Source organism: Mya arenaria, chromosome 17 (assembly GCF_026914265.1).
Source record: "Mya arenaria isolate MELC-2E11 chromosome 17, ASM2691426v1".
Taxonomy (NCBI): domain Eukaryota; kingdom Metazoa; phylum Mollusca; class Bivalvia; order Myida; family Myidae; genus Mya; species Mya arenaria.
In genome coordinates, this window is record NC_069138.1 from 33620439 (window position 1) to 33692527 (window position 72089).

The following is a 72089-nucleotide window of genomic DNA, read 5'->3' on the forward strand; positions in this document are numbered from 1 at the left end:
GTCAACGATGAACACGTGCATATGTTAAGGTAAACGAATAAAGGGAAAATAAATCGTTGACCATATCACACATGATATATCCGAATTACCACCAGAATAGTCTTCGGTGCGGTACGCTTTTGTTGCTTGTGCAACAAAGGGGTCGTACATTGACGTAGCTATTTCAATTTTAGAGCCGTTAGATAACGCTACTTTATATTCGAGGCCGTCGAATGACGTCGCTCGTGTATCGTCGGGATCGTCAGGTTAACTCGCTGGTTTATCTTCGGGTCCTTTGGTGGACGTCGTTGGTTTATCTTAGATGCGTTCATATGACGACGCTAGTCTATCCTCATGGGTGTCATCATTACGCGACATTGTCGTCATGTTATCTACATATGTATTACCGTGTATAAAACTGTTCGTTACTCCAAAGATAATCAACAGCTTACATTCGAAACGGTCATTTCTATCGAAAACAACCTCGGATGAAAGCCGGTACATCAGCAGAAGTAGTTCTTAAAACTTTGAACTATATCATTAGTAGTATAATAATTGGTATTTCGCGGCCATTTTGTTTGGTGGTTTGGTGGTTTTGTCGGTGGTTTCATTGTTTGCGCATGCGCAAGTTTGAAATTGACTTTCGCGGCCATTTTGTTTGGTGGTGCGGTGGTTCTGTCGGTGGTTCCATTGTTTACGCATGCGCAAGTTTGAAATTGACTTTCGCGGCCATATTTAGCGATTTCGCGCGTTAGCGGTCATATTTGGCGATTTCCCGCTTTTAGCGGTTATGTTTAACCATTGTTTAAAATCCAAGACAAAGGGTCATTGTTAACAGTGAAAGACATTCAAATTTAATGAACGGTGATATGAACTTTTCACCTTGCAAAACCATACTCATTTTTCCGTTAACATAACATTAGCCAAGATGAGTTCCGTTATCACCATCAATACAATATTTTTATATATCAATTCAACTCCCAAAAGGAGCGATAGGGAGAACAATCTTAACATGTTAACAATAACATTTATCATAGAAATGGTCACGATTGTTATAATGATTGTACTTGATACCTTTTAAAAGGGGCTCATGATCATTTTACATAAAATATTGATAAAGGTTATATTGAGCTGACCTAACAGTTGAGAGGTTATGATAACAACTATTGTTTTCTACAATCATCAAATTTTTCAAAAGTTTTTTTTCAATCCCTTTTACAAGTAATAAACAAAATTTGATCTCACTAGTTAGGAAAATTACAACGTTTTTTTCCCTTTAATGATTTTATATGATTTCTTTGTTTCAAAGAATAACGATTCATACACGAATGTTTTGGAAGAAAGTTTAAGACAAAGGTTTCAAAATGTTCATTTTAAAACTTTGAAAAGACGTTTGTTGTCCTTGTTCATCAGCAGATACAGTTTTTTCATTACCACAAAGATTTATAATGTCTCTGTTCAAAAAAATAATAATGTTTTCCATTTTTACAAAGGAAAAAACCCATAGTTATCACTAGGTTATAGGGTAAAAGAAGGTAACTCGCGGTCATCTTTGACGAATCTGGCGGGTCCCATCACAGGCAGGTCCGCGGAATGTTGACGGGTGCATTGTTTGATTGAGAGTATTCATTTCAATGTAGTTTATGGTACGACACGAAGATAGCACTATCGTCTTTATCAGATCAGGGTTATGTATGCCAAAGGACAACGCTCCAAAGTTTCTAACAATGATTAACGCATCATTTGTTTAATAGTATTGCCTTTAATTGTTATCCCCTTATCACACGATGTACTAATTATAACCCTCTCTATCTTTTTAAGTGATCAAACTTCTGATTATTTAAGGTGAAAAAGCACATGTCATTGACGCATTGTAATACCATTAAAGTGAAAAGTCGGTTAAATGATGTGTTGAAAGTCCAAAAGACGGGACTGTCACTATTATCGTTATCATACATTTAGTTTATCATCCAGGCTAACTAAATCTAGTACAATGAGGTGATCTATCACAGAAGGTCACTAATTAAACCGTTGTCCAACGCTCGATTTATTACACACTCCTTTGTGTGAGAAGATAATGATAATTTTCCTCTTTAAAAATCTCTTTTTGAGATCAATATTAGTCATTACTGTGTTGTTTTAATCTTTGGTTAGAATCAGAAAGCCCCATGCGATATTTTGTTTTGTATGTTATTAAACTAGTTTGTAATTAATCATTGTTATTGTATATAGTTTAATTAACTGTCACCAAGCAATCCTGTACATATTGATATTAAACAGATTTATAACATCATCTTTTTCACAGGTTTGATTTCATGAAACTTTTGCAGTATTATATACTTTATATTAAATGTTTACTTGTAATCATGATTGGTTGATCCAATAATTTACAAAGAGGTACCTTAATAACCTTCGTATTACTAGTACTTGATTTTGTACCCTGGTTTTGACAGATTTATGACGAATGATATATTGGCTAAAGAGGAGAAAGGGGGAAATGACTTTCCTTCAGCAGGTGTTCAAATTGTTCCATGTAATATTTGCTTCTTGAGAAAAACATTTAACAACTATGTTATTGTAATGTGAGTACCTATAGTCTTGTGCATTCAACGAACATTGAAAATTGTACTTATGCCCGTTCTAGAAAAAAAAGCAATTATTCACTTGCAAATGATTTTATCCGCGATGGCATTAATGACAAATTCTAGTCCCTGAAATAGGTATAGCAAGACATACTCTAATTTAAAACATACAGCAGATATTTGATATGAAAGCTATACTTTCAGCAATTACAAGTCAAACTCATCTAATTTAACAACATTGTTATACATTTTAGCAAGTGTGGTGATAAAATTCAGTATTGCTACTGTACATTAGGTGGATAGGACAATTGGATCCTGTCAGATGTACGCTCCAGACAGACAAGGAGGTGGAGGACGAACTGATCACACATTAATATACATCATTAAACTTATAAATTTAGCATGTGTCTTTTAATTGGATGTGCGTTTGAAATTGACTCTCGCGGCCATCTTTGGCGGTTTCCCGCGTTAGCGGCCATATTTAACCATTGTTTGAAATCCAAGACAAAGGGTCATTGTTTAACTGGGTCTCCATTGATTAACAGTATTCATTTCAATAGAAGGGATATAAACAATAGCATTGTCACACTAACCACATCAGTGTATTGTATGTCAAAGGACAACTCATCCAACGTTTCTAACATAGGGTCATCGACCTAGGATCTATTTAATGGTATTGTTTTCCCTCATCAGACGATGGACTTATCATAACCTCCACCATCTTTATATGTGATCACACGGATTCTTTTATATGTAAGATCACAGGTCATTGACAAACAAAAGTTCATCAGAACCCAGCCATCGCGTGATCGAAAGTGATTGCAAGAAATTGAATGACTAAAACCTGACCGTTTAGTGTCAATTCGTACAACAACACCATATCTAATAGCCACTCAATTACTCTCCGACGTACCCATTGTAATAACTTAAAAGTGAAGACAGTTAAATGAGCTGCTGATGGCTCAAAAGACGAGATTGTCGTTATCATATATCTAGTTTATCATTCAGGGTGACTAAAGCTCTTCCACTGTGGTGAGCTATCACAATAAATCACTTATTAAACCATTGTCAAATGCCAGCGCTCGATTCACTGGACTCTGTTTATCATTATGAACACCTCCGTTGAACCTTACAATGACATGAAAGTTTTTCAAACAACTTACTAAATAATCTTTTATTTTGACCACCAAAAGTAGGTTTTGAAGATATAACAGTTTTGTCCTCTCTTAGCTTCTTTTGAGTTTCACTATTTTTATTAAATCGGTAAAGGATTCACACAATTTCTTTATCAAATAACCTCATACCTTAAAGGTATGATGTATCGTTTACATTTCATTAAATCAACCCTACAGAAATGTTAAAATGTGTTCGATCTTATTGTAATGAAAACGTGAATGTTTTTTATTATTTATTTTTGTGTATAACTATTTCATTCCATTAATACAATATTTTAAAATTTAACAAGACCAAATTGAGATTTATAAGTTGAGGACATGTCTGACAAGCTATTTTATACCATTCCGGTATGTTGTATCAATAAATAAAATATCAGACAAGATTTTAATATTTATTTTCTTATAAATACAATACAATGCAAATACAAATAAAGTTGATTATAATTGAATTCAAACAATTTGTTTAACAAAGATCATACATTTTTATTTATTTTTTTTTTATTTATTTTAGGTTACATTTCAACAGTAGAGCAGTAGATAACATCACATGAAATTACATGAAATTAGATGTAATTTGGTATAAAACATAGAAATTATATCTCTTGTATCTTATAATGTCCATAAGCATATGATTTAATTCCATCTTCTAATAAAAATCTTTTGTCATCAAAACTAGATAATCCTACTTTGCTGATTGTTTCCAGATAAATTTTATGGTTATGACTTAATGAATGCATTGTTGAGTGCATTTGAGAATTATTAAATAATACATGTTTATAATCATTAAGAGTCAATGATTTTTTAACAACCGCTTTTGATATCCCTTTTGCTCTTTTCTCGTCTATATCATCACACTTAAATGCATACATTTTCGATCGCAAACCGCAATATTCACTAATACATTTCTCATTTGTTTCACTTTTCATTTTTCCCATTACTTTTTTGTTGAAGTCACTATATAAAAAATGATCTTTAGGGAAATCTGAAGTGTCAAACAAATGTGAATAGGCCAACATATCTTGGAAAATGTCCGGTGTTGTACATGATACTAAAAATGAATCTGTGTCCGTTAATTCTAGCTCAACGTTGCTACCATACACATTTTTCAAATGATTATAATAAAAATCGTACATGGTATATTTTGACAAATCAAGGATACTCATTCCAACAAAAATTGGTTTATTTAATTTAATTTTTTTGCGACTTAATTCAACACCAACATGGTCTTCAGAAAAAATCCGGTGCATCTTATAAGTGGGTTTGGATGACACCTTCTGTAGTCGTTTTTCTGTATGAACAAGTTCTACGGACCGATGCTTCCGAAGATTTTCCATGGTTTTTCCTGAAAGTAAACAAAATTTTTGGTAAGTAACTTTTCATCATGTTAATCTTTACTCTGAACTGCTCAATATATGTTTTTATGATGGTATCCGTCGTTATCTTAGATACCTGTGTTTTGGATGAGGGATATGAAAATGGGACCGAAAAATACACTTTTTACTTGCCGGTAGTTAGTTTTGGTCAGTTTTACTTTAGGTTCCTAATTGTACATGAGCACTTGTAAGCGTCTGATTGAAGATGAATGAAATACCAAAAAGTGAAACTACGCCTGACAATTATTGAACAGTTGTTTTTGTAGATAAGTATTAGTGGTATGGAAGTGACAATAAATAAATTGTATAAATTACATACGGGCAGATCATACAAAAATGATAACAATGTTATAAATTAACACGAACCCCCAAAAAAAACAACAACAACAACCTTACCGAAGACCGAGTTGTTCATGAGTTTGAAGAAGTTCTTCTCGTAAGCAGTCTTGGCTTGTTGTCGCATTTTGGTGTTGAACTCAACGTAGGGTTTCATGAAAGCCTCTTGTTGGAACTCTAATACTTTATGTATTTTTTCAATTTTAGACCGAGTTGGAGATACAGTTGCAGGTTGCGATAGTGAAGTACATAATTCTGTTTGTTTTCTAAAGTGGTGAGTAATTTTTCCACCTTTGCTCTGGGTTGAAGTTCCTCACTGTTGTGTAAATGTTTCAACACATGTTGAGCATAAGGAGATAATTTTTCATTGGGTGTGAATTTACGTTCCGGAGCTAATGGGTAGTCGTTATGACTGTCATGTAAATGTTTTGGATATTCTAGATCTACTTCTAGAATATACCCCTTAGATCCATCCTCTGGTATTTTTTCAGGTTCAAAAGTATCAATTTCTTCCTTCTGTAAAAACTTAAAGAATGTTACTAACTCGGAAACTCAATAGTAAATGAACTAGTTTGTCAAATGTTTTGGTGGGAAAATATTCCACCAAAATGTGAATTTGGCGGTAAAAAAGTTCGCCAAACATTTGAATTTTAAACATTTGAATTTCAAATACTATAGGGAATCCATTTCAATTTGTTAATTATCTTTGTTTTTCCCCTTTTGTTTTGTTTTGACTTTATTTCTTTGAGATTCTCATTTTTTTTCTTATTTTTTTTAGGTTTTTCAAAAAACTTGTTTAAACGTTTCACGACTAGTCTTTTCTGTAAATTTCCGTCATTTTGAATTGATTTTTTCTGTATCTTCCCGCCATTTTGAGTCAACCTTTTCTGTGAATTCTTACCATTTTGTTGTAATACCATGTTATTGTTTTTAGAAGGTTGACTGTTTTGTAAACTTCCATCACATTTAGAGAGTAAGTATTCACACTTTGATTTAGGAATTAACACTAATTCTTGAGCCATGATTCACTGGGTTTAATTAACGCTAAAAACTGTTTGAAATATTTTAACAGAATGGCTTTCCTCCTTTTTTGAGAGAGTCTTTTGGATATTACTTTACGTATGACATGTCTATATCGTTTCAAGTTCTTTTTATCCTTTTCTGGAATGACAAGATTTCCCCTGATAGCATTGTAAATCACCTCTATAAGTGCAGCCAATTGAGATTTTGTTAAGTTTTTTATCAACATTTTTTGTTGTTTTTCATTGGTGTTGATCATAAATTTTAAAAAATGTCTCTCCTTCTGTAGTTTATCTTCCATTTTTCTCCTTTTCAGGTAGAAATACAATGGGGGTTTGATGTGGAAAGATGTCTGTACGAAGTTTATATAACGGGTTAGAATGTGGACTTACATCCACCAGAAGGTAACTATATTTCTTGTTTGTGGCTTTTCTATAGGCATCCATAAAATAATGCGTTTCACCGGGAAACATTTGTTTGGCTAATGCTTGAATTTGTAATTTATCTCTCTGATTGTTAAACAACACAAAATAATGACTGTTTAGACTAATAGTTCGAAAATATTTTCCTCCTGTAAATAAATTTTGCACTACGAAAAAGACTGAAAAATTATGGTGATGACTATAAATGGTGAATAAGTTGACAATATCTACACTTTGTGAAGCTTTTTGTGCTAAATCATCAATCACTAATATTTTGAAGTCAGTTTCCATAGTCCACATGTCCATATCGTCTTTAGTTGGTAAACCTTCAAAAAATTCAATATTTTCCACATGTTCTTTCATATCATCAAATAAGGATTGATAGGTAGAATAACAATATATAATCTTTTTCGGAATCATGGTAAACATAGAGTTTGCATTTTTAAACAACTCAAATAGAAAGGTTGACTTTCCACTTCCACTTGTTCCTGCCACAATACAAGTGGCAGGGCATTCAAATTTAATTAATGCATCCAACATGATCTACACTTGTTGATAACAGAGAACACAATAAATAGAATACAAACAAAAACCATTTAAATACACTACTTTATTAGTGATCTACATGTTTGGTTTTTGAAACAACCATTTTGCGAACAATATGGAAACATATTTCTAACGAAGTTATATACAAGTAAATCATTACAGTCATAATCATTGAAAAAACTATGTACAATGTCATAAAAAGATACACCATTTGTTCGTTGTAGTAAGAAAAACAAACAATACATCCCACAAACATCACTGTAATTACTTTGTAGCTGTCTCGAATTTGTGATAACAGTTGAAAAATAAGAAGCATATTTCAGAAAATAAGTGTTAAAATAGTCAATTGGTTTCCCATAACTGTCAAAATATTCGATAGTGGTTGAATTTGGGAAGTAAAATGTACACCAATGTCTTCCTTCCATGAAATGATTGTCTGTATTGGCAATAAAACCACATGGAAATACCAAGTCGTTTGGTAGTTGATCAGCCGCAAACACCCCCAAAATTGTTTTTTGCAACATTGGATCACAGTCTATACAACACTGAAGCTGTGATGTATTCATTCTGTTATTATGTCTCTCTGAGCGTTAATTTGAAAAAATCCAGGAGAACTATTATACACAATACAGCTTGTTGCGGTAGATAAAGCCGTTCCAAATTGAACCTCTAATCGCACATTTCCTGTTTTTATTAGAGATAGAAATGCTTCATCAGAAAACTTTGGCTCTAATTGAAATGTAAAAATACAGGATGTGCGTGCAAAGTCTTCTCTGTTTATATCAAGTCCAGCATCTTTATTCCACATTCCATTTGTTAGAAACATATTTGCGTATACTCTCATAAAACTTTCTCCATTTAAATTATTAAAATTTGTTTTTAGTGGATTACCCCACACTGGAACCCCATCAGCATAAAGGCAAATACTCCTAATGTCACAGTTTAGGAAATGAAATGGATTTGATTTATAATCTCCCGAAATTGCTGCTGATCTGACAAAGGCTACGACAATTGTATTTGGTTTTTGTCCTTGAAATAAGTTATCCCACGTAAACACCGTACTACCTGCAGCAATGGTTTGTAACCGACATTCAAGTCTATCAAATGGATACTTTGCTGTGTTGATCTTTAACATCTCAGAGTGAGCAACAATGAGAGCTGGATTGACTCTAACTTTTTTTACTAAAAGATAACTATCTGTAATGTTTACTTTATAGCTTGGGGATGTCTCGCCAGAACTTAGACAGAATGCTGGAGAACTACGATACAACTTCACATTAACATCCACTTGGTTTAACAGGTACCGTTTAATAGTAAATAAACTGTGATATATAGGCCCTTGCAACTCTAAAGTTTTTGATTTTGTTATATATTTTGCCCGTAAAAACAATCCATTGTTTGCTCCACTAGGATCACAGTCTTCTGGGTGATCATTGTCATCTTTTATGAATAGTTGAGAAGACAATTGAGAAAATGAAGCATCTTTTCCATTACATAGTAAAGTATTAAACATGGCTATATATGGATTGTAATTAGATGATATAACCGCCTTGTTTTGTAGAGTCACTTCTATAATTGAAAATAATGCCTGCAAGAACAAATTCACAGGTCCCACCTTCTCACCCGATTTTAAGTTAGATCCATCTGGATTAGTTACTTTTAGTTTCACACATAACTGTGTATCTTTCAGATCGAGATAGTCCATCGAATTCTGACCACTGATTTGAAACTCAATGGGAGTATCATCCGACACTTGGGATATTGGACGAATCTCTTGATAATGGACATCATTCACCGCAACTTGTGTAGGAGGTAAGTCAAATAGTAGTAATTCATTCGGAACACCTTCAGAAAATCCGTCTTTTGTGAAATAAGACATTTTATGAACCAAATATATCCCACGTTGTTATAGATTTCTTCGAATTATTTCTCGCTTTCTTATCAATTTTCCATTTATTGTCCACTTTTTTGCTTGCTTTTACACCTTTTCTTGATTTTTGATTGTTTTTTTACAGGTTTATTTTCAGTTTGTTTATTTTTTCTTGTAGACTTCTGTCCTTTTTTCGGTTTAGTTTGTTTACTCCTGTTTCTGAACTGTTTTTTTCTCGCGCTGTTTACACGATGTGTTACTTCTGAAGGTTTGGATAATTTATGAACAAGGGTTGACATTTCTGAAGTATTTAAACCATCTCGTTTCAGCTCACTTTTCGCCTGGTTTACTGTCTGTTCCGATGGGGAAACTGTGCTGATTGTCATACCATTACTTCCCATCTTCGACTTGTGTGGAATGGCAAATCCCCTCCCAACTTGAGGTTTGTTATTTTTGAAATAGTCTATCCACATTTGTGGGTTCGGTACATACAACTTAGATTGATTCATATTTGGGGTAAAATGGATATCGCTTAAAATGAAGTGTGAGATGCACTGGTGAACTTACGAATGAAGCATACTCGTTTTCCACAGTTTTTATACTGAAATCAATCTCTTGGAATTCTGATCGGTTTAAGGGTAAATAAAAAGGAGATTCTAACACATAATTCCAACCATTTTCTTCGTTTTTCTCTATTCTTCTCAATAAGGGACGTTCACCTCCGTCAACAACGCTTTCTTTGCAAACGTTTGAGTAAATAAATAAGGTATTATCTACAGTTTTTCTTCTTGCTTTAGGATCAGTTTTTATACTTATTTCACACAAAGCAACCTTCCAGTAACCATTAAAAGATAGAGGTAATTTTAACTGCACTTTGAAGTTATAGGGTTTGTTCTCGGTGAAGATGTGATTACTTTCACTGTCTCTCACAAACACATATCGTTCCATTATTATTGTTCTTGAACTTGATCTGCATCAATCCAGCTATCAAATGATTTTGGAAATCCTTCCCATCGAACAAAATACTCTAATTTCCCTTTGACTTTTCTCTTTTTTGAAACTTTATCAACATACCAAAGACTGTCTGCATCTTTATCAGCAGGAATTATTTCATTTTGATTCACATAACCTGATATTGGTTCTTTATTCAAGTCTATGATCTTATATAATGGAAAACCTTGTTTGAAAATCTTGCTCTTTATTTTAAAAACTTCTGTAGTATATTGTTGTTGATAAGCTCTTCTAAAGGGATGTTTCGTGTAACTTAATCTAACCAAATCACCAATTTTATATTTAAAGCGAGGAGGCGTTTTGGGGAATTTTTTAGGTTTTAGATACATTTTACTCCAAAGTTGTGTCTCGTTTTTCTTTGTAACATCACTTGGTGCTAATCCATCCAAACTCCGATGAGGGGAATTATTGTAACTATTTACAATATCTTGAAGGTGATCTATATATCTATAATTTCGCTGATATCTTAACATTCTAAATATCATACCACGAAGGGTACGAATGACTCGCTCTGCATAGTTTGCTTTAGCGGTGCTTTGTGTATTAAACAAGTAAACTCTCTTCTTTTGCATAAACGCTTTTAATTCACGATTGATAAATTCAGAACCTCGGTCCGTTCTTAACTTTTTAAAGTTATGAACACTAAGAATATCCTTGATTGCTAACAATACCGTGTTAGATTTTTTATTAACTAAGGGTCGAACGGATAGAAAACGTGAAAATATATCTATAACAATGAGTAGGTATTTAACTCCATCATTGTATTTAGCAATGTTATCAACTGCCATTAAATCCATATCACCCTGATCGTTCATACCCGCCACTTCAACACGTGGTCTTTTATATGTATGTCTCGCCTGACGTTGAATGGCATACGAATCTTGATTGTTGAGCCATTTCTGTATGAAATAAGTAGTAAATACTCTTGGATAGTTTTGGTTTAATATCCTGTGTAACTTTTTTGCACCCAAAAAGCTGCCTGCGTTTTTAGAATCGAAATAATATTGTGATAGGATATGTTCCTTCTGCGTTTTATCCATGATTAAACATGATCATCGTTGTTAGTAGTTTATATTATGGGACACATGGGTTGTTAATTAAACTAAAGCAAGGAAATGAAAACATGTATAGATATAAATACATTTATTTGAAACTAAACATGTATAAAATAAGTCAGCATATGATCATACAAGCATATACATACAATGACATACATGTACATAAAGTGAATTAAATATTTATTTGAAACATGCAAAAAAGGAAATTCCTGAAGTAATAAATATAACAAATCATTTTACGCCACACAATGCCAGAGTTCTTAATTTCTCATGAATTCTTTTTTTGAAGAAAAATGCAGTAAAACACATACAACATTGCATAATATGTCCATTTTGTTGTGTTGTAAATATTCTTTTGCTCAACGTGATGGACGAAACAGTCGATCTTCAATGCGATTGATTGTCAACACCATTCTTTTCATTTTTTCACACCACCGCTCGGTTTTCATTATCTGCAGATAGTCATTGCTCTCTAGCAAATGTTTGTGTAAATCAATCATTTCAGAGGAAATGTTTGAAATGCGCACAATTTCTTCCCAACTTTGTAGTATATTTTTTTCATTAACTGCGTTTAGCATGTCACTAAAGTAACGTTCTATTTTATACTCATCATCATCAGGGTCTGTATCCATGATACAATCGTGATCTTTTTGAGATGGGAGATCCATCTGGCAACCATAGCAAAGTTGTTTAGTCACCATACCCATAACCTCACACAGTGCCTTCGCATATACAAAGTCAAAGTATGAATTCATTAGCGCGACACTTGTAGAAACTGGAGTATAAATCTCTGTAGTGTCCATAACATTCGTTTTGGAGTCACAATGTTCATTTTCATAAATATCTTGAGATAGTTCACTGCAATCCATGTTAAGTTTTTCTGCTGCGATATGATCACACCAAATGTCGATGAAACACTGAATGTTTGTGCTGTGTTGTATGTCTTTTATAGTTACATATGGTAACGGAAAAATTCAAATTTGAATTTTCAGATCATCCGGGGATATCGCCATATTGAAAACCCGCCAGAGGTTCGGTCCACGTCCATGGTGCTCGGGATGAGTCATTGGAGGACGAAGATCGGGTGTCCTTATGCTGCCATGAAATGTCGTTTTTATGATGTCCAATTATGTTCAAAAATAAACAACTTGGAGAATGTGTTTTATGTTCTAACAACGACTCGTCTCCTTTCTGCCACTGATGTAATCGCAAACCGCAAGAAAAACACTCTACTGTGTCATTTCTGCCAGTATAATAAAATCCTGCTGAAGATAATTGGAACTTGTTTGGTTCTATTTGAGGTGGCCACATGTCGAACGTTTTAAGTCTGTCTTGAAAGAATAGCATGCTTGGAGAACTATATTCAAACTCTAATAGTTTTGAAGTTGTCATTTCGACTGTCCGTGTAAGAATGAAGCCAATAACTGAACACTTTCCTTCATATCACAGAGAGTTTCAAAAATATCAAATGGTAATTGAAAACTTTGGTGACCCTTTTTAAATATTATTTTAATGCGTCGCTGTCTCTCTTTTACAACTATGACAAATTTGTCACCAAGTGTGCATGTAATTTCCCTTCTTATTGGTGACCAAGAGACATTTTCAAAACCAAAACCTCTCAAATATGTCTGCAACTCGTTAGAAAAACGTATCTGAGCTTGAGCCATTTTTTGTTTTTTTTAAACACTTTAGACAACTGTTAAAGCACAGACTTACAATATCCAATTTGTTCGGTTTGTTATATACCACTATTGACAATCAAAAAAAAAAAAAATGTCTTGGACGTTGATTATTCTCGTACTATGGACTCGTCTTTAAGTCCTGTATATGCGGTTAAAAAGGGAATGAATTTACATCTATCCGGATATTCTTCAATCTCTTGATGGCTATTGTACTGATCAACTATGGTTTGAAAATTGTTAGTTTGTCTTAAAAGAAATACCATTTTCTGATGACTCTCCTTAACCCACAAATATATACAACGAGCTTCACTATCGTTCCAGGGTAACATATTACCATTCTCATCCCAAAAGGAATCAAACATTCTCCTGTTTGAGTCATATGGTGTCAAATTATAACTCATATTAGCCGGTAAAACAATGGCTGCCAACTTCAATCGCAAAAAGATTAATACTGATAATCAATGGAGACCCAGTTAAACAATGACCCTTTGTCTTGGATTTTAAACAATGGTTAAACATAACCGCTAAAAGCGGAAAATCGCCAAATATGACCGCTAACGCGCGAAATCGATACCATTGTCTTCCCGCTCAATGTTGGTTGAGTTAAACTAACTTTGAAAATTGTCCGCCAAAACATATACGTACGCATGCGTAGACAATGGAACCACCGACAGAACCACCGCACCACCAAACAAAATGGCCGCGAAAGTCAATTTCAAACTTGCGCATGCGCAAACAATGAAACCACCGACAAAACCACCAAACCACCAAACAAAATGGCCGCGAAATACCAATTATTATACTACTATCATTATTTAAATGCCGTGTTTTAGCTTGTATTTGTTGATCTAAGTTTAAATTGATTGCCAGTAAAGTGTATTATTGCAAACATAATTAAGATTCAAAAGAGTTTAGTCATTAAGTTTAACTGCTAAATTATTACGCGATCTACTTGCAGCGGACTTAAAAGAACCGATAGCTAACATTGTAAACCATCAATATACATCCGATGTTGTCTTATATCAAAATGGCCGAGGAGCTCCGAATGGCTTATTGTTACGACATATAAACCACTATCTTGTCAATAATACCACAAGTACTTAAACTTTGCCCATCCTGTTTATTTCAAGCGGTCGCCATCGATATAATATAAGTCCGGAAGCAAAACTTCTCAAAATTGTCCGTGTAAAGGACTGTTGCATTTGAATAGGAACATAGCTTATTTTAGAAAATAAATATGCCTCTTGTTGGTAATTATAACTGAATATATGCACTACATTAAACGTAGAATAATTGTACTTTAAAGTAACTCACTCATGGTTTATTAAATGCATTTTTCAAATTACGAAATAAAGTGTGGCAAATCATAAGGAGTGATAAAACAAAAATACCATAACAATAGTAACGCGATTAAAAATTAACAAGAGATGTTTGTCAAACATTATGACCCCCTGAGCGCCATGTTGTCAGGATTATTTGGGCAATTGAATGAAATATGCATGGACCTCCAAGTTTTAAGGCAATGGGTTCAGGCAGTGTCAAGTTATCACACAGACAAGCTTTTTTCGTTCACTGTGACCTTTGATCTGAATGACTCCTAAAATCAATAGGGGTCATCTACTGGTCAGGCCCAGCCTCCATGTCGAGTTTGATGATAATAGGTCCAGGCATTGTTGAGATATCACTAGGAGAAGCTTTGCTAACTTTTTCGCATTAAAGATCACCGTGACCTTGAACTCTGGATCTATGACCCCCAAAATGAAAAGGGGGCCATCTACTAGTCAGGGCCAACCTTCCTGTCAAGTTTAATGATCATAGGTCAATGAATTGTTAAGTTTGCCTTAATGGTCACTGATGTTGACCTTTGATCCAATGACCCCTAAAATCAATAGAGGTCATCTACTGGTCAGACATAACCTCAAAGTCAAGTTTGAGGGCCATGAGTGCAGGCATTGTCAAGTTATCACTCGGACAACCTTTTAGTATTCAAGGTCACTGTGACCTTGACTTTTTGCCAGATTACCCCCTAAATCAATAGGGGTCATCTACTGGTCAGGCCCAACCTCCAAGTCAGGTATGAGGGCCATGGTTGCAAGCATTGTAGTTATCACTCGGACAACCTTTTATCATTAAAGGTCACTGTGACCTTGACCTTTGACCCGATGAGTCCTAAAATCACTGGGGGTCATCTACTGGTCAGGCCCAACCTCCAAGTCATGTTTGAGGGCCATAGGTGCAGGCATTGTCGAGTTATCATTCAGACACCCTTTAACTAATCAAGGTCACTGTGACTTTGACCTTTGGCCCGATGACCCCCAAAAACAATAGGGGTCATCTACTGGCCAGGCCCAACTTCCACATTAAGTTTAATGACCATAGGTCTAGGCATTGTTAAGTTATCACTCGGACAAGCTATTAAATTATTTTATAATTAAAGGTCACTATGACCTTGACCTTTGACCCGATGAGCCCTAAAATCAATAGGGGTCATCTACTGGCTGGCCCAACCTTCATGTCAAGTTTGATGACCATACCTCAAGGAATTGTTGAGTTATAACTCGGACAAGCTTTGGTCTACCGACGGACCGACCGACCTACCGACCGACATGTGCAAAGCAATATACCCCTCTTCTTCGAAGGAGGCATAATTACGGCTGTGGTGTTGCGTGATTGGTTGATTGACATTATCACGTGATGTTATCAATGTATCATTTATAGGTCAACATATCCCACAAAGTGTTTAAGTCCCGTCGGACATGAGGACTAGTCGGCCGATTTTTACTTTTTTCTTGATTTTTCCGCCGCAGGTTCGAACCCCACAAAAAAACGAAATGCTTATTATGCTATAACTGTATTGTTTCTGCAATTTCGGTATCATCGAGTGAAATAATGATAAAATAAATGTTTTCAGATGCATTACCGGGAAAACTTAATTTTTAGTACAAAGCCATGAGCGAGTCACTTTAAAGTAAAGTCATCATTTTGACTGTTTTGACTTTGTTTAGCAGAATATGCAGTCATGCACCTGTTATATTGTATGTGGCTGCACCAAGTAATTGCCCTTGACTTCGTAAATAATAACTTATTTATTATTCCTGTTCTTATTATTATTATCATAATTTTATGATAAGCACTCACTCAGAATGACATCCAATACTACTAAAAAGTCGCGCCAAAAATATCGTCAATGTCATTGCATTTCATTTAGTTTTGCATTTTATTTAGTTTAAAAAAAATGGGATATCAATTTCACTGATGAATTTCGTTAAAACCTCGGAAAGCATATAGAGAATATTTATTTGTTTCAGTGAAAGATCGTAATATATTTCACCGAGTTGGACCCGAAAGCTTTTTTTCACGAGTCTTGAAGACACGAGTGAAATATTACTTTTTGTGTTCGCGAGGTGAAGCAAATTGCGATCTTAAACTGGAATAAACATGTTTCTGTTTATAATGTGACAACGCGGCGTTGAAATTGTGTCCCAGCACAGTGCGCGCTTAAGTTTGATTTGGAAGCGGACTGAAATTCCAAATCAGTAAAGAATATATAATTGTTCTTTCACCGTTTGAAACAGTGATATATCATTTTTATTTCACTGATAAAATAATATTCACCGGAATGAACAATATTATAATTAAACATGTTATTCATTACTTTATTCATGAAATATGGCAAGGGGCGGGAATGTCACATATGTTTACACAAGTCTGTCATCTGATATGTAGAGTACGTAAGCATGTGCCGCAAGCCTATTTTATACAGTGGCACAGAGGTCACATCCGCAGCTTGCATCCGTTTCTAAGTTGTGGCCTCAAGCTACTGAGTTGTGGCCTCAAGCTACTAACTTGTGGCCTCAATATACTAAGTTGTGGTCATAAATGAATAAGTTGTTGCCACAATATAAAATAAGTGTTGCGGATGTCACCTCTGTGCCACCTTAATTTTATTATTACTGTCTACGTATATTTTTAACAAATAAATTAATACGTGTAGCTTAAAGCTGCACTCTCACAGATATACCGTTTTGACAACTTTTTTATGTTTTGTCTTAGAATGTGCCGATTTTTGCGTAAATATCTGCAAACCAGTGATATAAGACTTCTGACAAAAGATCAGATCAAATAACAGATTTTCATAATTATTTCTGTTCGAAAATTAATGTTATATGGCTAAAAGCGTTGCCAACGGTTTAAGACAAATGCATAAATAATTATTTTTTGAACTTCAATATGAAAACCTGCTATCTATTTTTTTGTCAGCAGTTGTATATAACGGGTTTCCATGCATTTCGCATAAATTGGCTTGTTCTAAAGCAAAAAAAAGAAGAAAAGTTGTTTAAACGGCAATACTGCAAAACTCATTTGCATGCAACAAACCTTATTTCGACATACACTAGATTTAAATAACAAAAGACTCATTGTTTCTTTATCTTCAGTGATGATTTTCTGTTATGAATGGCGATCAACAATGATTTGTTTTTACTCTTTTCAATGTGAACGTATACAATAATGAGCCTCGATTTAATTCAATATAATATTTGAAACGGTTGAATACAAGTGCATGAGTCATGTTTTCCCATGAAAGACTTCCAGCCACGGAAGACCGTTCACAGAATAGCCCATCTGTTTCGCGAGTTTCGCAAGTCCTTCCGTTTCTATATGGCGTTGAAACAGTTCTTCAGGAAACACAAGTCCCTTCCGATGACACTCAGCCCGCACCATAAGGACGCAACCACCGACCCCGTCCAGGGGAACAACCCGCCCCTCCGCTTTGAGATCAGCGAGGTATATTCTATCTGAATTTGAGTAGCCCTCCACAACAAGGGATTCTTCCGGTAACTTAGATTGAGATTCAACAGACGCAGGTGTTTCTCGCCAACAGTTCCGGTCGTACATTTTCTTAACGCCACCGTAGACACCAAGACATGGCGGTGCTGTAACGTCAGAACGAGCGAACAATAGTTGCTCAATAAGGTCAGAAGGAAAACATTCCAAGTCGGCGTCTATCCAAATTACGTAGTCAGGATTTGAAATATTCAGAACCATGTTCACAAGTAGGTTACGCGACTTAGCCATTTTGGATCGGCGTTCGAGCTGTTTCCGAAGCACGTGTCTGCTTAACAGTTGTGTTTCCTGCACAGACACATTGTGTGAAATATTAAAATGGAACACACTTGCTGCGCGAAATTCATAAATATCGGTGAGTTCTTTTGACAGTTTAGCTGCTGTGGTAAAAGTATTGTCCGATGAACCATCTTCGCCAAAATATACGGAGATCAAACTGTGCGGATAATCCAAATTAATTAGATTGTCTAAGTAATTTCTGAGCACACGATCAGCATTTCGAATCGGTGTCAGAATCGCGATTCTGTCCTCGTAGGTTTTGTTGGGCAGTAAAAGGTAATGGTCCAATATTTCTGGCCGGAAGTAGGGGACGACATCCGTCCGAGTTTTTTCCGGTACTGGAGGCACGAAGTCAAGAGGGTTTTTTCGACTTTCGAGTGCAAGCTTGTTTCTTTTAATGACAGAAAAAAACGAAGTGTTATTCACTACAGAATTCTGAATTAAGGGTGTTTGTTGATGGAATTTTCCTCGTGCAGTACAATAGTCCTTGAATGTTTTTCGGACACCTTGCTTGTCAACAACCTTAAACATGCGATCTTGTGTTGGAATTATAGTTGGTCGGGACAACGCCGTGTTTGGCACTTCAGTTTGTTTCAGATTATCTTGGAAAAAATAAAAATAAAAGCAAACAAATCCAGCACAAAGAAGCACATACAGTTTTTTCCCTTTAGACCGCATATCCCAACGGTAGATTTATCAACTATATAAGACCAAGTCACTGGGTGTGCATTAAAGAACGTGTATTAGAACACCATCGATAATTTTGAAGCTTTATGTTGTAATTTAGAAGACGTTTGGATTTTGACAGCTGTGTTCACAATGGGCTGCTCACATTCCATGTTGTCTCAGAGATGTTGTTGGAATCTGTATTGTTCTGGAAAAAGAAAATCCATTGTAAGATATCATGTCCAAGTTATAGAATAAAACAGTTAAAGGAGAAGAAAAAAAGAAGAAGGAAATGAAACAAGAGCTGTCACAGAGACAGCGCGCTCGACTATTCCGCCGCTTTTCGGTGTATAGATTGAAAAGTTTTGGCGAAACATGCATGGATCACTGTTAGATTAGATTTCAATGCAATACATGATGTGCTGAGATATTTAGATAAATTGAATGGAAATATTTGAGGTGGTACGCAAACTTTAACGTAAATTCTAAGTCGAAAAAGGGGCATAATTTTGTCAAAATGCTTGATAGAGTTACCTCCTCCTGTGTACAGGTTGGGGGTATGATGGTGAACAAGCGTGCAACGTTTCAAAGCCAGATGTCAATGAACTTTGAAAATATTTGAGACGGTACGCAAACTTTAACGTAAATTCTAAGTAGAAAAAGGGGTATAATTTTGTCAAAATGCTTGATATAGTTACCTCCTCCTGTGTACAGGTTGGGGGCACGATGGTGAACAAATGTGCAAAGTTTCAAAGCCATATGTCAATGGACTTTGAAAATATTTGAGGTGGTACAAAAACTCTTAGAAAAACTTGAACATAAGTGTTTACGCCGACGCTCGGGATGACTAGGATAGCTCTCCTTATTCTTCGAATAGTCGAGCTAAAAATGAAGAAGTAAACAAAATAAGAAGTAAATGAAAAAGAATAAGAAAATGAAGAAGTAAACGAAAGAAAACGAAGAAGAAAATGAAGAAGAAAAGGAAGAAAAAAGGAGAAGAATCACTTACACAACCATGAATTTCTGACACATGCACCTTATCAAAGATATTTCTTCTAAGGCCAAAAAAAATTTGTTTAGAGTAACCTTCCCTAAATTTCTAGGTAGGGATTTTTTTTTCAAAATCTGTCTAAGTTCAGAGTGTTTTCTTGCACAGTCTTTCCTACATTACTGTCATTGCCTGACTGTTTTATCATATAAACAATAATTCTGATTAAAATCTGCATTTATCCGCCCTTCGTAACTCTCTATGCTCTAACGAATATTTTTTATTGCTCAGAAACGGAACAAAATAGTTAGGGTCGGCGCATTTCTATAGGTAGGGTCGGGTTACTCGAAACAAACATATGTTTTAGGCCTAACTGATATTTACGTATAGTCTTAAATATTTCATTAAATAACACAACCATATAAAAAATAAACCGAAACTTACTATTACTGTTGATTCTTTTCTTTTATATTTAGATGTTTAACTGTTGAAAGATGTTTTTGCTTAGTATGTTCTTAATATTAATATCCTCTTTCTCTTTCCTACATACTCACATAAATCCCAACCAGTCTATAAACAATATGAATGTTCTTAAGATACAATTAAATGTTGTCGGATATAAGTACTTTAACTAGCCGGCAAAAACAATATTATCAAACATGTTAGTCATAGCTTTTATGTAGTATGCTACATATGTTTACGTTTATGTTTGCCTTAAGGTGTGTATAGTATGTAAGGAAATACGGTTAGCCTATAATATAATGACTGTCAACGTATTTATTTAACAAATAAATGAATATGTACAACTCTTCGCCATACTGCAATATATATTTGCATAAAGAAAATCTTAAAGAAATCATACTTTATCATTGTTTATTTATCTTCAGTGATGGTTTTCTGTGATGAATGGCGATCAACAATCATGCGTTTTTACTGTTTTCAACGTTAACGTACACATATTTGGCCTCGTTTAAATTTAATATAATATCAGATATGGTTGAATACAAGTGCATGCGTCTAGTTTTCCCATGAATTAATTATATACAAAGCTACAGAAGCAAACTCAATAGCCATATGTTTAAACATAAACCTCATTTAATGACTCCGGGTAAACGCCAAAGACATATAACACAAAATTAAAAAAATCACTAACAAGAAACACGGAACAACAACACAAGAGTTTAGTGCTATTGTTCCGTGTTTCGTGTTTGTGAACAACACATTGCATATATACTATATAAAAACTAGGTGTGTTTATCAAAGAGTGTTAGGTACCCCCATGAAATGGTCAGTAAAATAATTTTACTGATGTTTACCAGTTTGCATGCACAACCCCACTCTTATCTCAAAAGTCCTGAATAAAGTAAAAACGCAAAAGGTAAATCTTATCCTAGTAAACGAGTACCTAATGTAAACTTTTCAAAGATACGATGCAGTCATTGTTTGAAACAATGAGCATCACACAGTCTTGTCATAGCAAATGAAAGCTTTAAATTGCGTGACCATATAGTTTCATAATAAAAAGCATCATTGTAATAAAACTGGGAACAAAGAAAATATTATTAAAAAAAGAAAATTAATAGCTAAACTTTTCACGGTGGAGAACCCACGTGACTTATATGGTAAAGTGCACGGCAACAAATGTCATCAAGTCTCGATTCAGGTAATGTTTTTAAAGATAACATTCTTAATATTTGGAGATTTTTTGTGAAATAAAGACCATAAACCCCGCATTTAAGAGCTCTATCCACGGTAGTAAAGAACTTTCACTAATATTCGAAAGTTTTCCTGAAAATCTTGACCAACTGATTTCTCAGAGTTGAAATCTAAGGCAAAGTACACGGCTTTTGACAAATCTATCGCTTTACTTCGTGTTTGCCGTAAATTATTCATACACAAATCTTATTTTAAGCAAATTTTATGTATTTGATAGTTTTCAGCGTGTATTGTTTAACTTCTAGTTATTTCAAAGGTAAAAATGAACTAAAACCATATTGATAAAGTACACGGACATTTTAGGATGATAAAGTACACGGTCATTTTAGTTTATGCTTGAAAGTAGAGTGCGGTTTACAAACTAATAGGTATATAAGCATTTTCTATTCGTGAAGTCAGAATGTATAGTGTTTAGTTTTTATTTAAGTTGTATCAATAAATTTTGCATTATACCGCACACCTAAATATTTAGCAATCATATTTAATGAGGAGTTGAAAGATAGTCTATGGGATAATTTAAGAGAAAGTCTGCCATTATAAGTTCGATTACTTTTAAATATGCAGATCAATACAGAATCATACATACATTTCTTCAAAAATCAGATAGTTTTACTTATAAATTATAATCTGGACTGACGGCGAATAAAACATATCTGTAGTTAGCGGCCCGTTTGTGGTGATTATAAATTTCATGAATGTTCCTATTTTGATGTGATATAAAATAATAAAATAAGCACATCACAATTAGTTTATATATATTTCCACATTTAAAGCATATTGTTCATTCCTTTCAGGTGACGCTGAATCTTTTATTTGGTTCAGTCTGAACAAATATTATCTGATCTAAATCAGTAAAACTGGGCTCGTTCGAACAATACAGACATGAACTCATTGTAAAGATGGAGGCTCGGAGTTAGATGGGAAACAGAAGGAGGAATGAGAACACCCTATATTACCAACTTACAGGCTAGGACTAAGACTTGGAACATCTAGATAAGAGCTGAGCATGGGACATTAGAATGTTCTAGACTAAAGGCTGATATGTGATTACAAAATAATTGGGTTTCAAAGCTTGCTGAATTATATAAGATACATGCAGTTAAGAGTTTATAGGACATCAATGGGAAATGACAACAATGCATCTTTAAACCTTGTGAAAATGTTTTATGCTCAATCCGTTTTCATACTAATTTTACACAGCAAGTTTTTCAGCACTGTAAGACAAACGAACATTTTGAAAGAGCACCATTTGGTAACAGTACGTTTTGCTATTTATCTTAATAAAATGTTTAACTCATCAAAACGTTATTTTAACTCGGCAATTGCAACATACTGGAATGCACTTCTAACTAGACCATTGTCATCTTTCAATGTGTGCTGATTAGGTGTGTTTCGCCTTAACGCGCCTGCTGAGTCCAGATTTGAACTTGAATGCTGAGCGAAACTGTAGACATTTGTGACGTGTCATTCCCTTGTGTCTAATAGAAATCTGGTCACTGAGATTGGTCGTGTCTCCCAATTTGAACCCACACACATCACAGTTTAGCTTCAATTGCCCGCTTTCGCGCCTTTCGTGTATCTTCAAGTCTTGCAAGAGCAGTTTTGCCACAATATTTGCAAACGTGCAACTTTGTCTCGTCGTGATTGCTGCACCTATAAAAAAGACATGTACTGTCACAAGTTAGCGAGAAATGCTGGCAATGTCAGTACTTGAATATAATTTATAAAAAAACACTATCTTACTGCCACGTAATGAGTGTTTGATCGTGTAATCAGCATCATAAAACTAAACGACCCTGTCCACTGAAACTCGGACCACATTATTATGTGAAAAACGCAAACCCTAAAAAACGTTGAAAACACAGTCAGACGACGGCAAATCTTGACCTCTACACGAGGGGAGTCATAATAAAAGTATAACTGTTAGTATATTCTTATTTCTCTGCGAAAAAATAAAGCTAAAAACTAGCCTGTGTCTGTGTTAACACTTTTCCGCAAAAACGATGGCAATTGACCAGAATGCCTTCTATCGTGGTCTACTAGATGTTGTTTTTTTTATTTTGAAATGCCATTCCGCATTCTTTGCATAAAGTGGGAGTCTTCATATTCTGAAATAAAACAAATGTTACAAAATCATAAGTCTATCAAATCAGCTAGCAATCGAAGACATTAAAAGTACAAGAACACTTTTCTTTCTCAAAATTGACAAAATGAAGAGTTATTAAGCAGTTATGAGTTATTGTTTACCATGTATAATGAATACAAACACGTTTTACATATACGATACGAAAAAGAAGTGGAACACCCTTTACAAAAACTTCAAGCCCTTTGTTTGTCAATTGCGAATATATTGTTAAAATACGGGACTGAATTTTAGTGTGATAACACTTGTTTCCATGATTCATGAAAATGAGCCCATCATTTAGGCGACTCCGTCGGTCTAACTGTTAAAACGCGTTCATTCTTCCATTGCCACTCCATTACAATGCGTCTTTTCAAACATGGAGCAATGTTCAATAATGAATTTGGAGAATAGAAATAATAAATAAATTGATAATAACTCGTTTTAGCACCAGTCAGCGAAATAATGGGTATATACACTGAAGGTTGTAAACGACCGTGTACTTTATCAAACCTAAAATGTCTGTGTACTTTATCAATTTGGTTTTAGGTCATTTTCGCCTTTGAAATAACAATAAAAAGTTAAACAATACACGCTGAAAACTTTAAAATACATAGATTTTGCTTAAAATAAGATTTGTGTATGAATTATTTACGGCTAGCATGAAGTAAAGCGATAGATTTGTCAAAAGCCGTGTACTTTGCCTTAGATTTCAACTCTGAGAAATCAGTTGGTCAAGATTTTCAGGAAAACTTTCAAATATTAGAGAAAGTTGTTTATTACCGTGGATAGAGCTCTTAAATGTGGGGTTTATGGTCTTTATTTCACAAAAATTCTCCAAATATTAAGAAAGTTATCTTTAAAAATATTACCTGAATCGAGACTTGTTGACATTTGTCGCCGTGCACTTTACCAAATAAGTCACGTGGGTTCTCCGACGTTCTTTTCTTCCAAATGATTACCTAAGTAAAGTGTTACAAGAAAGAGACGTCACACGCTGGAGCATCCCTACCCAGCAAAAAGGCAGTTTTAAAGATAACATGGATCTTCAATTTGTTTATAAAATCAAAGCACTGAACGTTTAGTTATGTTTGGATGCTATGTTTAACCTTATATTTTGTATGAGGAAATCATCATCAAAAACTAGACGGTTAGTACTTTTCAAAGTATTGCCGTTATATCCACGGTTTTAATAAAATCTAACCAATTCATTGAGTCTACCTGCCAAACTAGCTACTGAAAACATTTTAAATTTTACAAATTTTCTTTAAAGATGCACTATTACTCCCAAACAAAATTTACCATACTTAATACAATTGTTTTGATTAACCCAAATGGGTTAATAAATGTCGAGAACAATGGTTCATATGAAGGATACTGTGTTTAATTTGAAAGAAATGTGCCAAAATTAGCGTATTTCTACCTTATGCCTAAAAAGCAATAATTGGTTACGGTTACATCCTTTTCAAAATTAGATAGGGTAGGTAGGCTTTTTTTATTAGGTTTATATCAGACGTCATCAGACGTCTTTTTCATCATAGCGGAATGTTAAAGTTATCTTCTGAGTAAGCATTAAAGGTTTTAAACTACATAGTGAAATGCAATTGAAAAAAAAGGATTTATTTATTTTTATTTTTTTTTTTCATTTTTTTTTTCAAACTGACTATAAAAACGGTAGGGTCGGCGCCTATTCTGTAGGAAGGGTCGGGTAATCTGAACCAAATATATTATTCTTTAGGCCTTATGAAACCATAGTTGGTCACAGTAAATATTTTATCATTCACCAATCATATAATATTTTTGCGTTTTCAGCTATTAAATACACGGTTATAAACTTGTTATCAGTAATTAATATTTTCCATAAATGAATTATTTAGTAAGTAGTTGAAGGTATATCACTCAAAATTTATTTTTATTATACATGTGTATGTACTGATTTTGAATAAGAGTATCACTTTAACACATCACCATAAAAATCGGGATGAGTAGCCCTCCACAACAATTTCGCACTGAATACTTTTTTTTAAGAAACTTAGAGTTCATTCTTTGGAATTTTACATAGTTTATTGAGTGTCTAGTTGCACTCGGCTTGCCGACTGGGCTGAATTCTTTAGAAAACTAAAAACACACTTGCGATAACATAATTTCACCCTTTTCAAATAAGGATAAGTCGCTGGACTATGCGACATCTTGATACTCCTAATTCCTATCCTATATGCCGGGCATGAAATATTTGTGAAAGAAAAAAAAAAATGGAAAATAGATTTAATATTAACTCTAGATAAAAAAAAGTGATCCTAGAGTATCAGGATTAGTATTGCTAACAGTTTTGTAACAAAACAATATAGATATTTGTAACAAATTTGTGGACAATAACAGTTAACTTCAATTTTAATTGTGTCGAACAAAGGAAGCAAAGGTGACACAAATGGCAGATCGAACGGGAAACTTTCTGATGGCACGAATCCCCAGACAGAAGCGCCCGTGGACATCCCTCGGCACGGACCTCAAGAACACCAGTAAACAGACAGTAGTGTTCTAAGTTCAAGGAACTAAATTCACGTCTGAAATCCATGGTCTCCATGCTTACAATAAAGCCCCTTTAAAGAAAGATGCGTCTCAACTAAGAATTCAAGTCCATGATTTTCGTGAGGAAAGTAAATCCGCGACACAGAGATTGTGTGAAATAGAAGATTTTTGTGTTGAGTATAGTAAATTCAGCGACGAGGTACGTAAATCCAAACATGAAACTGAACACGAAATCCGTTCATTAAAGAAACAAAACCCATTTTTATCCTCACGAATTGAACACCTTGAGCATGAAAATGAACGAATAAACTCACGCAATTTAGATATTCACGCAAAGCTTATGGAAAACAACATGATCTTCTTCAGGATTGAGAAGGCTCCCCTATCCTCCAGACACGTCCAGAGAACAGAAAAGAGAGACCCTCTAAAAAGCGTTGAGAAGATTTCTGAGGGACAAGGTACAGAATAATGAACATATTTCAGGTGAAACTCCAATAGATATAGACAATGTCAAATTCAACAAATTAAGTAGGAAAGGTGACCCAAAAAAGGCAGCAAAATCCTTTAGAAATCGGCCTTTTTTAATGAGACGGTAAAACATTTTGATTTTTTTAGCATAATGTTACCAAAAGATTAAAGGGAATTATTAATAAAGAACAGGTCATGAGTATTTCAAGAACTTGTTAGTTTTGCTTTTAAACATCGATGTTCCAATTTTACGCGGTCATAAAAGTATGTTAAAATTAAATTACCATATGGCTATTTCAGAACAGTATGATTATGTTTGTTGGTGATGTGATCAATTATGTATCATTTCTGAAAGCAAATATATTTCTTGGTACTCTTATAACAGATTATTACCAAAATGTTGAAAAATAAATGAAATAAAGGATTATTCTTGTCTCTCGGGTGATGTCGTTTTTATCGACAATTCTGAGATGGGGGTACGGTAATTCAAATTTCAATAAAATTGTTATTTGACGGTATATTCCTTTTAAATTTTAATTCTGATTCCAGGAAATGATACACATTAACGTTCGTTATGAAAACAAGCAGTTATTCTTTGTTTCTTTATTGAGTTTACGAAAGCGTTTAACTATATTGTACAAGGCAATCTGTGGTGTAATCTGTATATATTAGGACATAGATGCACTATTTTTCATCAATAAAGTATATGTATAATCATGTGTATTCAAGCGATAAACACCAACACCAAATGGAGCTATTTGCAGCGTTTAAAATGTTTTACCGTCTCTTTTTTTTTTAAAGTTTGTAATTCCCAACCACCTATTTCAGCCGTGCCTACAAGTTATAAAATCTTCCCCCGACATCCAAAACGAACTTATTGACATTTGCGCTGAACAAATAAAGGAAAGGATTCTTTTTTGGGCTTCGTTCAGTGTGCCTCTTTCAAAGGAATTGAACTTTCTGCCAATATTATGTCATTTCTCCAGGAAGCCGACCTTGACGTCTTAAAAGTGCGAGCGCAGAGTTACGATGGGGCATCAAACATGACGGGGGAAATACCGAGGAGTTCAGGCTCTTGTTCGTGAAAACTCACCGCATCACTACGTACACTGCAAAGCGCATTGCCTGAATCTCGCGTTGGTTCACAGCTCCAATATCCCTTGTGTTCGAACAATGATGTCAACTGTCCAGGACATAAGTTTTCTGTTCGATTACACTGCGGAACGGCTAGCAACTTTCGTGGACGAGTTGTCTGGAGATGCCACCACTAAAGAGGAAATGGAGCAGCGAACGAAACTGCGTACTTTGTGCGAAACAAGGTGGTCGAGTCGCGCCGATGCCCTGGCGACATTCAAGAACGCATTTCCCGTTGTAGTTCACACACTTGAAACACTAAATGACAACGGAGATAACAAAGCAGGGCAGTATCTGGCAGGGATACTTTGCTTTGAATTCATTATAGCATTGATAGTTCCACGGTTGCTTTAACCAACCTGTTGCAAAAAGAAGATAACGTTCTATTGCGGTGAGACTTAGGTCGTCATTTAGCTAATAAATAATGAGCGAAACGACCCAGAAGTGTGGGGCGCTCTCTTTGAAAAAGCTACAAATGTTGCCGCGGAATTTGATATAATCCCGTCGACACCAAGAAGGGCTGGTAGGCAAAATCACCGCGCTTACCCGGATGTAGATACGGTTTCCGACTATTGTTCAATGTATTCCTTGACCATTTGATACAGGAAATGGAGACCCATATTTTAAGCAATGAAGACCGCTTCGCGGCACAGTATCTTCTGCCAAACCGATTGCCAGGTCTACAAGATGAAATGCTTCCGTCCATATATGCCGCATATGCTCCAGATCTCCAGCATTCGTTTGAAGCTTTCGGTAACGAAGTTGCGAGGTGGAGAGTTCGGTGGAATATCGCGACAGTAGACAGCCTCGGCTCCAAGATACGTTCCTACAGACGAGCAAAGAGTTGTACCCGTGTATTTATGGCATTCTCGGAGTACTGTTGACAATGCCACCGACATCAGCATCATGCGAACGAACGTTTAGTGCTATGAAACGAATCAAGAACTATTTGCGGTTGACCATGAGCACAGACAGGATGTCATCGTTGGCATTACTGCATATTGACAAGGACATGGACGTCGACATTAATAATGTTATAAATACATTCGCTTCAAGGAAGTGCAGGAAGCTTAACTTTTTCTGAAGCAAGTGTAGCCGGCCTTTGCTACAGAAAGTGTTTGATTTGTAAGATTTCTAAGTAGTTCCGATTTCTTAGTCTGATTACTTTTATTGACATGGTCGGTTATATATTCATGTGTTAAATATATTCTGAATACAGGACGAAGAGTTTTTCAATTATCGTTAATTTATTTTTTGTTGAAAATTTGAACTGCTTTAGAACAAGTATGGAATATACTTTTTAGCTTGACAAAACTGCAAAATTATAAAATTTATTTTCCTTCAAAAAATTCCCCAAAATACAGCTGCGGCGATATAGGATTTCAAATTTTTCGGGGGGGGGGGGCATGTCCGCTTCCCCCCCTAGAAAAACGGAGCCTACATATTGATTTTTGCCAAGCTACGCCCCTGCTGATACTACTGTGGACATAAGAATCGCATGCACATGAGATGATATATACATGCAATGCTTGAGCTTAAAAATCGTATTTATAATTCAAATTACAATAATGGCTGATTTCTGCTGTAATAAGCCATAATAAATTACCGTTAATGTAGAGTAATGTTAATCGAATACGTGAATGAATTCGAAAAAAAATGAATGCTTCCCAAAAGTAAAATGGCCTGTATGTATAAATGTTCTGATAATTATAAATGTAGAAAACATACCATTTGCAAAAACTGCCAAAAGGCCACCATATATGAACACATTCAATATGGAATATAGACTGTTCTCACTAACTATCTAGTCTATGATGATAAAATGTCTGAATAAGTAGCTTGTACGCGTTGGTTACGCTTTTAACCTCAAAACATAAACGCAATAATAAAAACTGCAATATGATATTTTGTTACTAGTCATATGTCATTGGTTTGAAGACATTTACGCAAAAAAAATAGCTAATTACAAAACAAAATTGAAAGAAAGTTTTCAAAACAATCAATCTGTAAGATTGCAGCTTTAAATGAACCTCAAAATGCAAAGGTTGTATAGGAAATATATATAACAAGACATTTAGTATAACCTAGCCAGAAAAGCCACACAAGCGTGAATAATTGACGAATGAATATTGACTACCATACCCTTTGACTCAACCCAAATTGGCCGTTTCGCTTGTGACTATTAAAACAATTGCATGTAAATGGATGGATGTGGATAAGATCTTATTTACGCCTTATTCAGTATATTTTGCGCAGATGTGTTGCACTTGAGAGCAAAAATTGAAGTATCTCGTAATAGAAAAAATATATATTTGCCAACTAGTACATGTATCGAGCTTATTTTCCTAAATTTTTGTTGGTCAGTCTGGAGTAGTTAAAAAGTTATCATACTTTCAATCACAGTAGGGCAATCTGTTGCGGACGCTACACACATACATTGTTATGCATCTATTGTTTTCAGCTGTAATCATTAACCAGCACTTTTAATTGTATAATCCATTGAAGAAACTCATTTGCCAAATATAAAACCCAACTTGGTGGTTGTTTATTGATAACTTGTGTATATTTTGTTTATTTGGATGTTATTTACTTCTTGCAAATTATTTTAGTTGTTTGTCTACATTTATTTGTTTCTTTAAAAAGGAGGCAGGTAAACCTGGGTTGTTCATGATGTCAACTGTAAAGGTGACATCATAAAACAAAACAAAACATTTCAGGTGTTAAGCTATGCATTTATTTGAAATTAAAATAATATCAATACCACTATTTTGTTGCGGACACTACAGTTTGAACTCCAGAAATATACTTGTTACAAATAAAGTAAATATGTATTTGAGAGATGTTTTTGTTTAATTTTGTTAAAGTACATTTAAACTCACAGCAAATTTTAGACCTATTTCATGAGCTTTCATTTGGTGTTTATCAATTTATGCATATTGTATCATGAAAAGACCGAAATATTTCTTTACAAAATCAAATTTATATGGCTTAATTATCGCATCCTGTCCAAAGTGCTTCCTCCAGAGACAATTCAAACACCTATTTACCAAATAGAAACAAAGTGGAGAAGGCAACTTTCAACAGTAAAACTGTAACAAAAGTAATAGAAACATACATGCCATGTTGCGGACACTACACATTTGAACGCCTAACGCTAAGTAACTTGTAACTGGAGAAATAACAAGATTTCTTGTACATAACTTTTATCTTTATTTTAACAAGTTCAAAACACATGTACTTACATGTTTTAATAACAAAATTGAGAAAACAGTAAAGAATATTTTGTAGAGTAGATTGTAGACACATATTTAAAGTATTCCTCGACAGATTCAGTGTCAAACTTTGTTGGTTTCTTTGTGTTAGGTTTTTTTCCACACAGGAAGTTGTTGATATACTTTCAGCGACTAGTGCTGCATTGCAGCAGATCTGGCAGAGGCAGCATCTTTTATTTGTTTCACTAACTTTTCTCACATTTTTGGCTTTAACAGATAAAATGTTGTTCGGCCAATTTCCTTGTCTGGATATTTCTGTAAGAAGGCGTGATGGGCTTCAGTTCAGTGATGTTGCTTTCATGATAAACTTTGGCTGGCATTCTTTTGTCACATCTTTCTTATTTGGAATACAGCAGCTTACTTCTCCTGATATAAAATAAAACTCTTTTACCACACTTTTGTTTCAGCTGTTATCTTGCCTGCTTTTGCTGTTCTTACTCTGTTCCTCCACCAGCATTTGTCTTTCAGTGTTTTTGACCAAACGCGAGTTTTGAATTGTATTCCTCTGTTTGCAGATAGAGTTTGGATCTCTAATCATAGAAGTTCTTGGGGTTTACCTATAAGTTTATTTTTATTTGTTTTATTGTTAAGTTTCCTCAAGTTAATGCATGCATTGATGGGATAAGAGTGAGGTTTGCGCACTTAAACTGGTTTAAAGCCCCAGTAAATTTACATTTTACTGACCGTTCCAAGGCAGTACCTAACAATCCTTGATAAACATACCTAGTTTATATATATATGTTGAAAAGTTGTTTTCTTTTTCAGTTTAGTTGCACTTTCATTCACATCGTAGGCTAGTGTTTTGTCGAATGGCATGTTTCTTTTCCCTTTTGTGTGTACTTTGACTTTGACCAACTGGTGTATTATTTAGACTAGATACAGTTTTCAATACAGTTTCTGTTGCTTCTTTTTTAGCCCTATACCTTTGTATTTCCTCAAAAAAAATCTTCAGTTCCCTTTTCAATGTTTCATTATTACTAGCGTGTTCTTTATGTTTCAACCATTCACGTTTCTTTCTTTCTCTATATTTCTGTTTCAACTGTTCATGTTTATTTTTGTCTTGTTTTAACTTTGCATGACATTTCCTACATATCTCAGTGCTATATTGGTTAAGTTTTCATTTTTTGTTCTGCAACGAAATGTAAAACGTGATAATAAGCACTAGACAGTTCCTGTAGTGTCCGCAACAAACCCAGAAAACAAGATACAGCTGTTCATAGTATGAATTGTTCTTATAACATATTTTGCTGTTTTGAAAGGAAGCACTTTTGAAGCTTTTCACTACAGTACACTTTCAGAGTAGCATTTCCAAAATATTGTTCCAGGATTAACATACAAAATATTCAATTTTTGCGTTATGGGCCTGTCAAATCAGCCTTAAATTATTTACTTCATTCTGTTTGCTGTTTTATGATAAAAATGAATTGGTTCTAAATATTTACAGCAAAACAAATGATTAATTAACACTGAATTGTATAGAAATATACAGTTGGGCTTTGCGTTGCGGACACTACAGCGTTGCGGACAAAGACATTGATCTGCTGTAGCCTAATGTTTGTTTGTGTGTTTATGCCATTGTTGAAGAACAGTAAGTGCCCTTTGTAAATAAACTGTAAGAGTGTTGTCTATAGCCCTGTTGCGGACACTACTCATTTAGGATGTTTGAACTGACCAGAAACAAGAATAAAGAACTTCATTTTATCAACCGCAATTGTTCTCATTCTCTGTTTTTATCAAAATGCATATGCTATTCATCCTTTAGAACATATTTAAGATAAAATTATGATTCAATTTATGTAAAATATGTCATGTTTTACAAAAGAAGGTGAAAAAAGCAAAATGCATAACGAACGACCGGTTTAACATAAATTAAAATTACTTGAAAAGTAATCGTCAGATTTTGGTAAAATAAAAAAACATACTGGCCACAAACTGTTTTTGAAAAGGGGAAATTTACAAGCTTATCGTATAAAATTGCCTCAATTTTATAGATTTAATAATGATTAATATCATTTTTCTGAGTGCAACAGCATAACGATGAAAAACATCTGATTTTCAGCACCAATTTTATGTCGTACAACATACATACCAAATATAGGCATGTTATACCTCGTTGTCGAGCTAAATCCATCCTTCAGCTATATAAAAAACACTGTTTCAAAGTTAAATATTCAGTAGTATCTTAAAAACATAAGTATAACAAAGCTTCATTCTGTGTGCGCAAAATATACTGAATAAGGCGTTAAGGTATGTAGTTAGTTACTTCAATTAGTGTAAAATAGTTGTATTTGAAAGGTGTACGAATACAACCCGGAAGAATTTAAAAAAAAAAATATCCATTTACAAACTTATGTAGGGTGACCAAATTTTTGTATTAACGTCTATTGTAATTTGTTTAGCAACAGTTTGTACGTTTGTTTAGCTATCTTAATGAGTGCTTGGTATGTTTGTACGTTTGTATTGCTATTTTAATGAGCTTTGTACAGCTATTTTAGTGAGTGTTTGGTCTGTTTGTACGTTTGTATAGCTTTTGCAATGAGTGTTTGGTCTGTTTGTACGTTTGACTAGTTATTTTGGTCTGTTTGTTCGTTTGTATAGCTATTTTGTGAGTGTTTGATGTTCGTGTATTTTGTTCAGCGTGGTTTGGGCTCGTACGTTGAACATTTTAACAGGTGTAATTTCGAGATATTGAATACTGGGCTTGTCTTTGAAGTTTTCATTTTATTAAAGTCGCTATTTAGTTGTATAAATATGTATTATTTTCAATGTGTACAAATACAAGGATTTTTAAAAACTATAAGGTACAAAACAAAATAGTCTTAAGTATTGAAATGTTAGTTAAGCCCAAAAGTTGCAAATTCAAAATCATATCTTAATATTTAAAAGCAATGCTCACATAGCGTTAAGGTATTTGATAATGTCTCGAAAGCTGGGGAGCTAGATATAAAACTTAAAGGTCTGTTGGCTCAGTATAATTGCAATTATAAAGATAAATATCATGTAGCACATCTTCTTTAGTAAACATCTGACTTGAATAAAACGTGAAATAACAAATGTTTTATTGCATTTTTGGTTTTGGATTTGGTTATGGTTTATTACGCATCAGATTTTCAAATCCAACTTTTCATTTTCTATCCCAAATATTGCTGTTGTATAAAATCATACTGATATTATATATTCACAAGGGCATGGACGTCGACATAAATGTTATAAATACATTCGCTTCAAGGAAGTGCAGGAAGCTTAACTTTTTCTGAAGCAAGTGTAGCCGGCCTTTGCTACAGAAAGTGTTTGATTTGTACGATTTCTAAGTAGTTCCGGTTTCTTAGTCTGATTACTTTTATTGACATGGTCGGTTATATATATTCATGTTTTAAATATATTCTGAATACAGTACGAAGAGATTTTCAATTATAGTTAACTTATTTTTTGTTGAAAATTTGAACTGCTTTAGAACAAGTATGGAATATACTTTTAAGCTTGATAAAAACAGCAAGATTATAAAATTTATTTTCCTTCAAAAAAAATCCCCAAAATACAGCTGCGGCGATATGGGATTTCAAAATTTTTCGGGGGGGGGGGCATGCCCGCCAACCCCCCTAGAACAACGGAGCCTACACATTGATTTTTGCCAAGCTACGCCCCTGACTATCACTGCGCTCTTGCCAACTGAGTTAAACAGGTAGCTGGTTCCAACTCACACAGACTAGACTCGTCCGTCCATTAAGGGGGCTGTCTCACAGATGATAAAACAGCGAAAAAAAAAGAAAATTGTCGAAAAATATCATAAATTTGGCATCGATCTATGACACAGTCCCTTTAACCATTTAGGCCGACATGTAGGCACTCCTGCTCTTTTACTGCTGCCACGATTGTGGGTAACCTGAGTGTAATTATGCCCAGTTTAAAAATTAAAAATGTTTATTGAATTAATATTTTTGTCATGGCGGAGTGGAGCAGATAACTCGTGAATACTTTAAGCGATAAAGATGTGTGAATGAACTTACAGAAGGCCTGTCTCACAGATGATAAATTAACGGAAAAAAAAAGAAAATTGTCGAAAATTATCATAAATTTGGCATCGATATGTACAATGCATTGAAACTTACTAACTGAAGTATCACATAGTTTACAACTTATTTAAGTTCAGAAGTTATTTCATATTTTTCCATTAAAAAAGATGACCAGGAAGAATTAATTTCTTATGCGTGATTAGCTAGTCAATGTCCTGAGAATCGTTACAGAAAAAAAACTTTTTTTGGTGCTTGTCTGTGACACAGTTCCTTTAACCATTTAGGCCGACATGTAGGCACTTCTGCTCTTTTACTGCTGCCACGATTGTGGGTAACCTGAGTGTAATTATGCCCAGTGAGGTGATGAAACACACCACCGCAGCCGGAACTCTATATAGCTACTCAGAGCTAACTTGGCGGCTGGTTCTAACCCAAACACACTTCAACCCAGTTTAAAAAAAAAATGTTTATTGAATAAATATTTTTGTCATGGCAGAGTTGGGCAGATGTCTCGCGAATACTTTAGGCGATAAAGATGTATGAATGAAATTACAGAAAAAAACACTTCAGCACAAATAATGAAATCAAATGCTTAGTAATTCATAATTTGTTTTAGAGGGGAGGGTTCGGGAGGGAAATGGCTGTTTCTGCTTTTTTATGAAGATACCACAGGTGCTAATACTTGTCTCATTCATTTAGTGTGTAATATATCATTGTTAAACTTTCAGTATGTGTTGCATATAGCCTAAAGTTGAACTAAAGCGAGTTTTGAAGTATGTTTCTGAAAAAATGTTGCTTAAATAGGCTCAAGACCACAGTTATCTGCCCCCCGTTGACCAAGATCGGATGTGAATACAGACAAAGGAGTGCTTGTGTTCAAGTATCAATATTTTATTAAAGTTGAATGAAAGAGAAGAAACAGGTGGCCCTGTTGCATAGAGCTCAACATAATTTGACACTGTATTGCAAAAACTGATGGTTTTCAGTGTAAAAATTGGAAAAATCGTTGCCTGTGAAACTATGTAAATTGGTTGTTTGTAGCCTTATTCCGTCTTGACCTTAGGGTTATGTATTACTACTCAATTTTGTGAGACAACGCAATGGTCAACCCTATGTTTTCTTGAAATTAAATTTTGTGTCATGGATTGTTCTACAGCAGCTAGTTACTTGTTTTTTCAATTAGGACTGTTTTAAAGTGAGAAGCCAGGTCAGTGTTTAAATGATACATATAGTAAAAATAACTGTGGTCTCACGCCACATAGCACGTGCATCTAAATATAGGCATTTTTTTGGTTTCCCCAAGTCTGAAGTGGTAAGCGCTTATTAAAATGTATTGTGGATCTGGTTACCACCGGTGTTTGCCTTATTTCTAAACGACATTGGCAACAAAATGACAGCTTATGTAAACAAACAATAATTATAGAACAAATTGATTACACTTGAAAGTTGTGTTATGGTAAAAATCGTATATATGTATATAAATGTAACTGTGTTCAGTATAATAAAATAAATATTGCATGGCTTCCAGTGTGACAGTTCATATTCGGGTAAATACTGCTTCGCCTCGGGTAACAGTATTTCCCTCATGTTGACAATATGTACTGTCACACTGGAAGCCATGCAAAATTTATATAATGTCATATTACACAAAAACATTGTACATACATGCTTAAGAAAACTTTATATCAAAATAATCACTGTTTTTGTCATAGTTTAGGGATAGAGTTTCTATCCTATTTTTATCAAAAATTAAACAGCTTTTTATGTAATTTATTTTCTGACATGTGTGATACCTGTTTGTTTTTTCCATTCATTGTGATATCTGATGTTAAAGCTGCACTCTCACAGATTGAACGTTTTGACAACTTTTTTATAATTTGTCTGCGAACGTACAAGTTTTTGAGTAAATATCTGCAAACCAATGATAAAAGACTTCTGACAAAAGATCAGATTGCAGTTTTTCATATTTCCGTCCCAAAAACGATGTTTTATGGATTTTTATTAAACCGTTAGTAACGGTTTAAGCCATAAAACATTAAATTTGGAATGGAAATATGAAAATCTGCGATCTGATCTTTTGTCAGCAGTCTTTCATCACTGGTAACCAGATATTTACAAAAAAAAATCTAATTCCAAGACAAAGAATAAAAAAAGTTGTCAAAACAGTAAATCTGTGAGAGTGCAGCTTTAAGTAACAGCAAAACTTTTCAAATGATATAACAAAATATAAGGCTCACTTTTGTTTTCATTTTCAATTAAAAAAATCCATGCATTTTTTCTGTTGAGTATTGAATGTTATTGTTACAAAAATATAATAAATATTAAATCACGTTAGTGCAATACCTCAATAACTGCATATAGATATAGAAGCAGATATTGAGTTCTTGCACTAAGGTGACCATATACTCATCTTTTACTTTTTTTTAAAATGTCTTCAGTATTAGCTGTCAATGTTCATGTTTTATCCTCATTATAATTATATGCTACCTAGTTCTTGTTTAAAATAATTAATAATTTGTCTACTGCAACATAACTGTATGAATATCACATTACTCATTTACAATGACCATGTGCATATTTATCTCATATTTTATAGCTTTAGTTTATAAATGTATGTAGATAGTGTATCTATGTAAATTAAGGACTCATAAATAAACTGTGTAATACTTACTGCTTGCTTTATGAAAGGTGTGAAAGACCAATACTTATAAGGATATACATCTGGTAAAAGGAACGATTTCCTTCATACTACTTAGCCGATTTCTTTCACTATGGTCTTAATTACTAATCAAAATACTGAGAGATCATGCAAAGTATGTGGCAAGGAAGATGGCGAACAATGGAGATATGCCTGTATTATCATACTAGTATTCATTAAATCATGGACAAATAATGGTCTGTATCTAACTTCTTCAAAAAAAATGGTTTTCTGGTAACTGGACTGTAGACCCGATATCAAAATAATTATACAGCTGAAAAGCAAATTCAAAAAAGCCTCTTTGTCCTTGCCATATGAATATTCATAAATTAAGGCTCTGGGCTTAACTTTAAAGAACATGTACTAAAAAGTTTTTCGACTTGTCTATATAAAAGCTAGTTGTTCTTGATGGCCTGAGAGGCCAAATATGCCGGCCGCGATGTATTGTAGAACACGTGTTTCATAAAAAGAACTACGATTCCGGCAATAACACTTCAAGCCCGTAGAGGCAGCGCCTTAGTTCATATTACCATTTACAAATTTGCAACATGTCTATCACATAAAAGTGTACGCTCTGCCTAGATAATTAAGTTAAACACGGTCGTGAGGTAGATTCTATAGGGCACTGTAGCTAATGTAAATTTTACATTGTCCTCGAGGAAATATTGCATTATAGATGTTCTGATTTGGTAAATCATTCGATAAGAAAGCGGGTTACAGTGAAGATCGTTTCATTGTCAACTAATAGCGTGTTTTGTTTGATAATTTTTGTAACAAAAAAAAAATAACATAAAAATACATGATTGTCTCTGTGTTATTAACACATATTTATTATTCATTATGGTATTGTTTGTCTTACGAACGTACAGATGGGAGCTTATTCGTGAAGGGCTGTGAGTGGCATTGATTCCGGATAATATTACGATGCAGAAGCATTCATCACTGTGTATAGGGACATTGAGCCATTCACCATTATGGCTTATCTGGGAATCAGTGCCCCGCTTGTTGGCACACATATATTGTGTTCCTTTGTGGGTTTTTTTTTCCTTAAGTTTAAAGATGCACTGTTACTCCCAAATAAGAATTACCACAATTAATTATATTGTTTTAATATTCCAAAAAGGATGAATAAATGTCGAAAACAATGGTTCTTATGAAGGATACCGAGTTTAATTAGAAAGAAATGAGTGTTAAACACGGTATTTCTACCTTTAATGGGACTATAGTAGACCACAGTAAATATTTTAGCAGTCACCAATCATTTAATATGTTTGCGCTTTCTGCTATTAAATACACAGTTACAATCTTGTTGTCAGAAATTAATATTTTCCTTAAATGCGTTATTTAGTTAGTAGTTTAAGGTTTATCAGTCAAAACTGATGTTTGTTATAGATGTGAACGTATTGATTTTTAATAAGAGTGTCACTTTTAGATAATAAATATTTTATGTTTGGTATAAAATTAAATGAAATAGAAAACATAATAAACTTTATGATTCTTGTTATTGTTGTTTTGTAAAAATCTCGTTTGTAATGCATTCCCTCTGTTATATGCCGATTCCGTTACTTGCAAAGGACCGACACTATCAGATACTATGGGGGAGTTTTCAACGTTATTTGACTTCCAAGAAAAGAACAAACTTTTTATACGTAATTTAGTTTCATCTACTATGTCTTTCCACTAGGGCATCGCAGATTTAAACAATACTACATGAAAGCGCCATATATGTACCAACAATAACTGCGGACATGCTTATGGTGAAAAACAAGGACCACTGTCAGATTGTTACAGCTCACGATGTGTTCGAAAATGCAATGAAGAAAGGAAAACTCGAGATGAGCATTATTTTTCGTGCAAATGAAATCCTTTTGGTGCCATTAGAAGCGACGAATGATTTATATGGATTTTTAATTATTTTCACAAGACAAGATTTCAATGGCGCGTCAAATTGACGGTCCTCAACAAGGGAGGTAATTTCGTGATGACAATAAAAAGTAGTTCCATATGGGTAGTTTTTATATTTAATTACTCGTGCGCAAGAAAAGGATTTCCAGCATTGCCAAATATTTGGATTCACTTATCAAGGGTTAGAGACAAGGATTTCCATAATAGCCGAACATTTGGATCTATTTTGGATCTAGTTATCTCGGGTTGGAAAAGACATGTTCACGTTTGGGGTTAAGACCTAACTGGTGTTCTCTCTAGTTTGCATTGCCCTTTTCTTTTGTCGCGATAGTTGTGGTAATACACAGGCAGGTCAAACTGGAAAGACGGCATGTTATAATCCAATATATATAGATTTAAGATTCTCAGTCATAAGGTTAATTATAAAAGATGATTTAAAAAATAAATCACAACCTGTCTGGTTAAAATATTACTCCTGTTCCAGAACAGAGCAGCCAGGAGCTGTGTGGTAGCATGTCACCGTCGGAAGCCTTTTACCTAGGTATACCAGTGTTGCACGTAACGTTCATATATCTTAAGTCGGCATTTGTGATTTCCTTCTATGTTGTAATTAAATATTTTGCTAATAGCTTGTAATATAATAATGTGAAAGTTTCATGGCTTTTCGTTGCATGTTTGGTTTTGTGGGTTGTTTTATATGTGCGATGTCTGTGTTGCTTTGTGTCTGTAAACTGGGTAATATGAATCAAATTTGCCTTCGACGAAATAACAATGAAACCGAAGCAATCAAATTAAACACTTAACATTCTTCTTTCATTTATAGAACGGAGAATGTTTCTGCTATGGTGTTTACTCAGAACATAAATCGAGTAAAATTTATTCTATCATTATTTTACTCTATGATATCGAAATTGCAGAAAAAACATACAGTTTTAGTATGAAAAAGTATTTTGGATTAAGGGCCGGGTTCGAACCCAAGCCGGTATGGTCAATAAACTTTAACTGACATGCTGGATATGTTGACCTGTTAAGGATACATTTATAACATCACGTGATAATATCAATCAACCAATCACGCAACCCCACAACCGCAATTAATTTTCAATCGCGTTACTATTAACGCTTATGAAAATATTAGTCTTTAAAAACGAAATTTGAGCAAATATCAGCATTTGCTGAAGGGTTCAACCTTTTGGTATTTTTGTTTTAACACTCCTTAAATTTGCCACACTTTATTTCGTAGTTAAAACACGTGCATTTTACTACAGCATTGTCATACATGTTGGACTTCAGGCCAAAGAGGTAGAGCAGAATAATGTATGTGGGAGTAGAAGCCACATAGGTAGAGCATTAAAATGTATGTGGACTTGAGACCACAGAGGTAGAGCAGTATAATGTATGTGGGACTAGAAGCCACATAGGTAGAGCATTATAATGTATGTGGACTTGAGGCCAGATTTAGAGCAAAATAATGTATGTGGGACTAGAAGCCACATAGGTAGAGCATTATAATGTATGTGGACTTGAGACCACAGAGGTAGAGCAGTATAATGTATGTGGACTTGAGACCACAGAGGTAGAGCATTATAATGTATGTGGACCTCAGGCCACGGAGGTAGGGTTGTATAATGTATGTGGGACTTCGGGCCACATAGGTAGGGCAGTATAATGTATGTGGGACTAGAAGCCACAGATGTAGAGCATTATAATGTATGTGTACTTCAGGCCACAGAGGTAGGGTTGTATAATGTATGTGGGACTTCGGGCCACAGGGGTAGGGCAGTATAATGTATGTGGGACTAGAAGCCACAGATTTAGAGCATTATAATGTATGTGTACTTTAGGCCACAGAGGTAGGGTTGTATAATGTATGTGGGACTTCGGGCCACAGAGGTAGAGCATTATAATGTATGTGTACTTCAGGCCACAGAGGTAGGGCAGTATAATGTATGTGGGACTAGAAGCCACAGAGGTAGAGCATTATAATGTATGTGTATATCAGGCCACAGAGGTAGGGCATTATAATGTATGTGTACTTCAGGCCACATAGGTAGGGCAGTATAATGTATGTGGGACTAGAAGCCACAGAGGTAGAGCATTATAATGTATGTGTATATCAGGCCACAGAGGTAGAGCATTATAATGTATGTGTAATTCAGGCCACATAGGTAGGGCAGTATAATGTATGTGGGACTAGAAGCCACAGAGGTAGAGCATTATAATGTATGTGTATATCAGGCCACAGAGGTAGGGCATTATAATGTTTGTGGGACTAGAAGCCACAAAGGTAGAGCATTATAATGTATGTGGACTTCAGGCCACAAAGATAGGGCAGCATAATGTATGTGGGACTAGAAGCCACAGATGTAGAGCATTATAATGTATGTCGGACTAGAAGCCACAGAGGTAGGGCAGTATAATGTATGTGGGACTAGAAGCCACAGGGGTAGAGCATTATAATGTATGTGGGACTAGAAGCCACAGAGGTAGAGCAGTATAATGTATGTGGGACTAGAAGCCACAGAGGTAGAGCATTATCATGTATGTGGGACTTGAAACCACAGAGGTAGGGCAGTATAATGTATGTGGGACTAGAAGCCACATATGTAGGGCAGTATAATGTATATGGGACTAGAAGCCACAGAGGTAGAGCATTATCATGTATGTGGGACTAGAAACCACAGAGGTAAGGTTGTATAATGTATGTGGGACTTCAGGCCACAGAGGTAGGGCAGTACAACGTATGTGGGACTAGAAGCCACACAGGTTGAGCATTTTAATGTATGTGGGACGAGAAGCCACAGAGGAAGAGCATTATAATGTATGTGTGACTAGAAGCCACTGATGTAGGGCAGTATAATGTATGTGGGACTACAGGCCACAGATGTAGAGCATTCTCACGTATGCTGACTTCAGGCCACAGAGGTAGGGCAGTATAATGTATGTGGGACTAGAAGCCACAGAAGTAAAGCATTATAATGTATTTGGACTTCAGGCCACAGAGGAAGAGCATTATAATGTATTCAAGACCTGGCCAGTAAAATGAATGTTGGACTACAGGCTACGGTGGTAGGGCAATATCAATGTATGTTAAGAATGTATATAAATTACAAGCCAACAGACAAATATGCGTATGTAAACGCTTAAATACACATACACACATCTTGTTTCCCCAAATTCTATAACGTCCTGGACAGAATATTTGCATTTGTAATAGCCAATAATTGATTTGTTTCATGTATAATGAAACTACACCTCAGGCTTAGAGTTATTCAGTTTGTAAAATTTCCATAGTCAAAGGCCATTCATGTGAAGTAGTAGTCCAACATGTGCAAGGAAATGTTTTGATGACAACATGAGGTGTTAAAAATATCAATGTATATGTTGATATGAGCGTGAAGTTAGCAGCACGGCTGTTTAGCAGCAACAGCAGCTTGTTGCTATGATGCTGGCAACTGGTTACGTGTATGCTTTTCAATCAACCAATAAACATATAACTATATCATTATTTACAATAACATCTTCTTCAAGGATTGAGAAGGCCCGTCTCCCTTATCCTCCAGACAATTTGTAGTCCTGTTTTAAACAACATTAAAGCATTAAGATTGAAGAGATTCAAGGTGAGGTTTTCATAAGTGGTGTACTACCTTAAAGGGACTGTACTCCATATGATGAAATAGTAAAAATAAAAATGTCAAAAACTGACATAATCTTGGTAACGATGTGTACAATGCATTGAAACTTACTAACTGAAGTACCACATAGTTTACAATTAATTTATTTTTCGCAGTGCTTTCGTATTTTTCCATTTAAAAAGATGTATGTCTACCAAGTAGAATTCATTCCTTATGCGTGATTGGCTAGTCGATGTTATCACGTGATTCACTCAGGCGTGATATAGCACAGCTAGGTCTATAGCTTAATTATATCACCCTTTTAGAGTAAGCTTTCGTAGCTCAGTGGATACAAGGCTGGACAGCAATTTTGGCGACACCGGTTCGAACCCGGTCTTCCGACACATTTTTTTTAATTTTTAATTTTGGTATTCTTTTTTACAATGATATCAACGAGTAAAACATTTTATTAAATAATTGTCTTGAGATTCGTTACAGAAAAAAACTTTTTTTGGTGTCAATCTGGTGTACAGTCCCTTTAAGGCGTATATTGCTTCATAATGTTAGTCTGATCTTTCTTTCTTAACCACCAGCAATAATATGTTACACTTTCAACCGTGAACAATAAGTAAGTATTAACCATTTGTCTTATTATCAAACATATATCATCTAACTATATAAGTAAATTAGTCATAAAACATTTACCTTTCTTTATCCATGAAATGAAATATTTTGGAGCACTGTATATCCACTGGCAATGACACATGAAAATAAGAGTAAATATCGTGCGATCTCATTTTTTATTCCGAAATCATGTTAATTATACCATTTACAAATTTGCAACATGTCTATCATATAAAAGTGTACGGTCTGCCTAGATAATTAAGTTAAACACGGTTGTGAGGTAGATGCTCTAGGGCACTGTAGCTAATGTAAATTTTACATTGTCCTCGAGGAAATATTGCATTATAGATGTTCTGATTTGGTAAATCATTCGATAAGAAAGCGGGTTACAGTGAAGATCGTTTCATTGTCAACTAATAGCGTGTTTTGTTTGGTAATTTTTGTAACAAAAAAGAACATAAAAATACATGATTGTTTCTGTGTTATTAACACATATTTATTTTTCATTATGGTATTGTTTGTCTTACGAACGTACAGATGGTAGCTTATTCGTGAAGGGCTGTGAGTGGCATTGATTCCGGATAATATTACGATGCAGAAGCATTCATCACTGTGTATAGGGACATTGAGCCATTCACCATTATGGCTTATCTGGGAATCAGTGCCCCGCTTGTTGGCACACATATATTGTGTTCCTTTGTTGGGGTTTTTCCCTTAAGTTTAAAGATGCACTGTTACTCCCAAATAAGAATTACCACAATTAATTATATTGTTTTAATATTCCAAAAAGGATGAATAAATGTCGGAAACAATGGTTCTTATGAAGGATACCGAGTTTAATTAGAAAGAAATGAGTGTAAAACACGGTATTTCTACCTTTAATGGGACTATAGTAGACCACAGTAAATATTTTAGCAGTCACCAATCATTTAATATGTTTGCGCTTTCTGCTATTAAATACACAGTTACAATCTTGTTGTCAGAAATTAATATTTTCCTTAAATGCGTTATTTAGTTAGTAGTTTAAGGTTTATCAGTCAAAACTGATGTTTGTTATACATGTGAATGTATTGATTTTTAATAAGAGTGTCACTTTTAGATAATAAATATTTTATGTTTGGTATAAAATTAAATGAAATAGAAAACATAATAAACTTTATGATTCTTGTTATTGTTGTTTTGTAAAAATCTCGTTTGTAATGCATTCCCTCTGTTATATGCCGATTCCGTTACTTGCAAAGGACCGACACTATCAGATACTATGGGGGAGTTTTCAACGTTATTTGACTTCCAAGAAAAGAACAAACTTTTTATACGTAATTTAGTTTCATCTACTATGTCTTTCCACTAGGGCATCGCAGATTTAAACAATACTACATGAAAGCGCCATATATGTACCAACAATAACTGCGGACATGCTTATGGTGAAAAACAAGGACCACTGTCAGATTGTTACAGCTCACGATGTGTTCGAAAATGCAATGAAGAAAGGAAAACTCGAGATGAGCATTATTTTTCGTGCAAATGAAATCCTTTTGGTGCCATTAGAAGCGACGAATGATTTATATGGATTTTTAATTATTTTCACAAGACAAGATTTCAATGGCGCGTCAAATTGACGGTCCTCAACAAGGGAGGTAATTTCGTGATGACAATAAAAAGTAGTTCCATATGGGTAGTTTTTATATTTAATTACTCGTGCGCAAGAAAAGGATTTCCAGCATTGCCAAATATTTGGATTCACTTATCAAGGGTTAGAGACAAGGATTTCCATAATAGCCGAACATTTGGATCTATTTTGGATCTAGTTATCTCGGGTTGGAAAAGACATGTTCACGTTTGGGGTTAAGACCTAACTGGTGTTCTCTCTAGTTTGCATTGCCCCTTTCTTTTGGCGCGATAGTTGTGGTAATACACAGGCAGGTCAAACTGGAAAGACGGCATGTTATAATCCAATATATATAGATTTAAGATTCTCAGTCATAAGGTTAATTATAAAAGATGATTTAAAAAATAAATCACAACCTGTCTGGTTAAAATATTACTCCTGTTCCAGAACAGAGCAGCCAGGAGCTGTGTGGTAGCATGTCACCGTCGGAAGCCTTTTACCTAGGTATGCCAGTGTTGCACGTAACGTTCATATATCTTAAGTGGGCATTTGTGATTTCCTTCTATGTTGTAATTAAATATTTTGCTAATAGCTTGTAATATAATAATGTGAAAGTTTCATGGCTTTTCGTTGCATGTTTGGTTTTGTGTTGCGCTGCCCGTTATGTCTCTCTCGTGCAAATCATGCATGTTGCCAATGACTCTCAATTTAACAATGTTTGAAACGGAAAATTTTGTGGGGTGGAGGGTATGCATACATGTGTTGTATGAATGTGTTGTTTTGTATGTGGCATGTCTGTGTTTCTCTGTACATTCTGTGTCTCTGTCGTGCAGATCATATATGTTACCAATGGCTTGCAATATAACAATGTTGGAAACACACATCGATGCATACATGTGTGGTTTGTATGGGTTGTTTTATATGTGCGATGTCTGTGTTGCTTTGTGTCTGTAAACTGGGTAATATGAATCAAATTTGCCTTCGACGAAATAACAATGAAACCGAAGCAATCAAATTAAACACTTAACATTCTTCTTTCATTTATAGAACGGAGAATGTTTCTGCTATGGTGTTTACTCAGAACATAAATCGAGTAAAATTTATTCTATCATTATTTTACTCTATGATATCGAAATTGCAGAAAAAACATACAGTTTTAGTATGAAAAAGTATTTTGGATTAAGGGCCGGGTTCGAACCCAAGCCGGTATAGTCAATAAACTTTAACTGACATGCTGGATATGTTGACCTGTTAAGGATACATTTATAACATCACGTGATAATATCAATCAACCAATCACGCAACCCCACAACCGCAATTAATTTTCAATCGCGTTACTATTAACGCTTATGAAAATATTAGTCTTTAAAAACGAAATTTGAGCAAATATCAGCATTTGCTGAAGGGTTCAACCTTTTGGTATTTTTGTTTTAACACTCCTTATAATTTGCCACACTTTATTTCGTAGTTAAAACACGTGCATTTTACTACAGCATTGTCATACATGTTGGACTACAGGCCAAAGAGGTAGAGCAGAATAATGTATGTGGGAGTAGAAGCCACATAGGTAGAGCATTAAAATGTATGTGGACTTGAGACCACAGAGGTAGAGCAGTATAATGTATGTGGGACTAGAAGCCACATAGGTAGAGCATTATAATGTATGTGGACTTGAGGCCAGATTTAGAGCAAAATAATGTATGTGGGACTAGAAGCCACATAGGTAGAGCATTATAATGTATGTGGACTTGAGACCACAGAGGTAGAGCAGTATAATGTATGTGGACTTGAGACCACAGAGGTAGAGCATTATAATGTATGTGGACTTCAGGCCACGGAGGTAGGGTTGTATAATGTATGTGGGACTTCGGGCCACATAGGTAGGGCAGTATAATGTATGTGGGACTAGAAGCCACAGATGTAGAGCATTATAATGTATGTGTACTTCAGGCCACAGAGGTAGGGTTGTATAATGTATGTGGGATTTCGGGCCACAGGGGTAGGGCAGTATAATGTATGTGGGACCAGAAGCCACAGATTTAGAGCATTATAATGTATGTGTACTTTAGGCCACAGAGGTAGGGTTGTATAATGTATGTGGGACTTCGGGCCACAGAGGTAGAGCATTATAATGTATGTGTACTTCAGGCCACAGAGGTAGGGCAGTATAATGTATGTGGGACTAGAAGCCACAGAGGTAGAGCATTATAATGTATGTGTATATCAGGCCACAGAGGTAGGGCATTATAATGTATGTGTACTTCAGGCCACATAGGTAGGGCAGTATAATGTTTGTGGGACTAGAAGCCACAGAGGTAGAGCATTATAATGTATGTGTATATCAGGCCACAGAGGTAGAGCATTATAATGTATGTGTACTTCAGGCCACATAGGTAGGGCAGTATAATGTATGTGGGACTTCGGGCCACAGAGGTAGAGCATTATAATGTATGTGTATATCAGGCCACAGAGGTAGGGCATTATAATGTTTGTGGGACTAGAAGCCACAAAGGTAGAGCATTATAATGTATGTGGACTTCAGGCCACAAAGATAGGGCAGCATAATGTATGTGGGACTAGAAGCCACAGATGTAGAGCATTATAATGTATGTGGGACTAGAAGCCACAGAGGTAGGGCAGTAAAATGTATGTTGGACTAGAAGCCACAGGGGTAGAGCATTTTAATGTATGTGGGACTAGAAGCCACAGAGGTAGAGCAGTATAATGTATGTGGGACTAGAAGCCACAGAGGTAGAGCATTATCATGTATGTGGGACTTGAAACCACAGAGGTAGGTCAGTATAATGTATGTGGGACTAGAAGCCACATATGTAGGGCAGTATAATGTATATGGGACTAGAAGCCACAGAGGTAGAGCATTATCATGTATGTGGGACTAGAAACCACAGAGGTAAGGTTGTATAATGTATGTGGGACTTCAGGTCACAGAGGTAGGGCAGTACCACGTATGTGGGACTAGAAGCCACATAGGTAGAGCATTTTAATGTATGTGGGACGAGAAGCCACAGAGGAAGAGCATTATAATGTGTGTGGGACTAGAAGCCACTGATGTAGGGCAGTATAATGTATGTGGGACTAGAGGCCACAGATGTAGAGCATTATCACGTATGCTGACTTCAGGCCACATAGGTAGGGCAGTATAATGTATGTGGGACTAGAGGCCACAGATGTAGAGCGTTATCACGTATGCTGACTTCAGGCCACAGAGGTAGGGCAGTATAATGTATGTGGACTACAGGCCACAGAGGTAGGGCAGTATAATGTATGTGGACTTCAGGCCACAGAGGTAGGGCAGTATAATGTATGTTGGACTAGAAGCCACAGAAGTAAAGCATTATAATGTATGTGGACTTCAGGCCACAGAGGAAGAGCATTATAATGTATTCAAGACCTGGCCAGTAAAATGAATGTTGGACTACAGGCTACGGTGGTAGGGCAATATCAATGTATGTTAAGAATGTATATAAATTACAAGCCAACAGACAAATATGCGTATGTAAACGCTTAAATACACATACACACATCTTGTTTCCCCAAATTCTATAACGTCCTGGACAGAATATTTGCATTTGTAATAGCCAATAATTGATTTGTTTCATGTATAATGAAACTACACCTCAGGCTTAGAGTTATTCAGTTTGTAAAATTTCCATAGTCAAAGGCCATTCATGTGAAGTAGTAGTCCAACATGTGCAAGGAAATGTTTTGATGACAACATGAGGTGTTAAAAATATCAATGTATATGTTGATATGAGCGTGAAGTTAGCAGCACGGCTGTTTAGCAGCAACAGCAGCTTGTTGCTATGATGCTGGCAACTGGTTACATGTATGCTTTTCAATCAACAAATAAACATATAACTATATCATTATTTACAATAACATCGAAAAATAATAAATAACATTGAAATTAGCTGCTGTAAATGTACCTTTTGGGACGAACTGACCCGACAATTTGATTAAGGGGACCATAACGGAAGATGTAGAGCTTATCTCTGCCACGACGCTTACACTATGACCTATTTTGATCGTTGGAGCTTTTGTCATGAGTGGCCGAAAATAGAGCTCAAAAAAACGAAATTAGCTTCAGTAAAAGCTGCTTTTAGAACGAACTGACTCAAAAATTCGACTATAACAAAATGTGTAGGGTTAAACTATGTCATGAGACCTACAATATGAGCTATTTAGATCGCTGGAGCTTTTGTCCCAAGTCCCATGGTACAGACAAAACCCGCTTTGTCGACCTCGGGAAATACTTCGAGATAACGAACATTTGTTTTAACCGAAATACAAAATATGTCTTACTAAAACCCAATTATTCGAAAAGAGTTCCACATAACCGAAAAATCGAGATAACAGATAACAAGTTTGGACTGTATTTGTTATCGGCGGAGAGTCCCCAGACCCCCGTAGCACATTAAGTCAGGGGCATGTATCACGTTATCAGACCCTTCGACACCCGAAGTCAAATCTAGGAACCGCCGCTGAAATGATGAAGTGAACTATGTACTAGTTGGATGACATGAAGTGAATTCTTAATGAATAATAATGGGCGGAGTGAGCGTGTAGGTTGTATTCTAAGATTAAATACAAATAGCGAATATATCTTAAGTTGTTGTTAACAATTGTATATTTGTACAGGTCAACAGCGTTAACACATCTTAAAGGGGGATGCGTAGCAAGTCGAACCACATTGGCTCGAACTCGCTTGGCTCGAATTACTCGTTGGTTCGAACTGGATGAAAATGGCCGATTTCTTTAAACTGAAGGTAAGCATTCCTGCTTGGCTCGAATTTTCGAGGCCCGAGGTATTTTCGCCGGTCCCTGGGAGTTCGAGCAAACGGGGTTCGACTGTATATCGACATTTAAAAGCAATTATCAGTCTGCTTCTATACCTTTCACATAAGTTTAATCAGTTATTTCAGTCTCATCAATGAACTGTTTATTCATGAATCAAAGTACATTCAAAATGAAATAACTTAATCATATATCCATTAACTGCTTTAAGACCATGAAAAAAAATCTAACAGCGGAAATTAGTACTAATGTACAACTAATTCAGAAATGAAAGTAAACATACGATCGTCAGATTATTTGTGGTCAGATTAGCAAAGCTATTTTACATATGGTTTAAAGCGTTCGAATAATCAAGTATAAAATGGTATCGGATTTGCTGTCACCTGACTCAACATACGCCCCTTTCCAACCGCACGTTAGTCAATCACTTTACATACGCCCTTTTACAACCGCACGTTAGTCAATCACTTTACATACGCCCCTTTACCACCGCACGTTAGTCTATCACTTCACATACGCCCCTTTACAACCGCACGTTAGTCAATCACTTTACATTCGCCCCTTTACAACCGCACGTTAGTCAATCACTTCACATACGCCCCTTTACAACCGCACGTTAGTCAATCACTTTACATACGCCCTTTTACAACCGCACGTTAGTCAATCACTTCACATACGCCCCTTTACAACCGCACGTTAGTCAATCACTTCACATACGCCCCTTTACAACTGCACGTTAGTCAATCACTTCACATACGCCCCTTTACAACCGCACGTTAGTCAATCACTTCACATACGCCCCTTTACAACCGCACGTTAGTCTATCACTTCACATACGCCCCTTTACAACCGCACGTTAGTCTATCACTTCACATACGCCCCTTTACAACCGCACGTTAGTCTATCACTTTACATACGCCCCTTTACAACCGCGCGTTAGTCTATCACTTTACATACGCCCCTTTACAACCGCGCGTTAGTCTATCACTTTACCTACGCCCCTTTACAACCGCACGTTAGTCTATCACTTTACATACGCCCCTTTACAACCGCGCGTTAGTCAATCACTTTAAATACGCCCCTTTACAACCGCACGTTAGTCAATCACTATACATACGCCCCTTTACAACCGTATGTTAGTCAATCACTTTGTAGCTCTTCAAAGACGATTTGCCTTCAGCCACAAAAGCCACTTCGGAATGCGGACAGAGCTTCCGGTCCCTAGAGAAGGTTCTTTTTTCTGGAAGGGCATTTTAATCGTGCAAATGTCGAGCGGTGTGTGTCCATGAGCGTCCTTCAGTTTGTACTTCCGGCCGAGATCGAACGTTGTCAGTACCTTACCGCTCATTGCCATTATGTTCGGATCATTGGCAAGGGCCGTTATGCATTTTCCCGAATACTCTGTTGACTCCACGCTTTTGAAAACTGATAGCAGATCGTAATTTCCTCCTAGTATTTTGCGGTCATCATCATTGTTGGTATGGGTTTTAGATTGAAGGGCGTGAATGACATTTTCTGTGCTAACAAGTCCTGGCCATAAGCTCACGAATGCCACATTGTGTTTACGCAGATCAACTCCACAATCTACAGCCATGCGGTCGCATGCATCCTTTCCGATTCCGTATAGCGCATTGAACATGTATCGCAAACCACCAATTGAGGATATATTAACAATAAGTCCTTTCCTTTGGGGCACCATCAAACGAGCTGCATACGTTGCACAAATATAATTGTTGCGTAAACCAACATTGTTGAAATCGTCCCAAACAGAGATTGGAAACTCATAAAACGGCTTTTCATGCGTTGAAATGATCGTGTTTGTTGCGCTAAATGCGTTATTGACAAGAATATCCAACTGTCCGTCAGTCTCAGTCTTCACGGTCTCAAACAGTCGCTCTATATCCGCTTCTTTAGAATGATCACACGTGATCGCTACGCACATGCCCCCGCGTTCTCTAGCTTCCCTAACCGTTTCCTGCAAAGATCCCCCGACGTCGGAACCTTGGCGTGGTTTTAAAGTCCTTCCAGTGATAAACACCTTAGCGCCTTGCTCAGCCAGTTGTAAGGCAACTCCTTTTCCTATTCCCCGCGTGGCGCCAGTAACAACGCACACCTTTCCAGCAAGAAGTGACATCGACATCGGTCTGGGATGGTTTAATTAAAACAGTTATAAATGATCTTAACATGGAACGATCTGAAATATGTATTCTCGGAGACTTAATTCACTACTATGATGAACAGATATGGATGAGTGTATTACATGTATATAAACAAAGTGCGCGTACGCTTAATGAGATAAGGCTTTTCATGTCTAGGAATATTTAACTTGCATATGTTAAACAACGTTTACTACCGTAAATAATTGTGCTGTTTACTGACTTAATTTGTCAACACTTTAAAGTAATTATTGACCGAGACCTGACGTATGGACATAGGCGGGTCAATAAGTCCGTATAAACGTCACTGTCAGTGCCTGTTGTTGTTTTTTCAGTCGAACAAACGGCATAACCATAAGTCATCAATTATTAAAGGCTGAGTTATGGTCCTTGTTTTTTCATGTGAAACATGAATACTTAGTGTCATTTAAATATCTTGAACGTTTTTTTTTAGATGTTGCCAAGGTTGAATGTACAACGACGACGCCAACACCAAGGTTTTCACAATTCCTCGGCCTTTTTCGGTAAACGGACGAGCTTAAACTCGATACGTGTTGGACAAATATCAAGCAAGTCCCCGTCCTGTGCTGGGCTCGAGCATGTGAAAGCTGGGGAAAAAATAAACCTGAAAATATTGGTAGGGTCCAGGGAGCTGCCAAGGTTGGTCCTGACAAAGCCGTGGTTGGTATGAAGGGGTCGGGACGAAGCCCTCGGAAGCTCTTGAAAATTAGATCTTTTGATGGTCATTATCCGAATGCTTCAGGGAAAGGTTTTGAATCAACCCGTTATGCCAGATTACTCGTTCAAAGTGGGTGATAAAACACACATAATCTGGACAAATGTTAGATAAAAAAAAAAATGTCACCTGCTTGAGTTAAGAACACACACATCTGAAGATGTGTGTCACAATTGTGTAGGCTCTATATGCTCATTTTCACTAAGTCAGAGACAACAAATCTGGTCGTACTTTATAAAACCCGCCCACAGACGACATGTCAATTTTTTCACAAGCTAAATACGAATCCTAGAAACTTTCAAAGGTCCAACCAACTTTGGTTGAGACACAATTATGCGGTTACTTTCTTACCGGATACTACCGAATAATACTGGATAATACAAAAGTACTACCGAATAATACTGGATAATACAAAAGTACTACCGAATAATACTGGATAATACAAAAGTACTACCGAATAATGCTGGATAATACAAAAGTACTACCGAATAATGCTGGATAATACAAAAGTACTACCGAATAATGCTGGATAATACAAAAGTACTACCGAATAATGCTGGATAATACAAAAGTACTACCGAATAATACTGGATAATACAAAAGTACTACCGAATAATACTAGATAATACAAAAGTACTACCGAATAATACATTAATATGGCAAAACTGACTCATACTCGTATGATTTTAGGTGAACTATATAGAGCTACGAATTACATGTACAATCTGTATGTACAAGGTATACTGTTATATTTACCTGTTATATGCAAATATTTATTCATTATCTAAGTTCTGTTTGTTTTGAATATAATTTACATGTTCATATTGACATGAAGTATTTCACTTTGCAAATAAACACATTTCTCTACTGTCTCATTTATGTTTTATCAATGTATAAACATTATAGTTCATGTGCCGAGCGTGCGTGTAGGGCGCGTGTGATTTATTTTATATAGTCTAATATATTTTGCAGGAGCAAAATGTTATATTATTTAACAGTTGGAGCAATAGATCGTGGATTTGAATCTTGACATAATGACATGATTGATAAACTAAAATAATAAAAAACATAACCGGTTTAATAATTGTTTGTGTCATGTAACAAGTTTAGTCACTATTCAATTACTCATATTTAATGGACATAGATAAAAACCGCAGTATAGACGCAAGGGCAACAATCCCGATACAAATCCAGGCAGAAAATACAAAGGGAGGCAACTCTTGGATATCATAAAATGTTTGAAAAAAAAGCCATCAAATAATTATTTTTGTTAAAAATGTTAATTTTTACACCATATTTATTTATATATCACCTTAAAGTATACGATTATAAGTAGTATAATTATGTAAAACACAAATGTTTTATTCGGTAGTTATTTGATATAAACCGGTATTAAGATTGATCAACTGGTCTTACATGCTCTTTAATCTCCCAGTCAATGACCATTTTAGGCTCCTTCAACTTATAGAAGTAGACACAACAACACAGGCACATCAGCATTCGACACTAGACAGCTTCAGCCTTATATTTTAAAGCGTATTTTTACATAAGAAATAATTCCAAGCGGAAACATCAAAATATTGTATAATTATGCTATTTTGGGCATCAAGTTTGGCCTGTCAACACAATAATATAAACAACAGTATAAATGAGATTACATGCAACACAAGGTTGTGTTTTATTTTATCTATTGAACACAATTAACAAAAGTATTGTATGTTTAAGACAGTATGATATGACTATCAAGTCCTATTTATTAGTTAAATAGTATAGGCTCTTGTAAGAGGCAAATTCTTTGTCAATTTTATTTTTTAAATTGAGAAAAAAGCGCATCTAAAAAACGCAGCTTTAGTAAAGAAAAAGCTGCAGATTTTATACAAATTTCTTGAACAAAATGCAAAAGTGTACAAGTTATGCCCTTTTAGTCAATCTTATCTGAAACATAACTAATTTATATCTTCATTCTTTTAATGCACAAATTTGGAAATTCATTCATGTGCCGAGCGTGCGTGTAGGGCGCGTGTGATTTATTTTATATAGTCTAATATATTTTGCAGGAGCAAAATGTTATATTATTTAACAGTTGGAGCAATAGATCGTGGATTTGAATCTTGACATAATGACATGATTGATAAACTAAAATAATAAAAAACATAACCGGTTTAATAATTGTTTGTGTCATGTAACAAGTTTAGTCACTATTCAATTACTCATATTTAATGGACACATATAAAAACCGCAGTATAGACGCAAGGGCAACAATCCCGATACAAATCCAGGCAGAAAATACAAAGGGAGGCAACTCTTGGATATCATAAAATGTTTGGAAAAAAAGCCATCAAATAATTATTTTTGTTAAAAATGTTAATTTTTACACCATATTTATTTATATATCACCTTAAAGTATACGATTATAAGTAGTATAATTATGTAAAACACAAATGTTTTATTCGGTAGTTATTTGATATAAACCGGTATTAAGATTGATCAACTGGTCTTACATGCTCTTTAATCTCCCAGTCAATGACCATTTTAGGCTCCTTCAACTTATAGAAGTAGACACAACAACACAGGCACATCAGCATTCGACACTAGACAGCTTCAGCCTTATATTTTAAAGCGTATTTTTACATAAGAAATAATTCCAAGCGGAAACATCAAAATATTGTATAATTATGCTATTTTGGGCATCAAGTTTGGCCTGTCAACACAATAATATAAACAACAGTATAAATGAGATTACATGCAACACAAGGTTGTGTTTTATTTTATCTATTGAACACAATTAACAAAAGTATTGTATGTTTAAGACAGTATGATATGACTATCAAGTCCTATTTATTAGTTAAATAGTATAGGCTCTTGTAAGAGGCAAATTCTTTGTCAATTTTATTTTTTAAATTGAGAAAAAAGCGCATCTAAAAAACGCAGCTTTAGTAAAGAAAAAGCTGCAGATTTTATACAAATTTCTTGAACAAAATGCAAAAAGTGTACAAGTTATGCCCTTTTAGTCAATCTTATCTGAAACATAACTAATTTATATCTTCATTCTTTTAATGCACAAATTTGGAAATTCATTCATGTGCCGAGCGTGCGTGTAGGGCGCGTGTGATTTATTTTATATAGTCTAATATATTTTGCAGGAGCAAAATGTTATATTATTTAACAGTTGGAGCAATAGATCGTGGATTTGAATCTTGACATAATGACATGATTGATAAACTAAAATAATAAAAAACATAACCGGTTTAATAATTGTTTGTGTCATGTAACAAGTTTAGTCACTATTCAATTACTCATATTTAATGGACATATATAAAAACCGCAGTATAGACGCAAGGGCAACAATCCCGATACAAATCCAGGCAGAAAATACAAAGGGAGGCAACTCTTGGATATCATAAAATGTTTGGAAAAAAAGCCATCAAATAATTATTTTTGTTAAAAATGTTAATTTTTACACCATATTTATTTATATATCACCTTAAAGTATACGATTATAAGTAGTATAATTATGTAAAACACAAATGTTTTATTCGGTAGTTATTTGATATAAACCGGTATTAAGATTGATCAACTGGTCTTACATGCTCTTTAATCTCCCAGTCAATGACCATTTTAGGCTCCTTCAACTTATAGAAGTAGACACAACAACACAGGCACATCAGCATTCGACACTAGACAGCTTCAGCCTTATATTTTAAAGCGTATTTTTACATAAGAAATAATTCCAAGCGGAAACATCAAAATATTGTATAATTATGCTATTTTGGGCATCAAGTTTGGCCTGTCAACACAATAATATAAACAACAGTATAAATGAGATTACATGCAACACAAGGTTGTGTTTTATTTTATCTATTGAACACAATTAACAAAAGTATTGTATGTTTAAGACAGTATGATATGACTATCAAGTCCTATTTATTAGTTAAATAGTATAGGCTCTTGTAAGAGGCAAATTCTTTTTCAATTTTATTTTTTAAATTGAGAAAAAAGCGCATCTAAAAAACGCAGCTTTAGTAAAGAAAAAGCTGCAGATTTTATACAAATTTCTTGAACAAAATGCAAAAAGTGTACAAGGTATGCCCTTTTAGTCAATCTTATCTGAAACATAACTAATTTATATCTTCATTCTTTTAATGCACAAATTTGGAAATTCATTCTTTCAATACACATAATTAGCAAAACAGACGAACTCTGTTTTACATTAAAAACCAAAACAAACATAAAGCAATGCTTGAGGTAAATATATCACAGTTTGCTTAGCACCTTGCGCCACATTTTCCCAATATTCCTATAATTTACTTCACTTTGACCAGTCTGTGTCACCTTTGAAAAGTTTCCTTCTCTTTGACCTTCTTTACCGGAGATGTCTCCACCTGCTGTAGATTTCTGCACATCAACTGGCTTAGAACAGCCCTTAAGTGTCTGGGGGTTTTTTTCAGCATCATTAAGTATACTGCATAAATCTTTCTTGCTTCTATCATCAAGTGGAGAAAACAGTGATGAAGATGATATAGAACCCCAGCTACTGGCAAACACCTGTTATAGAAAATACAAATACCGTGATTTAAACAAATGAAGCAAAACAATCACAAGTAAAGCTCTTCTTGATGCAAACTTGTTGGCACTAAAGGTCAAAATATAAAACAATCTTTTTTTCTAAACATCAATAGGCGTGTTGGTTAAGGGCTAACACAACTCTCAGTTCGGGATACCCCAGTTAAGGGCTACCACAACTCTTTCAGTTTGGGATACCCCAGTTAAGGGCTAACACAACTCTCAGTTCGGGATACCCCAGTTAAGGGCTAACACAACTCTCAGTTCGGGATACCCCAGTTAAGGGCTAACACAACTCTCAGTTCGGGATACCCCAGTTGAGGGCTAACACAACTCTTTCAGTTCGGGATACCCCAGTTAAGGGCTACCACAACTCTTTCAGTTTGGGATACCCCAGTTAAGGGCTAACACAACTCTCAGTTCGGGATACCCCAGTTAAGGGCTAACACAACTCTCAGTTCGGGATACCCCAGTTAAGGGCTAACACAACTCTCAGTTCGGGATACCCCAGTTGAGGGCTAACACAACTCTTTCAGTTCGGGATACCCCAGTTAAGGGCTAACACAACTCTCAGTTCGGGATACCCCAGTTAAGGGCTAACACAACTCTTTCAGTTCGGGATACCCCACCCTACCTAAGAAAAGAGGTCCATATACAAATGTATTCAAGTGTATGCAAATGTACAATTTGAAGATTAAAATTATGTACCTTTTAAAGTAAAAGAGAGTTTGTAAAACACTTTTTGTACCTTTATGTTTGGATTTGCAATAGAGCTCAGTAGGACTCGAATAAGATTTTACAAATTTAAAGCATCTTGCAAACATGACAACGATATTTTTTTCTCTGAATGTACTTGTACCATCTGTGAATAACTGATAATAAAACTTCATCTAGCCAACATGTTATGTCAGAAAGACTGTATACATGTACATGTATTATCAGCAAGCCAACAATCTAAATGTACTGTCAGTCAGTCTAATTGTACTGTGAGTGTATGTAGTGTAGTGTACATTTACCGTCAATGAATCTACATGTACTGTCAGTGTGTCTTCATGTACTGTCAGTGAGCCTACATGTACTGTCAGTGAGCCTACATGTACTGTCAGTGAGCCTACATGTACTGTCAGTGTGTCTTCATGTACTGTCAGTGAGCCTACATGTACTGTCAGTGAGTCTACATGTACTGTCAGTGAGTATACATGTACTGTCAGTGAGTCTACATGTACTGTCAGTGTGTCTTCATGTACTGTCAGTGAGCCTACATGTACTGTCAGTGTGTCTTCATGTACTGTCAGTGGGCCTACATGTACTGTCAGTGAGCCTACATGTACTGTCAGTGGGCCTACATGTACTGTCAGTGAGCCTACATGTACTGTCAGTGAGCCTACATGTACTGTCAGTGTGTCTTCATGTACTGTCAGTGAGCCTACATGTACTGTCAGTGAGCCTACATGTACTGTCAGTGGGCCTACATGTACTGTCAGTGAGCCTACATGTACTGTCAGTGAGCCTACATGTACTGTCAGTGTGTCTTCATGTACTGTCAGTGGGCCTTCATGTACTGTCAGTGTGTCTTCATGTACTGTCAGTGGGCCTTCATGTACTGTCAGTGAGCCTACATGTACTGTCAGTGAGCCTACATGTACTGTCAGTGAGCCTACATGTACTGTCAGTGGGCCTTCATGTACTGTCAGTGTGTCTTCATGTACTGTCAGTGTGTCTTCATGTACTGTCAGTGAGCCTACATGTACTGTCAGTGAGCCTACATGTACTGTCAGTGAGCCTACATGTTCTGTCAGTGAGCCTACATGTACTGTCAGTGAGTATACATGTACTGTCAGTGAGTCTACATGTACTGTCAGTGAGCCTACATGTACTGTCTGGGCCTACATGTACTGTCAGTGGGCCTACATGTACTGTCAGTGAGCCTACATGTTCTGTCAGTGAGCCTACATGTACTGTCAGTGAGTATACATGTACTGTCGGTGAGTCTACATGTACTGTCAGTGAGCCTACATGTACTGTCTGGGCCTACATGTTCTGTCAGTGAGTCTACATGTACTGTCTGGGCCTACAAGTTCTGTGAGTGAGTCTACATGTACTGTCAGTGAGCCTACATGTACTGTCTGGGCCTACATGTACTGTCAGTGAGCCTACATGTACTGTCTGGGCCTACAAGTTCTGTGAGTGAGTCTACATGCACTGTCAGTGAGCCTACATGTACTGTCAGTGAGCCTACATGTACTGTCAGTGGGCCTACATGTACTGTCAGTGAGCCTACATGTACTGTCAGTGAGTATACATGTACTGTCAGTGAGTCTACATGTACTGTCAGTGAGCCTACATGTACTGTCTGGGCCTACATGTTCTGTCAGTGAGTCTACATGTACTGTCAGTGAGCCTTCATGTACTGTCTGGGCCTACATGTTCTGTCAGTGAGTCTTCATGTACTGTCAGTGAGTCTACATGTACTGTCAGTGAGTCTACAAGTATTGTGAGTGAGTCTACAAGTTCTGTCAGTGAGCCTACATGTACTGTCAGTGAGCCTACATGTACTTACAGTACTGTCAGTGAGTCTACATGTTTTGTCAGTGCCTCTAAACACATGTGCTGTAAGTGAGCAAAGAAAAGATTCCCAATCAATTTTAGAATCAATTTTTAAATTTTACATGTACGCAATCTGTCTATTTTGCCATGTGTGATAGTCAGTCAGTGTTATATTTAAAATACCTGACTCCAAACAGTATCTTACATATTTATCACCATTTTTTCAAAACAAACCTTGGCGACTGTAAATCCAAGTTTTTCCAGGTATACATCCTGGGGAGGGGGGTCAAAGAATTGGTTCCCTTGGAAACGATGTATTCCTTTCTCTGGACAAAACTGCACAGCCACTCTGCCAATGTGGAACATAGGAGATATCTAACAACACAGGCAACTAAATATTCATATAATAATGAAGTAAAATGCGTTCAATCAATGATACAAAATAAGGAATTTGATGTATGATAAAATATTTCAATATCTAAAATTTTTTGTTTTTTTTAAATTGAAAGTTGATCTTGTAATAACAGCGATGGAATAAAAAGCAGGTTATTATTTATTATATATTTTAGAACGATTGTGAAGAAAGTTAAGACAACTTATAGAAAGTCACTCTCTTTGGCATAATGTTGCGCGAGAGTGTGGTCTCACGTCATGGGAGAAACGGGAGTGCCATAAGAAAACCCACTTGTCCGGCTTGACTTGGAATTGAACCTGGCTCGCCTTGATGAGAAGCAAGTGTGCTAACCAGACAACAATTTTTTTTAGGTCTTGTTGAGCTAACTAGGTTCAATAACAAAAGCCATCGTAAGACAGCGCGCTCGACTACGCCGCTTTGACTTAGAATACAATAACGATGTAATAATACCAAGTTTGGTCTCTTATGTCAAACCTAACTAAAATTATTTGATACATAAGGTGACTTTGATGCTGCCCTCCCACCAGCCCACCCAAACAATGACGCAAGTCATTCAAATAACTTGATTTCCCATTATGAAAATGTGGTTAAGAATATACAAATATGCCTTTCAAAGGAAATAAAAAAAAAAATCAAAAAAATCAAGGGCCATAACTTGTATTTAGGCTTAAAACTGAGTTATGTTTCTTGTTGTAAGATGGTCGTAAATAATTTTGAATTTTATTAAGTGCATTTAATGAACGGTATAGAAGTTTTTTTATTAAAATCCCAACTTGCCCTTAACTTTTACTTGCCTAAAACATTAACCTAAGTCAATCAGGGGCCATAACTTGTATTAAGGATATGGAGTTATGTAGCCTCATTGGGTGATGGTCTTGAACAATTGTGTGAAGTATTAAGTCAATTGAATGAAGGGTATAGAAGTTATTACACAATATCTCAACCTGCCCTAAAACTTTAACCTAAGTTCCATAGTCAATCAGGGGCCATAATTTGTATAAAAGATAATATGGAGTTATCTAACCTCATTACATGATGGCTCTGAACATCTGTGTGAAGTCAATTGAATGAATGGTATTAGAGTTTTAAGTGAAAAACCCAACTTGTCCTAAAACTTTAACCTGCCCTAAAACTTTAACCTAAGTCAATCAGGGGCCATAACTTGTATTTAGGATAATATGGAGTTATGTAACCTCATTGTGGGATGGTCCTGAACAACTGTGTGAAGTATTAAGTCAATTGAACAAAGGATATAGAAGTTATTAATAAATATTCCAACTTGCCCTAAAACTTTAACCCAAGTTCCATGCCATAATCTGTGTAAAGAATAATATGGAGTTATCTAACCTCATCATGTGATGGCCCTGAACAACTGTGTGAAGTATTAACTCAATTGAATGTAAGGTATTTGACTTATAAGTGAAAATCCCAACTTGCCCTAAAACTTTAACCGGACGCCGACGCCTAGGCGAGTAGTATAGCCCACCTATTCTTCGAATAGTCGAGCTAAAAATGTTAACCTTGCCACGGAGTAATCGAGCCCTTCAAATAGCGCTTACCTTTTCAACCCCAAGTCCTCTGCCATGTCAAGGTCACTTGTGTCAAAGGCTACAGGCATACCATTTCTGTCCAGCATCAAAATCATCCCTGAAACATACAAATTAGGTTTGAAATTTTGCTAATAATTAAATCATACTTACTTTCTAACTAGAACTCAATGTAATATGGGTTTAACAGTGTCGAAAAATTGAGAAAAAAATATATGTATTTCATTATAGAAGGGGCATAAGTTTGGAGCTACTGGGGCTATTTACATGCGTCAAACTATAGAACTTGACTTGGCCCAGAATACTGACACCAAGTTTCATTCATTGAAAAAAGTCTTCAATCCCCCTACCCCTCAAAAGTAATACTTACTAATATTAATAAATTTGATTCCTATTCAGGCATAGCAAAATGGGTTAAATTGTGACCATTTTCACAATCAGACAAGAAAATTAAAACATATCTTGAAATCATATTGCTTTCTGTCCATGCATGGCAAAGTCAACGTGTAGATATAAACACAAACAAACTTTGGACCCTGTATAATTTTGACCTTTATTTGTAACCATGGCTGTAAGGCAGGATATGTTAAAATTTTCATGTCTGATTGTGAAAAATTGAGTCATCATCAAAAATGGTCAAAATGTGTTAGGGCATAATACCTCGGACGAGTTCAACCTTGTAACCTTGACTCTAAGACAGGGGTTTGGATCTTGAACGTGACCTCTATTTGTAACCTTGGCTCCAAGACAGAGGTTTGGATTTTGAACATGACCTCTATTTGTAACCTTGACTCTAAGGCAGGGGTTTGGATCTTGAGCTTGACCTCTATTTGTAACCTTGACTCTAAAGACAGAGGTTTGGATCTTGAGCGTGACCTCTATTTGTAACCTTCACTCAAAAATAGGGGTTTGAATCTTGAGTGTGACCTCGATTTGTAACCTTGACTCTAACACAGGGGTCTGGATCTTGAACATGACCTCTATTTGTAACCTTGACTCTAAGAAACCTATCCAGAAAAAAAATTGCAATAAAAGAAAAATAGTACAGCCAGTAACAACACACCTGTTACACCCTTGCTAATGTAAAGGAAATCTTCTGTCGCCAATCTGAATATTCTCAGCTTTTTTTCCAGAAAAACTTGCTGGAGATGGCTGAGTAATTCTGTTTTATTGAAGCACTCAATGGGATGAGTTTTGTTTATAATCTGAGATGTCCAGCAAAATTATTTGCAAAGAAAGTTGCATCAAAGAGGGAAAGACCCCCCTTACCCTCACCACCCATAAAAACTCACCAGAATTACACAATTCTGTAGAATGACTTTCACCCATGTTAAAACTTACAAGGGGTAACACCATACGGCAAGCTCACAGGGTCTGGGACATTGTCACATCCAGCATCCATCTCTGTGTATATGGAAGGAGTACCGTTTCTATATAGCTCCACTGAAATAAATCAAACATATTTTCCATTATATTCTGGAAGAGAGCACCATAAAAGCATAAAATCATGTCAAAACCCTACAATAATGCTTCGGATACTATGCTCATTTGATATTTTTATCCAAAGCAGGTTTTTGATGTTTATAACAAATATAAACAAGAGCAGTCACAGACTGACATATCACCGGCCAAATTAAGAACAGTACATACTTTGCCTTACGACAAAGGATAATAATGAAAATTATCTAAGGGCAATAACTCATAAAATATTGAAGCCATATTTGTGGTTCCTGTGCATTGCATCTATACCACAATACTTTAAGTTATGCTCTGGACAAAAAAGGGTGTAATTAAACAAAGGGCATTAACATCAAATATACTGCACCCAGAGTTATCGTTCTTGTGCACTGCACATCTTTTAAATGAGATCTATCTGCATATTAAATTAAAAGTCAATACCAGAAAGACTTATCAAGTTATGCTTCAGACATGTAATAACACATTGATATAACGCATAAATTCAAATGCACAATGTTTTTGATGAGACTCAGAGGTTCGCATTTTACCAGGCCATTTCTCACAAATATAACTCATTGGTTACTCACAATGTTTCTGGTGAGAGGCTCGCATCCTGCTGGCTGCTTGGAACCAGGGAATGTCAATGTCAGGGTAAAGAAGACACGCATCCTGGTTAAGGTGATACAAGACTTCCATCACTGACTCTCGCATCACTATGGATATAAATAGGTGATTGTTAGGCCAAAATTAAATATTACTTGTTTTCGTTTTTTTTTACTTCCTTATCTCTTTAATAACTCTTTCTAGCAAAAAATAACACAAAAAAACCCTATGACCACCAGTGAGGCGGAAAAACCTTCCGGTTAAAGGTACATTTGTGAGTCATCATCATGTAAGGCCAAGCAAATTATTTATAAATTGTGACTTTAGGAAGAGGTTATTTTTGGTGTGCTAAACATGTTAAGATGTCATAAGCTAGCTAAAGAGATTTAACTAATCATATGACAATACCTGAATTTAGCATTTAACTTTTGTCGGGTATGTTCAAACATTTTAAACCAAATTCTTAGGCAATCTCATTTGTGGAAACATGTGCAGGATAAAACCAGGCTAACCAAACCTTTTGGGGGGACCTAGTATCAATGGTAATGTTTTGCTAATTGATGCACATGTACTTTCAAACCACTTTCTAATCAAATTTTGACAAGGTTTTCTGAGACTGAGAAAACAGTGAAGTACTATGAACATTTAGAGATTTAATCCTTTTAAAATTAAAGGCTTTAAAGCTGCACTCTCACAGATACATGTAAATACCATTTTTACAACTTCTTTATTTTATGTCTTGGAAAGAGCAAAATTTTACGTAAATATCTGCAACTCAATGATATAAGATTGCTGACAAAAAATCAGATTGTAGATTTTCATATTTCTGTTCGAAAATTAATGTTTTATGGCTTAAACCATTACTAACGGTTTAAGAATAATGCATAAAACATCAACTTTTGAACTTAAATATAAAAACCTGTGATCTAATTTTTTGTCAGCAGTCTTATATAACTTTTTTCCATGGATTTTCGCCAAAATTGGCTCATTCCAAGACAATAAATAAAACAGTTGTCAAAACGTTCAATCTGTGAGAGTGCAGCTTTCAGCTTATGTTCTTAGGAATTGAACAATAACCAAAGAAACGATAATTTCTATGCAAATTGTATATACATTAAATTGTTTATGTTTTAATGAGACAGCTAATAAACAAATCAACAGGAAACTGACCCCTGCTGTGACAATAGGGCGAAAAAACAAGGGATGCACAGCAGGGAATAATCATGCCAAACATCCTGTAACTAGGCATTTAACTTCATCATGCAGAAACTCTTATCAAATCAAGCACATAAGAAAACCCACCTTGTTCTGAAGATGATTCCTTTTGAAGTAAACCGGAGAGGAACTCTTCTGTGAAGATCTTCTTCATCACCCCCTTCATGTTTCCCCCTAGATAAGTGCAGTAGTTCACCAGATGAAGGAGATTGACCAACTCTTCAGTGCTTGTATCCTTTCCAAGTAGATCTTGTTCATCATTAAACTTAAGCTCAACATACTGAGCAATGATTGCAACAATACCACGCGTGTCAACAGCAGGATGGTGGGTCAAGTCTGCAGTAAGGACAGCCCATACTAACATCTGAAATGGTGTCACAGTCTGAGGGTTTTTGCCGATTGTTTTCTGCATGAACGAGATCACAGCAGTCGTTAAATTGTTTTGATCTTTTTGCATTTTGACAGGTATTCCACCCCTAATTTCAGAATTGTCTGTTTCTGTTTCAGGATCCAAATCGCTGTTTTCTAACTCAGGCGAGTATTTGTAAACACCTAACCTATTTAGCACATGTAAAAGTACTAATATATCACCTTCACAGCTTAAAACTTCAAATAGATGGTTTAAACTGATTTCATCTGATGAAATGTTAGTTTCTGCATTGTCATCTTGCAGTAAAGTTTTAAGAAACGATTTCAATGGAACTGTGGTGTTCTCTTTATTCATAGCATTACCGCACAGCACATAGAATTTAGTCAGAAAGTGCAGTTTGTTCATATTATACAAATCTCTCAAAGTTGTGCCTTTGAATAAGTTATCACAGTTAACAGAGGAACTTTTACCGAGTGAAAAGATTACTAGTTCCATTAAGCCACTCTGCCTTGCATCCATGGAAGACAAAGAAACCTGTGTCTTCAATTTGTTCAACTTCTCAATAGGAAAATCAGATCCTGTCAAATGCATTTCAATTAGAAGAGCGCATAGCCCCACCATGCTATCATAATCCCTTATAGCTGGTCTGGAGTCTAGGATCATTGCATCTAAAACTTTCTCAAATTCTTTCCCAGAGAAAAGTGCCTTTTTTGCCTCATTGCTTAAATAGGCAAGTAAATTAAGTACAGAAGTATTACTACACTGACTCAATCCACGTTTCAAAGACAGTATACGATCACTTGGTAAATCTTCTACCTTTGCCATTGCCAGACACCCCACAAGTGTTTTCATACTGTAAGTGGGATTGTTTACCAGTTCCTGTGCTCTGTCCTGAAACGCCCTTTTTAGTTCTTTGTCAAAGCAATCCAGGTTTGTCAATATCAGCGTGAAATCCAGTGGCAATAATTCACTAGATCGTTCACTCAAAACCCTCATGATGTTCTGCAGAAGACTTGGAAGTATCGGCGACAAGATAGTTCTATATTCCTGCACTTTCTGTAGATTTTTTACCAAATCCAGACATTGTAATGCACATGATGGACTCTCTAACTTAAGTGTCGCATTAACAGACTCTACAGTTTTCAAAAGCTTCCATTTGTTTTCACTCATTTTATCGTAATTCAAACATAGCTTCAAAGCGCAAACCAAACCTGTTTGTAACAAACGTGAGTCTTTACTGGAAGCTGACATGAGGAATTCTTCAATGATAGATGTAACGTGATTGTCCCATAAAAGGTTTGAGTTTTGCAATATCGCTATTTCTGTTAAACACTCAATATCAGATGGGGCATAACCATCTAAACCAGGATCTACCTGCACACCAGCATCTATTACTTTCACCATCAGTTTCTTAATAAGCATATTCACATTGAGTTTAGAATTTTCAAGCAAAATCATAGCCCTCAGCAGTTGCACTGTGTCACTTCTGTTCAATGAATCAACTGACTCTTCAATATTGTTCAGAAATGAATCACACACCTTATCAAATCCTATACTTTTCCATACAAGTTTTGAAAGTTTAGACTTGTGGAGATCCTTTTTATCACTTTCTTGCATATACATGAATTCTGGGTATTCAGCTGTAAGATCATCCATATGCAAGCCCACCAACTTTACAAAGGAAAATGCAGCATTTGAGACTGACACTTTCCCTGCCTTTGTCCACAGCTGAATCATGCTTTCTAACTGGTGTATTGTTGAAGTTTTGTCCAACAAACTTCTCAAAAGTTCATCAGTCATCAATGGAATTTCCAAGGCCCTCTGTACTGCTGTTACTATTTCTGGTTCAATTGAGACATTCCTAGTGACATTTTTCTCTCCTCTAGCAGAGCTTAACAATTCATCTTTCATTTTATAAAAGGCATTTAAGATATCCCCATACCATTCCATGTCCCTTCTATTGCCTTTTTTTGCAAGCCTCTCTGTAGTGGTGTACATGGTAGCAATCCACGCATGTCCCCACAAGTGTCTACCACAGACATAGTAATGTGGAAACTTGAAGCACTGTCTTGGTATCATAAGGAACATCTCTGTTGATCGTCTGTGTCAAACCAATGTAAAAATAATAGACATTCCTCTCAAGTCATGGTTCTGAAAAGGATATTAATATTATTAATCATGAGTGTACTACTACTGTGAAATCATTAATGTTCGTGGGCATGAAATTTCGTGGTTTGCCGAAAAAAAACAATTTCGTGGGTACTTGAATTCGTGGATTTTCATTTTGAAAAAAAAAATTCGGAGATGCAATCGTCCTAGATCATCTGCATTATATCCACGCGCTGGCCCGTGATTTCCGTCTTCTACGTCACTCGGTTTATGACACTCGCTAATGTGGTACGATATGCCAATTAGTGCATATACCCATGTCACTTATCGATTTAATTGGGAATAAAGGTAATAAAAGAAGATGTACCCTGATCATAAATACAGAAAGGGGAAGCCATTGAATGCCAATTAAGAATTTCGCAAACTGTGAAAACACCGAGAAGGTGCGTATATTGTCACGTTCGGTGCTTAGTAACCTTCAATGTACTAGTAATCGATTAATTATTTCATTATATAAAAAAATCGAGTATGGACACTCATCACGCACATCTCGTAAACTTGGAGATTTTCATTAACAGCTTATAACTGTCATTTGCTGCATAAAACACATTTAATTGATTTGGTTCATTATTTGTTAAAGGCAGTTATAATATATTAACAGAATAATGATCGTAAGTTATACAGTGAGACAGGTTTTAACACTGTATACTGCGACCTCTGTAAATAATATACTAGAGTATGTACGTAACAAGGCAATTGAAAAAGTGAATAAAGGGTTTATATTTCGTTGGATCTTGAATTCGTGGATCACCCAACCCACGAAAACCACGAACATTAATTCCCCACGAACATTAATGATTTCACAGTATTACAGTATTAAATTTGCATATGATCAGACTAATTTTCAATCAAACAGAAAACTTCTGAAATCCTTGTCTTATCTATGATTATAACTTATACTTTTAGTATTAAATTATAAAAGCTCCTTTATTTTAACACTTTAAAACAACATTAAATTAAAAGTCCACATATTTCTCAGGGGATTGCAGGTGGATATTGATGGATTCCAGTATGTAGGTAATTCTATCATGTACCATATATGTCCTATTACAAGTACAGTTATTGAGTCATTTTTCAGAACCCTGCAGGTTAAAAAAGAACAATTTTTCCCCATTCAATTTTTTAAAATCCACTTAATTTGATTCAAAAACTAGAAGCAGTGATCAGTATCCACTGTATCATAGCTGAAACCCTACTTTGCAAATCAATAAAATGGTCCACTGATCACATAGCTTCAATACACAGTGGTCAAAATTAACACAAGCCCGCAAACCCTGCACTGGTAAAATGTCTTCCGGGCTTGCTGAATTTTATATAGCAGGGCTGGCTCAAAAATTTGATGCCAAGCTATATTATATGAATTTGGGCTTGTTCATCCAAAGTCTAATTTCAATGATTGAATGCACAACTTTCAGAAATTTTATCATGAATGACAATGTGGACAATAGGGTTGTTTTTTGCTTATGCATGACTTCATAGATGCTCTTAAATGGCAGCTGTATGAATGCTTTTCATCAGATTAAACAGTTTTTTTGTAGTGTAGGGTTAAGCTTTTAACTGTTTATGTTCTGCACCAGTCATTTATAACCACGCCCCCCCCCCCAGGTCCGGGGAATAGCGAGGACTTTGACTTTCGGTCCAGCCAAACCTGGACAAAGTCTCCACCCTGCGGAAACAATCTGCTAGTAAAACCCCCGCCAAATGCCCCCGCACCAAAGGGACCCTAGATAAGGCCAATTTCCCGCTAAATTGGGCGTGAAGATAAAACCACCGGAGTCACCCGGCACTGCGGGGCCCCCTGAAAAGTAAAAACACGGCCCATTTCCCCAGCTATCCCTGGTATACCCCCGGACCTGGGGGGAGCCGTGGTTACAATTGACTGGTGCATTACAAAATCATAATAAACCAACTATAAGATCCATGGTTGTTCTATTTGGCATGCAAGTTTTAAGGTTAGGACATTTACATTACATTTGATTCATAGTGATGAAGTGGAAGGTAGCCATATGTTCCCCTTAATGTAGAGTTGCCAAAACAAAAATTGTCAAATACCAACTGGAGGCTGTTCATATGGAGTGAAGCAGATACATGAAGATGCGTGTCCCTTGGATATATTAAGAATGCAACATTCTGAGAAAGAGTTTATATGAAAGTATGATGAACTGACTGGCAGTAGCCTTTAAATAATAAGCTGCATCATTTATAAGCTGAAAAGATTCATTCATCCGAATTAATAACATGTCCGTAGAAACATACACTTACACATCACTGTATTAACAAATATTTTTCTTCCGACCAATGTTATCAAATATTTCATAATTTGTTAACATAAATGATCTAAATGAGCTGTGTATTTGGTTGTAAAGTATGCATTTTCATGAAAAAAACACTCATCTGACATCTGACTTAACGTGACAGACAACACTTTCAGCGCACGAGGGCTATAGACAACAGTTTCATTATTGATGCTAAAGCCCGGTATCTGGTATCGATATTGGGAAAGTGGATCAGTGGTCTAGTGGTGACACACTTAAATTGACGGTCGATCCAGGGGTCGCAGGTTCGATTTCCCGCCGCACCACTAAAAATACTAATCGTCGTCTGGGAGGGACGTTAAACGGGCATCCCGTGTGGCAGTCCTATACACTGGTGCATGTTGAAAAACCAAGGTAGCTCTAACCGTGCAGGGTTAAATTCTGACTGTGCACTGAGCTCCAAAAATCTAAAATGACTAACAATCTAACAATCTAGCAATCGCGGTATAGGCATTGTCTGAGTGCCGATCCGGATATTGGGAAAATCCCGAGTAGGGATAGTACAGATCAGAATTGTGTACTGGCTTTAGAAACCCTGTTTTCGATAGGCCCGGTTTGAGTGATACTTTACTCTCACTATTAACAGTTTATTATATCAACAATATTCTTCTTTTAAGACTGAGATATGTTATATTTTGAATTATTGTTTATGACTGTATTGAAGGCACTGATGCCGAAATCAGCTGACTCCTAGACAAAACTTGATAAAAGAACAATCAACACTGTCAATCTGCGAGAGTGCAGCTTTAAAAAAACATAACCGAGCATTGCACGTATTTGGGCTCTGTGTGCAATTGGTCTTCAAGACTGACGACAAATGATCAGATAGGAGTTTGTCATACATGTATTTACGTTCAAGAATTGATGTTTTATGGTTATATATTTACACCTCAACTTCCATTCCTTAAATGAACGTCATTTCGGCAATTGCGTTCATCAATCGATGAACGCAACATCTTCGGATATGTTCGGATCGCAATTCATTGCATAACAATATACATGAAATATATTTATCTTGTTATTGTTTGTATTGTGTCAGAAGGTCCCGTAAAATATAAATCAACATTTTAGAAAATGTTAGTTTTTTTTAAATTTTAAATGTGTAGTTGCCATAACTGTTTGAATTTTACATTTAAAAGTGATTTCAAGTGGTTGATCTTTACCCGCGATATTGTGACGACATTAAAAAAATGCTTCCGGGTCGTTCTATTTACAGAATGGGTAGGAATGGGTTACTGAAAGTTTTTTTTAAATGAAATATAAGTTTTTTTTAACAATTCTTGAATGAAATAATGAACTATTGGTGTAAATATAAGTAATGAATTGCGGGCTTGATGTCATTATCGGGGTATGAACGCAATTGGGCTGGTCAAAGTGTGTGGAGTCCGAAGGACTCCACGAGTACTTTGACCAGCCCAATTGCGTTCATATCCCCGATAATGACATCAAGCCCGCAATTTATTCCTTAATTAAAAGCGGTACTTACGCTTTCAGAAAATTTAAATATTTGGCAGTTTACCAAGCAATTGAGTACTGGTATATTGTGAGTTATCTGATATGACTGAATAAAGTTATCGATGCCTAAATCAGATGAGAAGTCACGGACAAAAAATCAAAACGGTCAATCTGTGAGAGTGCAGCTCT

General features: G+C 35.6%; 3 protein-coding genes and 1 long non-coding RNA gene across 13 annotated transcripts; 1 reads left to right on the plus strand and 3 right to left on the minus strand.

Moving 5' to 3' along the window:
- Window positions 1-5294: 5294 nt before the first annotated feature.
- On the plus strand, window positions 5295-12532 carry LOC128224111 (uncharacterized). 6 transcript variants are annotated; one of them, XR_008259436.1, is made up of 8 exons: window positions 5374-5388; window positions 5653-5719; window positions 6380-6418; window positions 6782-6869; window positions 8651-8733; window positions 9124-9245; window positions 9633-9745; window positions 12365-12532. It is a non-coding gene; the product is annotated as an uncharacterized LOC128224111 (long non-coding RNA). The 6 variants fall into 6 exon arrangements; XR_008259433.1 differs by lacking the exon at window positions 5374-5388 and adding an exon at window positions 5531-5545; XR_008259431.1 differs by lacking the exon at window positions 6380-6418 and having other exon boundaries at window positions 5295-5545.
- A 4157-nt stretch (window positions 12533-16689) lies between these two features.
- On the minus strand, window positions 16690-44188 carry LOC128222768 (uncharacterized). Of its 5 annotated transcripts, none has more exons than XM_052931882.1 (2): window positions 44009-44188; window positions 16690-19052 (listed from the first exon to the last, which is right to left on the minus strand). In XM_052931882.1, the coding sequence occupies exon 2, from the start codon at window positions 18854-18856 to the stop codon at window positions 17621-17623; it is 1236 nt and encodes a 411-aa protein (XP_052787842.1). In that variant the 5' UTR covers window positions 18857-19052; window positions 44009-44188; the 3' UTR covers window positions 16690-17620. The 5 variants fall into 5 exon arrangements, 4 of the variants coding, with proteins under 4 accessions (XP_052787842.1, XP_052787844.1, XP_052787845.1 ...); XM_052931884.1 differs by lacking the exon at window positions 44009-44188 and adding an exon at window positions 33163-33296; XM_052931885.1 differs by lacking the exon at window positions 44009-44188 and adding an exon at window positions 33183-33274.
- Window positions 44189-50572: 6384 nt separating this feature from the next.
- LOC128224860 (dehydrogenase/reductase SDR family member 1-like) lies at window positions 50573-52557 on the minus strand. Its single transcript, XM_052934941.1, has one exon. The coding sequence runs from the start codon at window positions 52489-52491 to the stop codon at window positions 51511-51513; it is 981 nt and encodes a 326-aa protein (XP_052790901.1). The 5' UTR covers window positions 52492-52557; the 3' UTR covers window positions 50573-51510.
- A 2335-nt stretch (window positions 52558-54892) lies between these two features.
- Window positions 54893-70547, minus strand: LOC128222785 (uncharacterized). The gene is made up of 7 exons (XM_052931900.1): window positions 70393-70547; window positions 65679-68112; window positions 64361-64486; window positions 63657-63758; window positions 62328-62415; window positions 60588-60702; window positions 54893-57788 (listed from the first exon to the last, which is right to left on the minus strand). The coding sequence occupies exons 2-7, from the start codon at window positions 68047-68049 to the stop codon at window positions 57498-57500; spliced, it is 3093 nt and encodes a 1030-aa protein (XP_052787860.1). The 5' UTR covers window positions 68050-68112; window positions 70393-70547; the 3' UTR covers window positions 54893-57497.
- Window positions 70548-72089: the final 1542 nt, after the last annotated feature.

Bases quoted from the DNA above. Each gene is read 5' to 3' on its own strand.
- LOC128222768 (XM_052931882.1), bottom strand. From the start codon at position 18,856: ATGCGGTCTAAAGGGAAAAAACTGTATGTGCTTCTTTGTGCTGGATTT.
- LOC128224860 (XM_052934941.1), bottom strand. From the start codon at position 52,491: ATGTCGATGTCACTTCTTGCTGGAAAGGTGTGCGTTGTTACTGGCGCC.
- LOC128222785 (XM_052931900.1), bottom strand. From the start codon at position 68,049: ATGTTCCTTATGATACCAAGACAGTGCTTCAAGTTTCCACATTACTAT. The intron at 63,759-64,360 runs GTGAGTAACCAA...GATTTATTTCAG, and splicing joins AGCCTCTCACCAGAAACATT to TGGAGCTATATAGAAACGGT. The intron at 62,416-63,656 runs GTAAGTTTTAAC...TGTATGTTTCAG, and splicing joins GCCGTATGGTGTTACCCCTT to GGATGATTTTGATGCTGGAC.